Source organism: Adiantum capillus-veneris, chromosome 17 (assembly GCF_014529385.1).
Source record: "Adiantum capillus-veneris isolate H3 chromosome 17, ASM1452938v2, whole genome shotgun sequence".
In the NCBI taxonomy this organism is placed as follows: Eukaryota; Viridiplantae; Streptophyta; class Polypodiopsida; order Polypodiales; family Pteridaceae; genus Adiantum; species Adiantum capillus-veneris.
In genome coordinates this window covers 10,200,794-10,272,882 of record NC_140947.1, presented here as the reverse complement: position 1 = coordinate 10,272,882, position 72,089 = coordinate 10,200,794, and the positions used below count along the sequence as shown (strand labels likewise).

Here is a 72,089-nt window from a genome sequence, read left to right as displayed (position 1 = left end):
GGGGTGGTCAGGTTGCTCTTCGACCCCTGACGTGACGTCCCAAAGTTGCAGCTGCGTGAGGTAGAGTTCCATCTGAATCTTCCACACTTGGTAGTTAGTGCCGTTAAGCTTGTCGATAATGTAGCGGGACTTGTAGGTGGATGCGGAAGATGAAGAAGCTAATTCGGCCATCTTTCGAGGTTCCGGATTCCTTGAAAAGAATGGAGAGTGAGGCTTCGAGTGTGGGCTAGAGAGATGGAAGACTCTTAGCGCTAATAAGAAAAATTAATCTTAAGTTCTAGTGCTCTGATACCATGTGAGAATTTAGAGATTAACTTAAATGTGATTAATATCACTATTAATTAATATGCTAATGTCAAGACATAAGAGAGTCCAAGATAAAAATAGAGCAATGACAATAGATTGCACTTGAATGGAGAATGAAGACCTTATTACAAATGAGGGTAGCTAATGGGATTTATATACAAGTTGAGGGAGTGAGGATTATCCATCACATGGGAATTATAGGTAGGTGGGAATAGACACATGTTGAGGCTTGCATAGGTAAAAGGGGTCCATGTGAGAATTAGGGAATAGAGGTAGGTGGAAAGGAAGTCCACACTTATTATAATCATAAGTTACTTTTACAATTGGCATCCATGATCGGCAAGGTGATCAATCCCAGGATGAGGATAACTTGCATGTCCCGCTTTAGCAACAACCGTACTAAGTTAAGCAGCTTCTGTACCTTGTCCTACGGATTGAAGAAAAGATGGCAGAGCTGGCACTCCACCCGCTTGCAGCAGCCGTATCCAGATGTGCACTTTGCGCAAGGGCATTTAATGCACGCCGACGATGGAGATCTAGTGCAAGAGTAGCTGCAACCCAAAGCGCCATTGCTGCACACAGCAGCCATCTGGGTAGGCGGACAGAGAGTGGCATTGGCATCGTCTACCTCATCGCAAAAGCAAGGACCCTGTAGGCGAAGGAGTGGGAGAGCTCAATCTCGCGCACCATCATGGTAGCCGGCACTTTTCAACTCCACGAGCTCATTGGTCGTCCGTGCGCGCACGAACGTTGACAGTGCTACTCTTTAGTGTAGGTTGAGGAACACGCGGACGACGGTGTTACTCTTTAGTATAGGTTGAGTGATTTTCTGGCCAGCGATGCAATGTTTTTTGTAGCATTGCAGGTGAAGGAGTCGATCTCACGCACCATCATGCAGACAACCAGCACATTTACAACTCCATGAGCTCGTTTGTCGTTTGCTTGCGCACGGATGACCGTGCTACTCTTTAGTTTAGGTTGAATGATATTTGCCCAGCAACGCAAGATTTTCTGTAGCATTGTTCGACGATCGATTTTCTAGCAAGATGGAACGATATCGACCATGATACTCTTGAATCGATGGTTTCACCACCTGCGTGCTACACACCTTTTTGGCAACCTTGTTTTCGAGAGCAAGCTAATACTTGAATTGTTGGATCGTACAAAATTACAAGGTATTTAAGATTTATGCCTAAAATGCAGACCCTTCCCCTTTTTTTCAATTTTTTTCCTTACCCAACATGTTGGGGATCAGTAGTTCACATTGCATTTTTTTTATAAAAGGGACAGTAGGAGCCTCTTGATCATACGCGCGTATGCGGACGATGGGGAGGCTCGTCTCCCCCAACTTTTTTTCAAATATGTTTGACTAAAACATAGGTCATGCATAAAAGTATCCACTAAATATCCCAAATTTTGGGGAAAAAAGGGGGAGTGGGGCGAGCTCCCCGATCATCTGCCTTCACACAGATGACCAGGGAGCTCTTGCCCCACTCTCCCTTTTTTCCATATTTTGGTAGGAGCACCCTGATCATCCACGTGCACACGGATGATCAAGGAGCTCATGTCCCCTTTTTGTCCATAATTTAAGATATTTTGATGGTAAATATACTAAATTGAACCAAATCCATGATAATTATACAAAATCATGATGACGTTTGTTCTTAATTTGGATTTAAATGATGATAATACAAGTGGGAGATGGACTCCTCTGTTGTGTTTAATTACATTTGGGAAGGTCCAAAGGCACTTGAACTTGTAGGCCACTGCTTTGACTTCTAGATGATTATTGACCTTTTATTCATATTATTTTTTACAAGTTCATCAAATTTTTCGTTGTGAGAAAACTGCCTATAGATGTGTTTGTTGAACTTGCATGAGACTTAGCATTGTTTTACTATACAGATGTAATAGTAGCATGTGTGGGATAGGGGTTTTAGGAGTGTTTTGATTCTTATTCTAAGAGACCACCTAGGAGTAGTAATGTTTAGCTAGGGGAGGTGTGTGAATTTCTCCTGGGGCAATTGCATAAATAGGAGGTGGTGGAGCCGAATAGTTTGGAGTAGCTTTTCAAGAAGAGTTGAAGGGACATCGAATTGATTTGTTCTCTAGGAACTAGAGTTTTACTTCCTAATTAGGCAGGAATCATCTTAAAGGAATCTTGGGCAAAGATAGGGCAAATTTTAGAAAAATGCCGCAACTTTCTACAAAAAAAAGTAGGAGCTAGCCAAATTTTCCCATTTGAGGAATATGACTAGCTTACCTACTACCTCAAGATCTATTTCTTTAGTCTTAGGAAACTAATGGCTAGTATGCTAGTGCATGCATAATATATTTCTATATGGGCAGTACACAATAGGGGAGAATAGCACTTTGCAAGGAGATTCAACTGTTAAAGCCTATGCAATGCTAGATAAACGATGGCAGGTTAATCATTTCTACTAGGATACTTTGCAAGAAATTGTTTCATAAATCATCTTGATGGGCTACCAAGGGATAATGTGCACAATCTTCCCACAGAGCACAATTGTAGAGCAATTCAAAGAAACCAGAGCTAGAATATAAAATTTTATTGATCGCAAGACAATTGAAGCCAGATTGTATGTCGTTGGCTATAACAGGCATAGGTGGTTTCCTAATTCTATTGAGATGTATGTAGATATTCAATCTTATTTATACTTTGCTCTTATTTTGAACTTGTTTGATTCTAATGCCTATTGGAATGTGAAAGAAATTTGATACGCTAAGCCTCTTATGGTTAATAATCATAGCATGTTCCAAAAGGATGTATTGCACTTGATCCAAAAGGATGTATTGCACTTGATTTCCTTAGCTAATCAGCATCGAAATCCTTGAATGTGTTGGGACTTCATATACTTTGGCATTCAATCATGTATAAGAGGAGTTGAAAAAGGTATATAAAAGGTAAGAAGGCATTCAGTATGCTATAGAATGTATTGTAGAGATTCATGGACATGATGTAGGGCACTTAAGCTACATTAAGTAAAAGATGATATAGTTATTATTGCAACGATTCATAGGGACATGATGTATGGAAATTGGAGAAACTAGGGAAACCTAGGTAAGCTATAAAAAAGAACATGATGCCCTATTAGTACAAAAAGATTATTTCTTTGTTTCAAGCAAATAACTAAAGGAAATCCATGGAAAATCAACAGGGTTCTTTGCTAGCTTAAGAGAAAAATACATGCTAAAGAAAATATGTGGAAATAATCCAAGATGATTCCACTATGGTTGACGCTCCCAAGGATATTATGAGAGCTTGTATGCATTCTTCTGAAGGCATCCTGAATGTCAAGACTGGCAATTTTTTTGAGAGGGAAGACATGATGGATGTCTTTTCAGGTGTTTTGGATGCATTCATTGAGGAATCCAATGCTACAAGAACTGATCAAGTATTTGTGGCCTTTGATCTAAAATGGGCTCTTCAAAAAATTCAAAATGAAAAAACTCCATCTATTTATGGCCTATCAAAAGAATTTTTCTTGGCTTACTGGAAAGATCTGGAGTGATTGATAATTAAGGTTATTAATAGGATTTGTATTTTGCAATGCATGGATCCGTCATTGAAGAAAGGTACCACTTAACAGAGCAAAACTAATACATGAGCTACAATAGAAGCTACTACATACAGCTCCATCATCTCTTTATGTCTATGTTTGGTTCGAGGGGGTTATCATGTATAAACTGTGTATATTGTGTGTGTTCAAGGACTATTTCTAACTTCTTATTTGTGAAGTTTTTACAAATAAAAAACACCCCTTTCTTATTCAATTTGCATTTTTTTTCCCAACACCATTCTTTAGCACCCTTCTATATGTGAAAATGTGAGAAAAATTGCAATTTGTTGCACCCATGTGATAGTCACATAATTATAAAGTGACCCCCAAAAGTGCTTGGTGTGGTGCACATGCAATATCTAGGGTTTGCAATATGTGCTCATTCAAAAGGGGATCAAGTAAGGGTTCTAAAGGGCGGGTGTCCTATCTGGCCTCAAGAAACTAAGTATCCCTGTCTAATTCGTGACTCCCAATCTCCCTATTTGAAATTTTCTTTACATTGTGCTAGATGTTGGAAGCTACAAAGTTAAAGGGAAGATTGTTACATGAGACAAAGGGAAATGTTTCCACATTGACAGAGTTGAGGGGATTTTGAGGGGAGGTTGATTAGCCACCATAGAAAAGGAAGGACGGGAATTAGGGTTGTTGTGATGAACAAGTTGAGGAAAATTTGTGTTAAAACCCCTGTTAAACCTTGAATCACTCATGCACGTGTCCACTTGACAACACTTCAAAAAAGTCAACAGCTATACGGGGATCCTTTTCCTTGTGCAAGGATTATATTAGATGCCTCATCTCTAGCAATAACTACTTTTATGAGACAAAATTTCCTTGTTGTACTCACATGATAAAGAGGATCTACATAGAGTGAACCTCTCCAGGGGTGTGGTTAGTATCAGTTGGCTATGCAAACGAGTAATTGTGTTATGGCTTTCTTTGGAAAATTCCCTACAAAGTTATATAAGCATATGTATGATGGGTATAAATTTCTAAGAATTGTTTCAGAAATGTGGAAGCCTATGTTGGGGTTGTTGATTTATGGATTGAAAACCATACCATTGGACAAAGGGGGTTCTAGCAAAAGAAAATTAAGTGTGCCTTTTGAGCTTGCATTGATTTTTTTGTTATGCAAAGTAATTTAGACAATGCCTCTAAACTCTAAATCTAGTTTATGGGATAATTTTCTCTTAGCTGAACAACCTAATATGGATAGCTTAATTGTATGGTAATACTAGCTAAGAAAATACTAAAAAGGCTCTAAAAACAAAATATGAATGCAAAAGCACGGAAACAAAAGCTCACAAAAATAAATTCCCCACCCGTTGGTTGTGCTGTGAACAAGTTGTGCAAATAATCTCTCTCCAATTGGTTGAGGGTCTCCTTCTTATTGGCATAGTCCATGATTTCTTGTGGATTCATGGGGATATCCACGGTGTTTCCTTGTGGGTCTCTAAAAGTGCCTTAATGAACTGTCAGTCCCTCATTCTCTAATGTTCCTGCATCCAATCAAGCCTTTGTTGGCTTCAATGTCTCATTGGGGATTGTGTAGGGTTGTGTTGTTGCAATTATGTCTTTCAAGGAGAGTCTCTTCTTCTTTGCTAGCAATTTTCTAGTTTCCATTGATCTTGTGTGCACTCTTAGTGCAAAAGTTAACATTGTTTACAAAATCTAGCATTTTCTTAGTTTCTAGCTATCCAAATGACTTCAAAATTGAAACATACGCTAATTAGGGCATAAGGGTGCTATGCATGTGGTCAAAAGTTCATTTTGGGTGCACATTTATGATGTGAGACATCATAATCATATGATGTCTAAGTGCTTAAAATGAGGTGATTTTTGATACGTGCATAGCTCATAGCATGTACATCATAGATATATGCCCTTGATTTCAATTTGGATGTCATTTGAACAATATGTGATTATTATGAATTCTTTCAGGATTTGAATTTGTATTTTGGCTAAGTTTTGAGCAAGTGAGGTTCAAATGGGATGAAACTTGGTGGATGCTCTCATAATCATGTAATGAAGATTTGGAATAGGTCAAGTTAGCTCCCAGGTTCATATTTAGGCCATATAGACATCATACACGTATGATGGGCTCAAACTTGTACCAAAGCTGGGTTTTAGATTGGCATAGACTCATGTGGTTCCAAACTTTGACTTGGAAATGTTTTCGTGTGTTTGAAGCCAAAAATTTCATATAGAGCATCTGTGTTCCGAAACTTTGGGTTTGGATGGGTATAAAGAACTGAAACTTGATGGAGCTTGAGCTATGAGCTAAGAATGATGGGATAAAAGCATTGGAAGTGAAAAAATCTCCCAATTTGGTCATTTTGTCCTCTGGAGACTGCTACAAATGGGAGTGCAGAAGGCCTGCAAAATACATAAAAGTAACACGTTGCATACAGTAGAACAATAGACCCACATACCTTCACAATCGTGTACGCGTACGCCATAGTAAATCTGACATGAGAGAGGCAGAGATCCAGACAGAGTAGGAGAGCATGTACAAATGCACCTCCTAAAGCAGAGTGCTACGCCGGTACGGCGAGAGAGAAGAGGGAAGAGGAAAGAAGAACAATGCAAGCACTGGGTGCAATCTCCCCCCGTGCAAGATTGACCATTTCCCTCTTGAACGTATTTGATTTATAGATTTCTTGAATGGTCAAATTGGTTACAAACTGGCCGGCCGGTCATAAATGGCCAAAGCTCATAAAGAGCACTTGAAATAAAATGTACAATATATATGTATATATATATATATATATATATATATATATTTCCATTCGGCCTAGCTCATTTTAGTCTTTTCCACCTATCAGCTGCAATAAATAATAACATATCAATTCCATAACATACCTCTCTGTTGGAAAGCAACTGTCCTCAGTTGCAAATATAAAAATCTGCAAACAATCCTTGTCAAAAATAGTGATTACTATGCTGTGTCAAAAACATCGCATGATAAAAGAAAAATTTATGAAACTAAAGAACATTAGCTTATGCCTGCTGTCATCCACATACTACCTATTCTAGTGTCCCATACCACTAGAATAAGCAGTATATGTTATACTCTCATGAATCAAGATATCATTGGTCACACTCATCATTCAATAATAAATTGATCTCATCAATCTCAAGTCCAATTCCATAAATACTATCGCGATAGAAAATCATCATATACCAATTCCAAATCCCATTTCCAAATCCAAATCTAGAGTATCTTTCATTTTCGATACCCGGGAAACAAAATCATACCAGCTACAGCGGTGGCCAGCCACTGTAGCATGATTTCATGATTGGTGTTGCTTAAATCGGTGAATCTACACCAATAATACGTGCTGCCTAAATCGGCGAATCTGCACTAATGCTAACTAAATCGGAGAATTGCACTAATTCTCCCTAGATCGGCGAATCTGCACCAAGATGAGTATCTACACACTACCTAAATCGGCGAATCTGTGTGTCCGTGACCAATGGACTAGACAAGACATAAAAGGGAAAAGTATTTACTATGTGTGTGATACCATTTTGGATATAGCAAGGTACTTACAAATTGTTGGTCACTATCCAGAGCACCTTAGTTCACATGAGTAGCTGCATGGCTTATTGACAAATCATCTCAATATAAATTTCTTTCAATACAATCAGAAGCCATGACCTTAACAGTGTTTGAGCATTCAGCTTAGAACACAATACAAAGAAATAAAATAGGAAGAGAGGAATGACGCATTTGATGTACATACCAAGAGGGTATATTGTATCTGAAAATATATATACCATTGTTGGAAGATGGGGAGAGGTACAAGTGCTACAACTAGCATTTCATATCAAAGTATAGTTAACAAATCCACAATGTCATAATTTGGTGTTAGTAATATGCAATGAAATAAAAGTATATCCTGCCTATCTAGAATTCAATTCAATATTAGTGTTTGATTACACTTTTAAAAATTTACGGTGGTGGCACCTTGACTTGACAATCGAAAAGTTAAAATTAAATTGGAATACAAATAAAAAGTTATACATAACCTTGCTGAGACTGAAATGTGAGACAAGTTAGCAAGAAGAAAAAACTCTGCAATTCAACTTAATAGCATAGATGAACTTGAGTCACAAATAAATAGAGCAATTAATAAGAGCCAAGTTACGGAGCATTTATCAAACGAGAATATTAGAGAGGGGGACTGTGCTACAAAAATTTGAAATAATCTTGCTAGATATGTATATCCAAATATTCATGCATCATATATATATATACCCTAAAAATACACTTGGTAACTAACCTGATAAGGAATTTATGAAAGCAAAGTGATCTGTGTATGAATGGGGCGCGACGAGGGAAAGTTATTCTTTTTTTTTTGTACAAAGGTAAGTAACCCAAGTATATATTTGCAACAAGGTTTAAAATGCTCGCTTAATGTCAAGTCCCTAGATTAATGGAGGTCTTGGATCCCATCTCCCATGTCCATGGGAGATATCACGTACTACTACATGAGTGCTACAGTAGCCTTGGGGATAACAATCAATACATTTTTCATAGCGGTAAGAATCATTCAGAAGTCATAATACAATGCTACTTTCTAGTAGATATCTTCCTATGGAAAATAACGTCATGCACTAAGATTCGAGCTAGTACAGGTTGAGTTTAAAAGCTGAATCCTCTAACGGTATTTATCATTAGACTTGTAAAAGTGCACCGGTGTTATGTAAACTAGCTAAAATTGCAAAACATCGGCTAGATTCCAAGCGTTTCTTCAAGTAAATCGGTAAAGTTCTACAAGTTTTAGTGTGAATACCTGAAAATCTTTGAATTTTGACCTAAAAAACAAAAGAGCTTTAGGTGTGTCCTTATTTTCTTCAATAGGAAAATTATTGTTTGGCAAGTCCGAACTTGATCAACAAACATTGTGATGATTAGTCTGATCCAAACTTTGTTTGCCATCATTGCACTCTCAAGCAGAGCTTCTCGTGAAAATTTTGTAGGAACTACTTTTGATGGTCATCTTTGAATGGATACAACAAACACTGAAATACCAAGAGACATAGCACCAATTATCTCCACCTTAAATATAGACACACAAATCTCAAATCCAAAAATAGGCACAGACCAGCAAGGTTGAAAATTGCAAACCCTTGCCACCTGGGAAAGTGTGTCTCAGCTTACAATCATGCTGCGGGAAGATTCAATAATGCCCCTTGAGAGTAGGAGGAAAAAGAATCATTCCGCTTGAAATTTAAGAGAAATAGTGTAAAAAGAAGAAAAATGCAAGTCAGTCTTCCCAACGTTCCTTGTTTTGTGTATGGTTAGGAAAGTGATTCGTCTCGAACATTGCTTCCCATCACAAGCATGGCACCTCTGATGTGCAAGGTGCTCAATAAGCAATTTCTCTAGGAAAAGAACCTTGCCTAATGAAGGGTTCATCTTTAGAATCCCTCCAAATATTAACTCAAATTTTATAAATGGATAATGGTGATATAGTCTTGTGGATGACTACAATGCGTCTGAAAAAAAGCAAGCCCTAAAACTAGTGTAGATTAGAAGTACAGGTGAGCTACAAGCTAGCAGATTTCACAAGTGGTGATAGAATGCTCCTCCGATGTTACAAGCAAAGGGGAAAAATGTGATCATGCTATTGCGCAACAATTTGTGAAGCCGTAGAAGGCTTAATCTATGCCAGACCCCGTCCTTCCTTTGAGAGCCCTAGTGATGGTTCCTGCTTACTCTGTAGGCACGGCTTGGGAACAAGGACACAGAGATGTAGAAGTTATAGCCATAGCGGCTTCATTGCCATGCCATGTCAGGTAGCGTAGGAAGGTCCCTGGATGTTTGATGAGCTGATGGGGGTCATTGTGGCCTCGCAATGGAGGAGGTAGGATTGGAAGATTAGAAGTAGGGAGTCAAGGTTGTGCCAGTGTGCTTCAAGATCTGGCACCGCTCCCAAACGCCAGCTTACTGAGAAATGCGCCAACGCTCGTCCGCACCTTGGACCACACCGATTGGGGTAGGGCCTGCTTATTTTAAGGCGTCAACGCTGCAACGAAGGCGCGAATGACCTCCATGGTGTCAATGAAGTGCAGGATGAAGGAGGAGCCTCGAGGAGCACATGCAAAGCATGAGAGGAGATCATGATCAGGATATAGGGAAACATAAGTGTGAGGAGGAATCCCAAGGAGGGTTTTTCGGCACAAGACGAGAGAGAGGGTTGATAGAGTAGACAGCCGCCCTGTGCATGCAGATGTGGGCAACAAACAAGAGAGGGAGAGGGAGAGAGAGACTCGCAGTTTGCATTGTTTGCAGGTCGAATAATGAGCGATTGGGAGATGACTAGCAGTCATCGGTGATTAGTGGTTGTAGTGAGAGAGAACTCAGTAGTGGTTGCTGGGAAAAGTGGAGCCGCAAAGACCTAGGGTAAAGGGGCCAATATAAGGCCATGTAAGAAAAAAATAGTATTTTTGGGGGAATTTTCCATATCCGGCCAGATTTGAAATTTGAAGAGTGCATTCAATTCCTCATGAAAAGATGCATTAGATGATATCAAGTTTGATATTTTTTTGATTTTGCCTCAGCACTCTATTTGAAAAAGCGTAATTCTGAGGGCTTTTTAGAAAACAGAGACACTCAAGCACCAATAGTAGTACACTTTTCAGCAAATCAGATGTGGACACCTAAGCAAGATTCCAAGCATATTCCTTTTTTTTGTCTCTCTTTTGGGGGTGGAGCCATCTTCCTTTTGAGGGGTGGTTCCTTATTGGCCCCTTTACCCTAGAGGCGGGGAGATGTGAAGCTGCATGGCCGTCAATAGCTTGGTGGGTGCGACTGCGAGTGAATGTGATTGCAACTCCGTGGGTTGGTGGGGATTCAAGAATGTGCCGCAGGCAACAGCCAGTCACGTGCTTGGTGAGTGAGGGTCTAGGGAGAGAGGAAAGGAGTTTGTTTGAATGGTCTGTGACTCTACAGGAAGACGTCAAGGCTCAAAGGAGAATTGGATCTGCATGCATGCAGTAGTCATGCACCACAGGTTGAAAGGTGTGTGTGTGTGTGTGCAGTTGGTTGGTCGAAAGGTGTGTGTGTGTGTACAAGTGGTTGGTCGACGGGCCGCCACCACTGTGTCTAGTCAGAGCCGCGGGTAAGTCATACGGTGCTTTGAGCTTGTGTTGCTGGAGCTCCCACAATCGTGCATGTCCACTTTGCTCATGATGATGAGTAGCTCTGCTTGCACGGTGATGAGTGCCAGCATTGCATGCCTCACATGCCTCCCCATATTGTCAGCAGACAGTGACCCGCTATCAGATTGTATTGTAATTTTATTATTTTTAATTTCTATAGTTTTTTGATAAAAAGAAGCCTCTTGGAGGTGGTTCCGATCGTCGTGCAAATGTGATCCCTTCCCTTTGGAGATTATCGAGCCTTGCATGAGGTGGTTACTGTAGAAGAAATTTTATTTTGCGTGTTGTGTCCAATTGATATTCTAGTTCTTCTTCCTCCGAATACTCAAGGTATACAAAGGTGAAAACTTCCCATCCTCCTCCTTCAAGCATGTTGAGCATCATTCACCTTGCCTACCTCTTCTACTGCAATATACCTAGTGACCTTTCTCACACACACGTATATATCTATTTATATATCACATTCAATCAAATAAATCCCATAGTCAGATGTGATCACACTACTATATTAAAGAGTTTATTTCAATACAATCAATTGCTATGTTAATAATATCTAGGCTTTCCTAAGTATTGAGAATATCATTATTCTTGTTGTCCTATCAATGTTTGCTTGTTATCATCACAAAATTAACAAGGATTATTATGAATTGTAGCGTAAAATTTTCCCAAGGATATACAAAATTAGGAATATTTAAAAGAAAATTCATATAAAACAAAATAGGAGTATATAATTGTACTTATCTGTGTTACACAAGCGTGAAGAGCTATGTTGTTAGAAGATAAATCTTGCATGGAGTGTTTTTCTTGTTACCAAGAGTGTATCCTCGGCTCTGATACCACTACTACAAACAGGAGCGCAGAAGGCCTGCAAAATACATAAAAGTAACAAGTTGCAGACAGTAAAACAATAGATCTACATACCTGCACAATCGTGTACGCGTACACCATAGCAAATCTGACATGAGAGAGGCAGAGAGTGAGATAGAGTAGAGGAGCACGTTCAGACGCACCTCATAAAGGAGAGTGCTACGCCAGTATGGCGAGAGAGAAGAGGGAAGAGGAAAGAAGAACAATGCAAGCAATGGGTGCAATCTCCCCGCGTGCCAGAGTGACCATTTCCCTCTTGCACGTATTTGATTTATAGATTTCTTGAATGGTCAAATTGGTTACAAACTGGCCGGCCGGTCATAAATGGCCAAAGCTCATAAAGAGCACTGGAATAATAAAATGTACAATATATATATATACTTACATTCGGCCTAGCTCGGTTTAGTCTTTTCCACATATCATCTACAATAAATAATAACATATCAATTCCATAACAGAGACATCATGTGCGTATGATGTCCACTTTGAGATTTTTGGCCTAAACTTGACCTGTAGGATCCCCAGGTGATCGTAACTCTCTGATCATCTCAGATTTGATTTAGAGGTGGATTCATGTGGTTGGGACCATAGATTGTGTCTTAGGCCAAGATTTTTTGAATTTTGCGTCCAAGAGGTTACAAACTTTCTCAAATTGGTCCAAATTGAACATATGGCTTTTATGCTATGTAGTGAACATGCTCATGATGAAAAATGTTGAGTTTGGCATCTGTATGAGTGGAAAGACATTATACACGTATGATGTCTCCTATGAATAGTTTCAACTTTGATGATATGAGCATGATAGGTATGAAAACTACAATGCCTGTGTCAAGTTTCACCTGGTTTGGGGCACTTTTGGTAGGTATAAGGCCAAGTTGTTGAGTTAAGCCTAGACTTTGCGGTTTTTGGGCATTAGACACCCTAACTAGCTCCAAACCCTATGAAAATTTGTGTGCTTCATGTTTAGAGTATGCACAATATGTTTGTGAATTCATATGTGAAGGTTCTTGTGCAAAAGTTGGATGTGACATCATATGTATGCATATGATGTCTCTTGTATGAAAAACTCAATGTGCTTGTACGTCCCTAAGCCCTAATTGATAGTTTTCAACTTAAAAAGTCAAATACTTTTGGTAGGTATAAGGCCAAGTTGAGTTAAGCCTAGACTTTGCGGTTTTTGGGCATTAGACACTCTAACTAGCTCCAAACCCTATGAAAATTTGTGTGCTTCATGTTTAGAGTATGCACAATATGTTTGTGAATTCATATGTGAAGGTTCTTGTGCAAAAGTTGGATGTGACATCATATGTATGCATATGATGTCTCTTGTATGAAAAACTCAATGTGCTTGTACGTCCCTAAGCCCTAATTGATAGTTTTCAACTTAAAAAGTCAAATATTTAGCATAAAACTTCTATTTGGCATTTTTTGAAATGGATTTCCACCTTTAAAAATGACTTTCTGCAATGATTCTTCTTGAGCTCGATCACCCAAGCTTGTAGATGCAATAGGGTATCTTTCCATGGCTTTGATGTAGCCTTTGGCCTTACGGATACCATTTTTGGTGGTTTCTTGCTCAAATTGCATCTTTTTGTGAGAAGATGGTCAGCGATGATTTTTCTTGATGCTTGACCATATGTTTTGGTTATCTATGGTATGTCGATGATGCTCGTGACATTTCATGGAAAATGGACGCATCGCTTAGCCGTGAGAGTCAAATGACGCTTTGCATGTCCAATGCCTAGCTCAATGTTTTGACCTACTTCTAGTGTTTTGACTATGGAAGAAATTACATGGGCTTTTTGATAACCTTGAGGAGCACCTATTCATGAAGTTTGGTGCCATTCGAGGACTTGTTCTAGATTGACTTCTGCAGGTTTTGAGAAGTAAGGGTTTTTCTTGTTGACCTAAACCAGCATTGGAGGTCATATACATGCTCATCTAGCCTAGGGTTAACCCACTTTTAAGTTTTGTAGCCATCAGGTTAGCGGTTGTTGAATTACGATCCCGTTTTGTCTCTTCCCCACAATGCCACATTGTCGCTTTCGTGGGTTTTTTGCGTTGAAGTTAGCATAGAACAAGAAGAGCACATGGTAACAAGCCTATCTCTCATTTTTGGTGCCGTTTGGTGTCTCTTGTGCATTGTATGAAGTCGTTGAAGATCCGTGCACTCTAGGTCTCTCAAGCTCCCTCTAACTGTGAATAGTGAAATGAGGTAGTGAGTGGGGCCCAAAATATCTTATATTAGGGGTCCCCTGGCCACTTGCTACAAAATTTGACATGTGCTCCTATATTGTCATAAAATGCACTTTAGGCTCAAAAATTTCTTCATTTGAATTCCATTTGTCCCTTTTTCTAAAAACTTGTCATTTCGTCCAAAAACTGGTCGGATCGGGCTTTTTTGCAACATTTTCATGATTGCACCCCGACTTCACCATATGTTGCCCTAGACTTGCTCATCACTCCTACAGTTTTCTTTTGTCATAATGTCTCCATCTCACCTGATTTTTCTATTTTTCTTTGTTTTTGAACAAATAAGTAATTAAAATAACTAAATTAATCCAAATATATCAATTAATCCAAATATATCAATAAATCCAAATAAATAAAAAATAACATAATAATCTGCTATGTATACTCATTTGTAATAATCTTGGCTAGATTTCTCTATTTTTCTCATTTTTTTGTATAAAAACTACTATTTTTTACACACACACACCTTGAGGCTAATTTTGCCGTTTGTCCTTATATCTCCGTAATATCACATTATTGCATGTTATTCCCAAACATTAACTTTTCAGAGATCATAAATACAAACAAGCATACAAGAAAAAAAAATTGTGATGAATAGCTCTAGATCATATCAGATCATTTACCTAAAACTACTCCTACATATCATATGGGGTGTTGTACTTATGTTTGGAAAAACACTTCATTGCCTCACATGGACTAGCTATTGTTGTTATCACCTCACAAATCAATCACATGCCATCAACACTAAACTATGACTAATGCTACATATGGCAGAAAGTCCAGGCAAGTCACACACTCCATAGCGCTCTCCTAAGATCTCAAGAGTCCAACTCCCGGATCCTACCTAAAGTATAATATCAAGACTCTAGTGAACCAGAGGAACTTCTACCTCATAAGACTAGTCTAAGGTCACCTACCTAGGGCTCTCGTCCTTGGTAGCAGTGCCAAATGGGCAAATACACTACTCGCAAGTGCTAGCAAAGTGAGAACCAGGCCAACAAACAAGATGTCAACCAAGGATAGATCTTGACTCATAGGCGCATGAAAACAAATAGATGGATGTCAATCACCTACTCGACTTTCTAGAGACAATCACTACCAAGGGAAAGCAACTCAGAGCACACTATGTGTGCACAACTGCTACCTTACCTTCAATGCTTATGCTCATTGGAACACGACCTAACGTTGTGGAATCGCCATGAAACTCAAGGGGTAACCTCTACACACCTAGAGGACACCACCCTAAAGCCTCTAACCGAATCTACTACCAACAAACACTTGGTACAAAAATCGTGTATGAAGATAGGCAAGAAATTACAGGCCATCGATTCTCAACATACTTAGGCCTAAAGTGTAGTTAAACTCATTGTGAACGCAATGACATAAAGAAATCACAAAATGGATACACGATTAGAGAGAAACTCGATCCAAAGCTCGCAGGAGAGCTCTTTGTGAGGAGGTTCACGGGACCATCCTGTAGCCCCCATTATGAGTAAGGGCCGGTTCCTTGTGGTTCAGGTTCTTTTTCCCCCTAACCCTAGCCAGCCACCATTTCCCCAGTAAACGGCAAGACAATCTGTTCATTGATCAATGTCTTGAGCAATTAGGGGCTTCAGCCAGCCTAGCCAAAGCCCAAATAGAGTAACTAGAATCATAACCCCAGGTGCCTCGTCGGTAATGAATGATACATCAAAGACGGAAATAATTTTGTAGAGAAAGCCCGTATATCCAAACCAAGAATTGATAGGAACCTTGCCCATCATCGAAAAATGATAATAGAGAAAAACTAATCTAATAAATCCCCTAGCACGCAAGCAAGAAAGAGAGACACATGGCATGTTAAAGTGTATAGCTAATCAGATTTATGTATGCTAAGTCCTGGTACAATTGTAAGCAGCATCGCAAAATGATACAGAGAAAAACTGATCTAATAAATCCCCTAGCACGCAAGCAAAAAAGAGAGACACATGGAATGTTAAAGTTTATAGCTAATCAGCTTTATGTATGCTAAGGCCTGGTACAATTGTAAGGAGCATGGCATAGTTTAAGGTATGTCGCTATGTACAAAGGCCCTTTAGCACCATAAAGGGCATACACATGCCTAGCCATGTGGGTTGCAAAAAACGCTTGCTCTTTTTTGCATACAACAGCCATTGTAACCAATTAAAAATAGATTTGGTTACAGTGGAAGAGCTTTCAACCTACACGAGGATTGGCACCTGAGATCATTTTACATGTCAAGCATTGTATTATGGTCTAATCTTAAGTTTTTCTTAAGGCCAAGGATGAGATCCATTCTTATAATCTGTCCCCCTTTCAAAAGAGGAGGTGGCGCCTCTTGGGTCTTGCTTCTTGGTTATGCGGGGATTCTTTGGCGTTATCTGTCTTTTGACTGCCTTACAAGTAACACAGTGAACCATAAGGCTTAAATGCGTCACATCGGTCGGTACCTACCCATCTCCCTCTCCATACGATTGGTTACATAAATAGACAAATGCTCCTGCCCATTCTATTCTGTTATAGATGGCAATAATGTAACCTATCATAATAGATGGCAATAATGTAACCTATCATAATAGGTACTATTGCAGAAGCATGAGACTAAGTCGAGTTATTTCTTCCTAGCTTTTATTGTTTTTTCTTTGCTTTTCCCTTCAGAAATAGCATGTGTTAGATTTTTCAATTGTCACCAGTAGCTAAAGAATACACGACATTTGTTTGTTCGTTCACCCTCGTGTTCTTTAGTTTTAAAAAATCTACCAAGAATCAAAAGCACACTACTGCAAACACCAAATAAGTAATAAACAGTAATAAAATCCTCGATAGATTACACCTTCGAGTGTAGACCGACCAACTGCAAACAACCCGTCATTAAGTGAAGATCATTTGCAAGGCTTAAATAAAAATTAAAATGTAAACGACGTACTATAAAGAAAAGCTATCGGCAAGCGACGTTCCTCGTTCGTAAGGCCTGGATTAAGATTAAAAGGTAAACAACGTACTATATGGGTAAAAGCGGCTGAAGCGGTATTGTCCTTTTCCCCACTTCTATTTGTCTAGCCATAACCTAAGCAGATTCAAGGGCAGGTAAATGAAACTACGCTTTTTCTTTTGGTTTTTTATTAAAAAAGATCTACACCTAAGCGGTATCTATTTTACACAAAAAGATTAGGTATTTATGATTCTTCAAGTTTTAGTTTAAAAGCTAAAAGAAATCAGCCAGATGCTTAGTCTTATAAAAAAAATAGGAAGTAAAAAGAAAAACCAAACTAGCCTTGGTATCTTGGAGTAAAAGGATTCGAACCTTTGCGTGTTGGTACCAAAACCCAATGCCTTATCGCTTGGCTATACTCCATACAATGATAAACAAGGGAAAGAAGCAAAGCTCAGAGAGCAGGCAAGTTAAACCTTTGCTGGGCACAACAAAGCAAAAGATTGGCAAGTTAAATATGGCAAGTAAATAGGCTTAGTAGGACTTGAACCTACAATATTACCGTTATGAGTGGTACATTTCAACCAATTAAACTATAAGCCCACTATTGGCCCTCTCAGGTAATGGAGTCAATAGATTTTTAAGGCAAAAAGACAAACACCTTAACATGATCCGTGATACCGACTATGCAACCCCCAGCGATGACCAAGTAATAGGTAACGCAAAGGTCGCTAAGCAGTGCCATGAAAGACTTGAAGAGTGGTCAATAGACATCTCAAAATGGAAGTTGTTAACCCTCACGGCACACGGACACCCTATGATCTATAAACGTTGTATTATTTAGAGTCAGGTACCGGGCTTATCGGACCAATAGGAACAGGGTAAGGGTGATCGCTGATGACAGGCGCACTCTAACTGGAATATTCAAGGAGTTAGTTGGCTAAGTATGGGCGCCCAAGTGTGAATGGGGTGAGCTCATATAAAAGCCACTAAACCTAATTTTTACTCATTCTCTCATTGTGCAATAGAAGCCGCTCTTGCTCCATCTCCACCTTCTCCTTCACCATCTCCTTGTGTGTGTGTGTGTGTACGTGTGAGAGAGAGAGTGTGAGAGTGTGTGTGTGATCGAGCGTTGCGGCGGCACGACGGCAGCGAGGCGGTTGAGCGCGGCGTAGCGGCGTCTCCCTCTTCTTCGCGGCGCAGGAATCCTTCATTCGCAACTACGCAGGAAGGTGAGTGACACACCATTCTTCCTTGTGAGCTTGTCTGTTGTATGTTTGTGTGCTAGGAGCCTTTGTGGCTCGCACATGGCGCGTAGCAAGTCCCTAGCCGTGACATTTTTGGCGCCGCTGCCGGGGAGTTGCTGCGCGTGAAGCTCCAATGGCGACCTATAAATTGTATTGAAGCTATTTTTTATGTAGGAAAGGCGCGGCTTAAGTTTGATTATTGTTGTTATGCAAAAACAGTAGAGAAAGACACAATGTTGTTGACTGCATTTAAGTTTTCTGTGTTCTGTTAAGCTCTGTTTTGCTAGTTCTATTAAGCTCAGATTTCAGCTTACACAGTTAGCATTTCTTGCGTTTCTGCGTTTTCTGCATTTTCTGGTTTGCACTACACAGTTCTGTCAAGTTTTAATTTTCTGCATTTTCTGTGTTTTCTGGTTTGTGCACAGTTAGGCGCATAGTTAGTTAATTAAGTAGGTTAGTAATTAGGTGAACCACTGATTAGCAGGTCAGTAGGTAGGTGAGACAGTAAATAGTTAGGTGAGGTCAACGCGCACCAAAACGCGTACCAAATAATATCCAAAAAAAATTTAAAAATTTAAAAATCAAAAAATAAAAACGTGAGTGAGGGGGGAGGTTATAAAAACGGACGGGTTGGTTTGTATAAAAGCGAGATCGGGATCGGGATCACTTGACCCAGACCCAGACCCAATCCCAATCCCAATCCCAATCCCAGGCCCTGGCTCTGTCTCTGTCTTATGATATAGGGTAGTCTCACTCCTATATATATAGGCTAGACTCACAAGGAGGGAGTGAGGAATGTGGGATAAGTCCTACACTCTCCTCTCCTTCATTGCACACTAGGACTTGCTATTTGGAGCCTAGTTCCCCAGCTAGGAAAAGACTGTTTCGAGCTTTTCTGGAGCAAAATAGAACCAAACGGTGGGCTGTAAAGCACAGCGCGTCCCTCCTAGCGATAGCTCGTTTCGAGCTATCACACGGCCCATTCCACGACACGGTCTGAAAAATCTAGCAAAAAAACAAGCAAAAAACACGCAAAAAACTAGTCACAAGGCCTCCTAGAGCAGCTTTTTGACACCTTAGGGTATCAAAAGCACATGCACTTATGCTCTGGGCGGGTGCTAGAACATGAGCATATTGAGGGTGCCTCTGTTCATACGGACACCCATTACCCATCCACGATAGGCTCTAGACCCTCAGCGGGGACACAAGGTAGCACCACCCAAGACCCTAAAATAGCCGCTAGTGATTCCTCCTCCGACTCAGAAATCATGGAAGCATACCCTGCCCAAAACACTGAGAGAGAAGGCCATGCACCTCCCGAAGCTCCACAGCCTAGTACTAGTATGTTTAGCCGTTTCATGGAAACACTAGGTAGAGCTACTCGCTCGGAACATGATGCAAATGAAGCACACGAAGGGGGTGGGGAAGTGGGCTCTCCTTTCACATCGCACGTGGACCCCACACCCCCAAAGAGTGTCCATGTGGATATCCTACCGACTTCTTACCAAGAAGGCCCTGTTGAGCTGCCTCCTTCAGAAGTTCCCTCTAGAGTACCGTTGGTGACAAGTAAAACCACGGGGAGCAACATTGCTTCTACCTCACAAGAAACCGTTAACACGTCGACTCTAGAAGGATTGTTCATTAATGATCATTGGACATACGACCTCCACACTGAGGTGTTGATGGATCTACACTCTGGCCACGCCTACCATGTAGGATGGATAGAGATTGTACAATCCACCTCTAGTGCCACGAGCATCGAAGATCAACAGAAAATGATCTGTAATGTTATCCATAGCATTATTCAATCAGAAAGGCAAAACCAAGGGGTAAATATACTCTCAACTGGCCCCATGAGATTTTTGGATACGAGCAAGGCTCAACAGCCTACTCTATCACAAATGGAGACTCCTCTAATGAGTCCCATGGACCCATCTTATGTCATTTCACCTGGGGTCTTTATGCAATCTGAGCCTCCGAGCGACAACTTTAGCTTCCCTAACTTGGCTCAACCCTCTATTAAGGAAAACACAGTGCTCACTCCAGGGATAGGCCTGACAGAGAATGTACCGATGACATCTACGGTTAGCACAGTGCCACTACCTAGTGTCGTAGTACCTAATATGGGGCCTCGAACGTATGTGCCTCTAGCCCCTTATGCACACATGTCCCCCACACCTCCAATTGTACCACTTGTGTATGCTCCTCGAGTGCTGCTCCCTAGCCCTTATCCGAGTGGACCTATGCCCGGTTATGTTCCATATCCTGCATCATCCACACATATGCCAAGACCGGTACCCGTCCCTCTCCCACATATGATTCCAAGAGTACCTCCACCGGCCCTGGCTCCTCACATAGGTGACTTGGCAGCGTTTGCTCAAACCATAGGTCGATCTATCGTGGAAAATATGCGTCATGCATCTGATAGAGAGCCTAGAAGTAAGGCAGTACAAATTGCCAAACTTACGCAAAAATTCAATGGGGACGAAGATGCTAGAAAACACATTGAAGTGTTTGAACAAGTATGTGATTCCTTAGGGGAACACAACGAACTACATAAGTGCAATGCCTTAAGCTTGACATTAAGTGGGAAGTCTGGAGATTGGTATAGAACCCTAAGGGTGGACGAGAAAACCATCTACCCTACCCTTCGAAGGTTGTTTCTAAAGGAGTACATACGAGAAGGTGTGCTTTGGGGTGTAGCATCTCAGCTACAGAAGGCCGAACGTAAGGAAGGAGAGTCAGTAAGGGACTTAATTCATTAGTCGTCTAAAGCACTTAAACTCTCGCTGCCCTGTAAATGAGCGCTTCAACAATAACCAACTGCTTGATCGATTCATTCGAGGGTTGAGGAATGAAGGAATCTATAATGGACTAGTGATTAGAGGTATCACAACCTGGGAAGATGTCACTACCAATGCAATCCAATTAGAGGACAACTTGATGATAGCAGGAATGAGGGTGTCTACTGACACGAGATCGACTAGCTCACAAGCCATTGAGTATGAACCCATGACTGCAAAGCCCATTGCCAATGAGCCAAAGGTATTTGAGACATTCTTGACAGACCTCACCAAGGCAATCCAAGAGTCTCTTAAGGATAATCGACCCCCTCAAAATCGTCACATGTATCCAAGAAGGGAGCAACAATGGTGTTCCATTTGCTTAGGTCCACATAGCACTAGTGAGTGCCCTACGTTTAGAGTAAAATTTAATGGAACTTGCAACGCATGTGGTAGGTATGGTCACCAAGATAAGGATTGTTTAATGATCAAACGTATGATGGAAAATAGACCATCTGTAGCCTGGACGGATGCGCCTCGAGCTCCTGTATTGATGCCTGCTCCACCTGTTGAGCAACTACCGCAACACATGGTCCCTAGATCTCAAAATGTTGTACAAGCTACACCGCTACCACCTCCTATGCTAGGACCGCAGCCCCCGCATCCAAGAGTCGCCCCTATGAACCAAGTGGGTTGCGAGCCATCTAATGCTTATGCAGATGGCTGTGAGGAGGAAATAAACACTAGTATTGCCTACGGACTTGATATATTGGAAGAGTGTCCTATATACTACATGGAAGATTGTTGGGGGCAAGTCAAGCCGGTTTATCAAGCTGCTGCTCTCGCATCCAGAGGTCAAAATATCAACACCCAGGCTAGGAGGCCACCTCTTCAATGCTACGAGTGTGGTGGACCACATCGGGAAGCGGAGTGCCCTATTAGGCTGCAAAAGAATGCTGCACAGATGCAAATGAATCAAGGGAGCACGTCTGAAATGCCAATACTCACATGTAATCGTTGTGGCATAGATCACTTGATTGCCCAATGCCCCTATAACCCAAATGCGCCTAAAATCACACCCCTAAATTTGGTCGAAATTGCTAGTGTGACATCGCCAATACCACCCGTCGCACCCGCTTATGCGATTACACGGTCCATGCTTCAAGGGCCAGGCCATATCCTTGAAGAGAGAGATACCGCGTCAGTTATCCAAGCAAAGAAAAAGAAGACACGAAGGAAGAGGTCGCAGAATACGGGAAATTCAAAGCCAAGTTCCAAAACAAACATAGGAACAGGAGATGACCCCGTGTATATGAATGACCTCGAGGATGATTCAGATTCAATCGAGACAATGGAGACTAGAACCAATACCACAAAGGGAAAGACCGACAAAGAAAACTGTAACATGGAACCAAATGAAAACCGAATAAGAGAAAACCATAAAGAGCCTCTGAAAACACCACAAGTGTTTCCAAATCCAATCCAAGACCCCCAAGATAAACCGCAGGGGCAAAAAGGGAAGAATCGTAAAAACAGGATTGGGACATACCCAAACCCAATAGACGAAATTGAGCAGGTGAAACATCTAAGAGGTTTAGTGGAGGAGACTCAAAGGAAACTAGAACCAGAACCCATGCATGTCAAAATTCATGACACAGTGTTTCCCACGCAAGTTCATCCACCCCACATGAACCATAGACCGTTAGCCATATCTAGTATCATCCAAGAAGGGAGTGAGGACGGGACATCAGAAAGTGAGCATACACCTTTCTTGTTGGAAAGGATGTTTAACGAAGGAATACCTGATCCCATTGAGGAATATGAGATTCCATCCTCACCAGTTCCTAGTCAAGGACCTACACCCTACAAAATGCCAATGAATGTTGCCAAACTAGTGGACTTCATTTCTTCTGAGGTCCGAACCACGATCATAGCAAAGCTGTATGGAGATCCTGAGTTATTCCTTGCACTTCGAGCATTCCTTAACGGAGAGCTACGAACGGGATTACCGCAGTTTGCGCAACCAAATAGACCTGACTCGATTATGATTGATGAGGAAAATCATGTGCAATCACTTGACTTAGATGGACACGAGTCTGTGATCGAGGTACCCATTAACGAATTAGGGCAGTATTTTGAAGGCCACGAGTCTAATGCGACCCTACCCATCACTACCAAGGGATTAACTATAAAGGGAATTCTTGATGGTGGTGCGGGAGTTAGCATCGTTACAAAAGATTGTTGGGAATCCATGGGAAAACCCCGCCTCAGTGTTACTAACATTGTGGTAAAGATGGCAAATGGTACCATAGCCAAACCTATGGGGATGCTCAAGGATCTTACGATCAAAGTTCTAGGACACAAGGTACGACATACGTTCATTGTAATGGATTTCTCTAAACACCTTATGTCATATGAAATGATTTTAGGATGACCATTCATGAGGGAAGCACAAATGGTTCATGATTGGTCTAAAAATCATGTCTATTTGCAATTCCAAGACTCTGTCCTTAGAGTGGATTTGGTGACTGGTAAGGTACACCCCTTAGGGAGTAAAACCATTATTGATCATCGCTCTGACACCACAATTCACTCGGCCCCACTACAATATTGTTACACTTGTAAGAAGGATACAGACATTGGCCAAGATTCTCCTTACATGGATGTGTTACCGGGTATGACGGAATCAGACAACGTGGACTGGGTACACCTAGCTGAAGCCATAGATACTTGGGGAAATAGAGGAACCACTTGGGTCACACCAGAGGGGGAAGAGGTACGACAAATTGCACCTCTGAACATGATAAGTGCCATACATGCATCTTCTAAGGGCAAGGCAATTGTAGACCAATCTGACAGTGACACCGATAGCTCAATAGAAGACTTTGACCAACACGACTGAGACACGGACTCCCAGAGTGAAACGGATTCTGAATCTCATGAATTAGAGAGTGGAGCAAGTTCAGAGTCAAAACATTCGGAAGGACCGAGCACATCAACCGCTGATAGCTCCTCCGAGAGTGAAGAGGACACCAACGAGGACTCCTTTAGTGAGCCAGATCTAAATGCAAATCAAAAGCAGGTCTCAAATAAGAAAAAGAAAAACTTTAAAAGGCGTCGATATCAAGCCAATGTACGTGCTAGGATAAAAAAGGAGAGATCCTCAGCAGAATGGCTCAGTTATATAGGAGCATGTGATGCTCATCGAAAATTGATAGACGATTGGGGTGAATATCTCCAAAATGTTATGTGGTGTAGACCATGACCCCATGACATAGCCCAATTAGAGATCATAGACAAGCCAAAGTTGATCCGCACTGCAAGGAGGCGTCAAAACCAAGAGTTAGCTCGACAACACAAGAAAGCAGAAATGGAAGCACAAACCAAAGCACAACCAGAATCCACAGACTTGCATCCTGCACCAGAACATTTCAAATCTTACACCATAGGGGAAGCAAAGGTTGTGTACACAAAAGCCCAAAGAATACCTATCGATGGGAATAATGGAATCTATGCTGGTCCGGCAATAGTTAAAGAAATAGAATTAGCCGACCCCGGTGAAGAATCAAAATCTGTTTTTATTGCCCAAGACCTCACAGAAGTTGAAGAGGCGGTCCTCAAAGAGCTTCTCAAGGAATTCAAGGACATATTCGCTTGGACATACCATGATATGAAAGGTGTTCCACCTTCTGTGGTCCAACATACAATCCCTATGATTAGCACTACGAAGCCCGTACAACAAAGACCCTACCCGATGAATCCTAAGTACGCAAAGATCATTCAAGAAGAACTAGAAAAGCTTATCAAATGTGGGTTCATATATCCTATTGAACACTCTGAATGGGTGTCTCCAATAATTATCGTGCCAAAAAAGAATGGGAAACTCAGGGTGTGCGTGGACCTCAAAAAAGTTAATGCAGCTACTAGAAGAGACCATTACCCCCTACCATATTCCGAACATGTACTCGAAAGAGTTGCAGGCAAGGAAGCTTATAGCTTTCTAGATGGGTACTCAGGCTACAACCAAATCACGATAGCGCTAGAGGACCAAGCTAGAACTGCCTTCATCACAGAATTTGGCGTGTTTGCATTTCGTGTGATGGCTTTTGGCTTAACAAATGCCCCTGCTACATTCCAACGATTAATAAACACTGCTTTTAAAGAATATTTGAGAGAGTTTTGTGAAGCTTTCTTAGACGACCTTTGTGTTTACTCTTCTTGGAAAGAACATCTATCATGTTTGCGGAAGGTGTTTGAAAAGTGTAGGTTATATCGTATCTCATTGAACCCGTTCAAATGCCAATTTTGGGTCAAGCATGGAGTTATTTTAGGGCATATAGTATCTAAGAATGGTATCTCAACCGATGAGAGCAAAATTAAAGTGATTCTAGAGTTACCACCACCAACCAATTACAAGGGAGTTCAAAGGTTCATGGGACACGTGGGTTATTATCGACGGTTTATTTTATTTTTTGATGAGATAGCACGTCCTTTGTACAAGCTTCTCATTGAATTTAAATGGACTGAAGAGTGTGACCAGGCCTATGAACAATTGAAGAAAACACTAGCAAGTACTCCGATTTTAAGGACACCTAACTGGCATGTCATTTTCCATGTGCATATTGATGCATCAAACTTTGCTATTGGGTGTGTTCTCACTCAACCAGGAGAACATAAATTGGACTATCCCATTAGCTTTGCAAGCCGTCAATTGAACGATGCTGAAAGGAACTACACCACTACAGAGCGAGAAGGTTTAGCAATGGTTTATGCAGTAAAGAAATTTCGCTACTACCTTCTGGCAAAAAAGTTTGTATTTTATGTGGATCATCAAGCATTGCTGTATCTGGTAAACAAGCCATGCTCCACAGGAAGAATCACACGATGGTTGTTAATTCTTCTGGAGTTTGATTTCACGATTGTAGTGAGACTCGGTAAAAGGCACGTCATGGCTGATCATTTGTCTCGCATACCCAATGGTGAAGCCCCTACAGGAGTTGATGATGAATTACCCGATACTTCCCTATTCATAGTTGAGACTATGCCTGAATGGAGTGAGAACATTGTTAACTTTTTAGTTAATGGTTTTCCACCCAAGGAACTTTGTAAGGATATCGCTCGAAGGCTAGTAAAAGAATGTGAACCCTATTGTTTGATTGTCGGAACTCTGTATAGACTAGGCAAGGACGATATTCTTAGGCGTTGTGCCCGCGAGGATGAATATTTGTATATCTTGCAAGAAGCACATATGGGCATAGCAGGAGGACATTTTTCAGGAGACCTGACTTCTAGAAAGGTGCTGCAATCAGGCTATTGGTGGCCAACTTTATTTAAGGATGCATCACTTTTTACAAAAGGGTGTGATGAGTGCCAACGTTACAAGACCACACAACGCAAAGACAGAATGCCCTTACATCCTATTAAAGTAACCCAACCATTTGAAAAATGGGGCTTAGACTTTGTAGGTCCAATTAGTCCCGCAGCTCGCAACACTCAATCTCGATATATTCTAGTTGCTACGGACTATGTAACAAAGTGGGCTGAAGCTAAGGCTTCACAAAAACCTGACGCGAGGACAACAGCTAAGTTTCTTTTTGAGAACATTATCACAAGATTTGGTTGCCCTTTTGAAATTGTTAGTGATAATGGTACCCATTTTATAAATGAGGTAATAAGAGAGCTTACCACGACCTTTATGATATCCCACCATAAGTCTACACCTTATTACCCGCAAGCTAATGGACAAGCCGAGAGCACCAACAAGACTCTAATCTCTATTTTAACCAAGACGGTTGGCTGTGCAAAATGCTCTTGTGGAAAAGGATAGGAGAAAGAAGTGGTTTGATCGCCATGTGAAGGACAAGGACATCAAAGTTGGTGATAAAGTCCTTATGTATGGAGTACGTAAAGAGAAGAAAAAGTTGAAATATGCTGGTAAAGGACCATATAGAGTATGTGAAATTACCCCACAAGGTACCCTTCGTGTGGAAACTCTTGATGGAGTTGAAACCATTGGATTCCTCAATGGGAGTAAATTCAAAAGATATTATGATCCTTTAAGCCAAGAAGAACTACGGGCCATTCATCAAAAGAAGGCCGCCAAAGCACAAACCGAGTTAAAGAAGATACAAGATCAAGCTGAGGCTAAGGAGCGACAACAACGTATAAGACAAAAACGAGAGGCTAACCTTGTAGTCACAAATGCATTCCACGTGGAAATCGAAGAGGATTGGTTGGACTCTGACACACCTCTACAATACCCTATTGAGTTAAATAGTGCCTATGGAAAAGTTCTATATAACGCCTTATTGGACACGGGTGCTAAATATAATCTGCTATCCTATGGGGTGTGGTGTCAGTTAGGGAAGCCACCTCTATCTGAGAGTATTATCCAAGTCAAGGGTGTCAACAAGAAAAAAACTACGGTTTTTGGAATCTGGCACACTTCTGTCAGTTATGACAATGGAATTGTAGCTCAAGACTTTTTGGTCATGCCTACTGGAACTATGGAGGGTAATATAAACCTAGGACGCACGTGGATGATAGCCACCAAATGCACTATTGATTGGGGGACTGGGGGTGTCACAACGCAAAAACCAACTCTTATCCCTACCACTCAAGCCATAGTCCCTGAGATATTGCCTAAGGAAATAAAACCCAAGACATTGCATGTCCAGGAGGTTGAACCATACGTCCCCATAGCCCAACTCTCTAGATCTTCAACTGATGTAGTTGAAAGAAAGCTTGAGACACACAAGAACCATCCTAATATAACAAAGAAAGCATACAAGTGGGTCCCTAAAGCTTCTTTAGTAACCATGGCTGATGCTAAAAAATGGAAGCCTCGTAAGAAACGTCCCACTCGCTCCAAGAAATGTAAGAAAACGTGGCGCTCGATTCCTAAACAACTATTAAAAGTCCAAGGATACTATAAAGAAAATGATCAAATATGGGTGCCCAAACGTAAATTGTACTCTTACCTGTCACCTGGCCCATGTAAACCCAATCTTGTGGCTCCAAAACAAATTGAAAATCGTGGAAAGGAAAAAATCACGGAATGCGACACACCTGCTCCAGAGCTAGTTTGGGTACCAAAGAAAGAACGATTTGTTCCACCTAGCTCAGGAACAGGAAAATCAAATAAAGCTTCTTGCTCTTCATGTAGTTCCTATACGGAAATAGAAGCTTCGATACAACCTCCACCTACCATTGTACATATCCATACAAGCAAGAAAGAGTTTGCACCTCCCGTTGTAGATTCACCACCTCCAACAATGTTGCAAATAAAATCATGGGAGAGTACCTTACCACCCTTGCAACTAGATGAAACACATAGGGTGATCAAAAACTATTGGTTAAAGCCTTTACCCATAACAACTTGGAACAATTGGTTTCAAAAGGTGACGAACTCATTCCAAAAGGTATGATCTACCCAAGGAAGGGGGGAGTGTTTGCTGACATCCGTCATTCACTTGCTTCCCTGTCAACCTTCCTCCCTGACCTCTCCATCTCCAATCTTAGGGAATGTATATATAAGGCCTTATACTCACAAAAACAAGATAAAAAAGTAGAAGAGCAAGAGCCATAACACAAAATAATAAAAACAAATTATGCACAAAAACACGACCCTTGTAATATTTGCACTCTAACCATCATCTATTTGCGTGTACAGATATGGCTAGTACGCTAGAGTCATCCACTCCTGCCTTGGGGGAGAGGTACCCTCGTTACTTTTCACAAATGTTTCACATGGTCTTTCCAGTGCTTTCATGTGAATGGGATTTGATAGGTACGCTAGCATGTGAGAGGAATTTTGAGGAGTTAGAATGGCTGATACGTCTCTTGACCACGTCTGATCCATACTTAGTAGAGAGCGTTTCTCCCATTGCACAAGCCTACCCTTTTGACCAAGATGACTATAGGCGTCTAGTGACCTTCTTAGTAAACATGGGCACCTATGATGAAGAAGAAAATTTACATGACTATACGGATGGCACATATGGTCTCATGGATGATGACTTTGTTTATCTCGACGACGAGGATAGGGGTTTAGCCTTAGGGTTTCCCCCCAACCTCTACAATATCCTATTCCCTTGACTCTTTAGGGGGAGTGAAAATAATTAGGTTAGGGTTCCTTATGTTTTTTGTTGTGTTCAATAAGTGTTGGTACCTTTTCCTACTAATGTGCCTCCTGGAGGTATTCCTTTTGTTTCCTAGTGTGTACAGGAGCGTGTTGATGTTAATAGGATTTGGACCTTCATGGAACCTTTCTCTCGTTCACACTTCAAATCAAGCACGACCATCAACACAAACAGGTGTTTTATGTCCATTAACATTGCCCTTATCTTTTTGCATCCATGTTTGTCTGCTTTCATTGTGATTGGTAGCATAATATTCAGCGCATTTGCTTAGTATCAAACATTTAATTCAATGTAATGTTTTGTCATAATCACTTGTCTAGGTTTAAAAATCAAGCAGTCCGACTAAGCTAGTTTGACCAAGCTAGGTATTAGAAATCTTCTCTTAATACCATGGGGAATGCCTTCCTAATACGCAATGGTTACTTAGGTTCTTAATCCGATTTAGGCAGCATTGTGTGAAATGTACTAGGGCTTTCTAGTGGGCTTAACCCTATTGACCTTTAGCTTAAGTATTATAAAGGGAGTTTACTAATGTGATGTGTCATAAAAATCAATATCTAATTCTCCTAAATGATTTTCTCATATTAAACTGATCATTTAATGTGGGGAAGTGCCAAGGGAGAAAAAGCTAGAATATTGGTTAAGCTAGCAGACCGGCCATAGTAGGGATCCAAAGGAGGGAAAATAGGGATCCAAAGGGGGGGCCATCTGCAAAAGAGCCATGTGAAACAATGGGCCAAAAAGACCCTAAGATTCAGCCCATTAAGACTTCCAAAATGCTAAGGTTCCAAAATTCAAAGGTTGAGTCCAAAGGTCAACCCTAGGGAAAATTGGATGCTTTGTGTGTGCCCTAAAAGTCTTTGCACATCCCTACATGGGAGGGGGCGAGCCCCAAAGCTAGGGGATGAGAGAGAAAGCCACACACACACACAGAGGCTCCCTTTACACAAAGGGAATGAGGGACACATGTCAGCTCCCTAGGCCAGATGCCCACAAGGTGTGCCCAGTTCCTATTGGAAGACCCTTGAAGTGGACCAATGAGAATTAAGCTAGAGTAAATGTAGTTTAATTAATTTAAAAACATTTAATAAAAGAAACCAATGAGAAATAAGTCTCCTAGAAGACTATTGGGCAGTCTCCCAAAGGGTCCAATGAGCATTCAGAAGCCTCATGGCTTGCCTGATTCCTATTGGCCAGGAGACAAAGGGGTCCAATGAGAGTTTTGTTTAATTATTTAATTATCTAAAGCTCTCACAAAAGGGGAAAGGGGGACACATGTTTAAAGGCTATCACTTATGCTGTTTAATTCCTATTGGCTTGACCTGGGGAGGTCCAATGAGGCAAAAGCCAGACCTAATTAGCAGCTAGGGCTCGCCCAAGAGAGAGAGAGGGCTGATTTTTGCTTGGCATTGACACACACACACTCACACTTGACCATGTGTGAAGGAAGAATACTCTATCTCCTCCCAAGCTTTAATGGAGAGCTCATCACCCACTCCAAGCTTGTGAGATAGAAGCCTACATCAACACTCTCTTGGCATGTGGATGCAAATCCAACCAAGAGCCAAGCTTCAATGCATGCTCATCTCCTCTACCAAGCTAATTACTAAGCTAAGCTATGCTAATATGAGTGATTATGTGAGGAGATGTACATCTTTCTCGTAAGATACTCCTTTTTCCTCTCAATCTACTCTCATACCCTGCTAGCTCTCACCATCTTCGAAGGTGTGTGAGGTCTTGGGTCTGAGAACGGGGATAATTCAAGTTGTGTTTGATTAAGTGTTTTGCTTAGTGTATGAAGCTTCCATCTTCATTGCACTAGCTAGTCTTGAAGGAACACAAAGAATTGTATTGTACAATGTCTCTCTTGATGGGAGAAACCATAATACAAAGCCTTTTGGAGGGGGGACCGGCTCCATGCAAATCCGGTCCTCAACTGTTGTCAATAGCTTAATTTCTCTCTCTTTTGAAAGTATTGTCGATGCTATCTAACTAGGTGTTATGCTTTTTGTTGCTCTCTCCACCCAAGCACTCTTGTAATTCTCATTAGGAATCTATTCTAATGAAATGCCCACTATGTTCATGCTAATTTCCGCTACACATAAGATTTTAGGCCATTAAATGTTACATTGGTATCAGAGCACAAGGTTTCTCTTTTCTTGCTCAAGAAGGGAGGTCCTCAAGCTAGCTACAAATGGTTGGTATTATTAATTGCCTGTGAGTAAGTAGAATAGGGATTTTTCAGCCTTGCAGTGCGCCTGCCTTTGTGCAGTTAACGGGGCATCACCGTTGAGAGCTATGGTCTTAATAGTGGAGTCCTACGGGGCTTGCCTACGGCTTAACCACTATTGAGCTATTAGAAGCTTGACAGGAGCCGGTGCTGTTTTGGTGTCGAAAGACCCTCTCTTCTATTCCTTGCAATTAATGGTATTCGAGCCGCGGGTACAGTAGCTTGAGTGCTTTTTCTAAAGGGGTAAAGAGGAGTAGCAACTAAGGCTTGAAGTGCCAAAGTACACCTAAAAAGTTTACACCTAAAAGTTGTTAGAATGGCTGACAATAGTAAAGAGAGTGAAATTAATGTTGATAACTTTGATTTTGCTCATGAGCAAGCTACTAATGATGCTTCAATGCTTGTTAACTATCTAGTTTCTAGGCTTCAACAAGCCATGGGCAATCCATCTCTCCAAAGTGAAGTGCAACGGCAGCTCCGTGCTCACGGGATTCTCCAAGCTCATCACCATGACGAGAGAACACCTAGGAAGCCTCCTTGTGAGACTACCAAAAGAGGTCTCTCTCCGATTCGGGAAGAAGAAGAGAATCCATATGAAGGGCTCAAGAACTTACTTCTTGATGATGCATCTCCTTCCCAAAGGAGAACTCAAGAGCCTCCACCGAAGGAACGAGAAAGAAGCGAGTCTTCCGCCACCTCGGCGGAGATGGCTCCACGAAGACGGCGGGCTAAACGCTCTCCATCACCACCAAAGCGGAGAAGACCATCACACCCTTCTCCACGCCATAATTCAAAGAGGGATGATAAAAAACAAGAGAAGAAAAAGGCGAGAAAGAGGACACCCTCTTCTCCATCTTCTTCATCCTCTTCCTCTTATGAAAGCTATGGTGAAGACGACAAAGATCAAGACAAGAAAAAGGCGAGAAAGAGGTCACCCTCTTCTCCACCTTCTTCAAATTCTTCATCTTCTGAAGAAAGTGATGGTGCAACTTTTGAACCATCAAAAAGAAGAGGCCATAGGAAATCCTATGCCGCATGGAAGAGGTCGTCCAAGCTGAAGAAATTCAAAGAGGGAGGGAAGAGCATCTCTTTCCTTACCTATGATGGCACCTTCGGTGCTACAGACAAAGTTTTGGCCTTTATCCAGCAATTCGATGCGGCGTTTGGAGATGAGGGCTTCACGGAGTCCTCTAAGCTACGCCATGTAGCTATGCACTTTCAAAAGTCCGCCAGACAATGGTGGTCTAGCCTACGAGCCAACGGTGAAGCTCCACGAACATGGAAGGCTTTAAGAGCTTCCATTATGAAGCAGTTTTTGGCCACCGATGCCAAAGACAAAGTACTCACCGAATGGCGAAGCTTAAAGCTCTCTCCCAATGAATCTATCCACAAATATGTAGACAAGTTTTGGGACCTACAACTCAAAGCCACTGTCTTCAAAAAGTTGGATTTTGGAGAGCAAAAGCAACAATTTTGTGCGGGCTTAACCGAAGAAATGGCGGAGTATGTCAACTCCCAAAGGCCACGTACCATATCGGCGGTAATACACCATACTATGGTGGCCTCGCGAATCAATTTCCAAACGGGGGGTAAAAGAAATAATAAGCCCCCGGAAAACAAGGGTTCCAATGAGCCTAAGGGGAAGGACAATGTCCAAAAGTCTCCTAAGGGCACTTCCAACAAAGCTAAAGAGAAGGGAGTTTACAAAGGAAAGAATAAACTCTCTCCTGAAGAGCTTGAGCGTTATCGTAAAGATAACCGGTGTTTCAAGTGCGGCGAACAAGGGCATGCGTACCGCGCTTGTCCCCAAAAGAACAACCGCCAAGATCCTCCTAGAGCTTCTTTGGTTGAAATCCAAGAGGAGGAGATTCACCAAACTCACCACAAAGGATCTCCTCTATGCCATGCTTGGGGAAAGGTAAGAGAACATGATGCTTTTATTCTCTTTGACCCTGGTTCTACTCACAATTTCATATCTATGGAGTTAGCCACCAAGCTAGGCATACAATCCTACGAGATGGGAGATATCCTACCCGCAGACAGTGCCTTCAAGGGGCAAGAAGCTTCAGTCACTCCCTTAATCGGGAAATTGAGGCTTCATGTCCAAGGCTATGTGGACAAAGAGGACTTCTTTATCTCTCCTCTCAAGCATGAGGATGTAATCCTAGGGGCACCATGGTTTCACCGCCTGGCTGCCGATGTTAAATTTCCTGAAAGGAGAATCTCCTTTAAGTTCAGGGAAAAGGACATGTATATAGATGCTAAGGAGATGGGTAACACCATCCCCATTGTACATACACCAGCTTTCAACAAGTCAATAAAGAGCTCTATTTCCGTGTACATGATTTTTGTTAAAGATTCTCAAAATGAACCTAATGCTTTAGCAAAAGAAAATAAAAGCAACCAAAAGGAATTAGAGTTATCCAATTTTCTCAAGGGGTTTCAAGATGTTTTTATTGACGACATCCCTTGTGAGCTACCTCCTAAACGAGGTAATGACGACCATGCAATTGAACTTCTTCCAGGAAGTTCACCGCCTAACAAACCTCCTTATAGAGTTTCTCAAGCTCAACAAGAGGAGATTATGCGGCAAGTGCATGAGTTAGTTGAGAAGGGCATGGTTAGGCCTAGCTCATCTCCATTTTGCTCACCTGTGCTATTAGTGCAAAAGAAAGACGGCACATATCGTATGTGTGTCGACTATAGAGCACTAAATAGGATCACTATCAAGAATAGGTTTCCCGTTCCACGGGTAGAAGACCTATTTGATAAGCTACAAGGATCGACCTACTTCAGTAGGATTGACCTAAAAAGTGGCTATCATCAAATAAGGATAGTTGATCAAGACATTGTAAAGACCGCATTTCGTACTACATTTGGTCTTTACGAATACATCGTCATGCCTTTTGGCTTGACTAATGCACCAGCCACATTCAACCGCTTGATGGAGAAGCTGTTCAGGCCTCATCGAACCTTCACTGGAGTGTTCTTTGATGATATTATCATCTACTCTAATTCATTGGAGGAACACAAGCAACACCTCCAGGTAATATTTCAAGTTTTAAGAGAGAATAAACTTTATGTTAATCGAAAGAAAAGTGAATTTTTCTTGCAAGAGATTCAATATTTAGGTCACATTATCTCTCAAAATGGAATCCAAATGGATCCATCCAAGTTAGAGGTAATAAAAGGATGGCCTAAACCAAGGAATCTTCATGAACTAAGAAGCTTTATAGGTATGTGTGCATACTATAGACGCTTCATAGAAAAGTTCTCACGAATTGCGGGACCATTACATGACCTAACAAAGAAAAATGTTAGGTATACGTGGTCTGCTAAGGAGAACAATGCTTTCGAAAAGCTTAAAGAAAAGCTTATCTCTCAACCTGTGCTTACACTACCGGATCTCTCAAAACCATTTGAGGTCCAATGTGATGCTTGTGGTGATTGCCTTGGGGCTGTTCTGCTCCAAGAAGGGCACGCCATAGGCTATGAGAGTCGAAGGCTCGACCCTGTTGAGCAAGCTCTAGGCATATACAAAAAAGAACTCCTTGCAGTTCTACATGCCTTAGACTCATGGAAGCACTATTTATTAGGGACTCCTTTCATTCTGTGAACGGATCACCAAAGTCTTAAGTACTTCATGACGCAGACCAAGCTTTTCGACAAACAAATGAGGTGGGCAAATTTCCTTTCGCAATTTCATTTTCATATTGCTCACATTGCTGGCAAGCATAATCAAGTAGCCGATGCACTCTCAAGACGACCGAGAGTGAATGCGGTTTCCATAGCAACTCACAATGATCTATCTTCAATGATAGATGAGTATGCTATTGATCCCGATTTTAGAGATGTGATTTCAGCACTTGCATTAGGGAAGAAAGAAGAACCATTTACTTTACAAGATGGTTATCTTCTCTATGGCAATAGACTATGCATTACTAACTCACTACGTGAGAAAGTAATGTATGAATCTCATGCTCCCCCATATGCGGGGCATAGAGGGATTCAGTCTACCCTAAAGGGAATTGAAACATATTTCTATTGGCCTACCATGAAAGTGAACATACACGAGTATGTTTCCAAATGTGTGGTATGTCAAAAGACAAAATTTGATAGAGGGAAGCAACTTGGATTGCTTCAACCCTTGCCAATCCCTAATTCACCTTGGGAGAGCATATCCATGGATTTTATCTTTGGATTGCCTAAGTCTATCCATGGGAATACGGGAATATGGACGATAGTAGACAGGTTCAGTAAACAAGCTCATTTTATACCTGTCAAAAAGACTATCAAAGCCCATCAAATGGCAACCCTCTTCATTTCACAAATTTTCAAGTATCATGGCTTGCCAATGTCCATAGTGTCGGATAGAGATCCTAGAATGACCAGTAATCTCTGGAAGGGTCTCTTTGAGAATTTAGGAACAAGGCTAAACTTCTCTTCGGCCTATCATCCACAAACTGATGGCCAAAGTGAAATAGCTAACCTAACCATTCTTGATCTACTAAAAGCCTATGTAACGGAAGTAGATCAAAGATCCCAATGGGAGAAGTACTTACCCTTAGTAGAGTATGCTTACAATAACACTGTACATACTTCCACAGGAAAAGCACCTTTCGAGGTAATTGAGGGAAGATCAAAAAGTCCCTTGCTACTTAAGGTACATGGGAAGATCTTCGCTGCAGATGAGTATAGCCGAGACCTACAAGAATCTTTCCAAAAGATTAAGGATGCTATCTCTATCTCACAGCAAAGGCAAAAGGCTGCTGCTGACAAGCACAGAAGAGCCCAAGCCTTTAAAGAAAACGATTGGGTCTTGTTAAAGTTTCCCAAGGCTCGATTAAGGCACACGACGGGCAAGAATCCTACGGGCCACCAAAAGTACTATGCTAAACTAGCAAAAAGGTATTATGGTCCCTTCTAGATTCTTAGGCCAATCAATGAGATGGCCTATCAACTTAAGTTGCCCAATCATTGGCTCATACACAATGCTTTTCATGTGAGCCTATTAAAGCCTTACAAAGGAGAGCCACCTCAAGAACCAACTATTGAAGACCCACCGGAGATCGAGGACCACGAGGAGGTGCTGCAGCCCGAGTCCATTCTCCGACATGAAGACAAGGTATTAAGAGGCGGTAAGACTATCCGAAGATATCTTATTAAGTTTAAGAATTATCCTTTTGAAGATGCTAGATGGATGCAAGGCATACAATTAAAGGATAACATAAACCTTGTCAATGCTTACAATGCTTCCCAAGAGTAAGCAAATGTACAAAATGTTAAAAATGAACAAAATTTTTGTCTTATAAGACTCTCTTTTTCTTTATTTGTGCACAAAAATGAAGTAGTATGCATGCTTAGATCAAGTTTGCGGAGACGACGTCTCCCGAACACCAAGTAGAGCTTGTCACTCTACTATGGAAGACAGATAGGACTAATGTGCAGACATGCTTGCGGCAGCCTCAGGCTCTCAAGCACCAAATGGACTAGTCATCCATTATGGAATGATGTCATAGGGTAACATAGGGATCCTCTACCCGCTAAAGAAAAGGACTCATGCATATGCTTTATCTTCTCTACACCATAGTCGAGGACGACTATGATTTCAAGAGAGAGGTAATGTCATAAAAATCAATATCTAATTCTCCTAAATGATTTTCTCATATTAAACTGATCATTTAATGTGGGGAAGTGCCAAGGGAGAAAAAGCTAGAATATTGGTTAAGCTAGCAGACCGGCCACAGTAGGGATCCAAAGGAGGGAAAATAGGGATCCAAAGGGGGGGCCATCTGCAAAAGAGCCATGTGAAACAATGGGCCAAAAAGACCCTAAGATTCAGCCCATTAAGACTTCCAAAATGCTAAGGTTCCAAAATTCAAAGGTTGAGTCCAAAGGTCAACCCTAGGGAAAATTGGATGCTTTGTGTGTGCCCTAAAAGTCTTTGCACATCCCTACATGGGAGGGGGCGAGCCCCAAAGCTAGGGGATGAGAGAGAAAGCCACACACACACACACAGGCTCCCTTTACACAAAGGGAATGAGGGACACATGTCAGCTCCCTAGGCCAGATGCCCACAAGGTGTGCCCAGTTCCTATTGGAAGACCCTTGAAGTGGACCAATGAGAATTAAGCTAGAGTAAATGTAGTTTAATTAATTTAAAAACATTTAATAAAAGAAACCAATGAGAAATAAGTCTCCTAGAAGACTATTGGGCAGTCTCCCAAAGGGTCCAATGAGCATTCAGAAGCCTCATGGCTTGCCTGATTCCTATTGGCCAGGAGACAAAGGGGTCCAATGAGAGTTTTGTTTAATTATTTAATTATCTAAAGCTCTCACAAAAGGGGAAAGGGGGACACATGTTTAAAGGCTATCACTTATGCTGTTTAATTCCTATTGGCTTGACCTGGGGAGGTCCAATGAGGCAAAAGCCAGACCTAATTAGCAGCTAGGGCTCGCCCAAGAGAGAGAGAGGGCTGATTTTTGCTTGGCATTGACACACACACACTCACACTTGACCATGTGTGAAGGAAGAATACTCTATCTCCTCCCAAGCTTTAATGGAGAGCTCATCACCCACTCCAAGCTTGTGAGATAGAAGCCTACATCAACACTCTCTTGGCATGTGGATGAAAATCCAACCAAGAGCCAAGCTTCAATGCATGCTCATCTCCTCTACCAAGCTAATTACTAAGCTAAGCTATGCTAATATGAGTGATTATGTGAGGAGATGTACATCTTTCTCGTAAGATACTCCTTTTTCCTCTCAATCTACTCTCATACCCTGCTAGCTCTCACCATCTTCGAAGGTGTGTGAGGTCTTGGGTCTGAGAACGGGGATAATTCAAGTTGTGTTTGATTAAGTGTTTTGCTTAGTGTATGAAGCTTCCATCTTCATTGCACTAGCTAGTCTTGAAGGAACACAAAGAATTGTATTGTACAATGTCTCTCTTGATGGGAGAAACCATAATACAAAGCCTTTTGGAGGGGGGACCGGCTCCATGCAAATCCGGTCCTCAACTGTTGTCAATAGCTTAATTTCTCTCTCTTTTGAAAGTATTGTCGATGCTATCTAACTAGGTGTTATGCTTTTTGTTGCTCTCTCCACCCAAGCACTCTTGTAATTCTCATTAGGAATCTATTCTAATGAAATGCCCACTATGTTCATGCTAATTTCCGCTACACATAAGATTTTAGGCCATTAAATGTTACATGATGAGCCTGGGGAGGGTAACGGTGTTATATGACCCCCCAAAGTTACAAAATTAAAATGCTGAAAATGAACAAACAAAAAATCAAAGTGCCACAATGTAAAATTTTAAGCTGGAAGAGAAATCCCTGCTTAAATTGGTACTTCACTCACATGTATCGCCTATGGTACTAGAGCCCTAGAGGTTCCCAGTGTGGGTGCTTTTCCTTGAAAAGCAAAAAACCCAAGGCATACAAAATAAGCACACACATCAAAATTGAATCAATGTGAAAAGACTTTGGGGGGTCAAAGAAAAGGTAATCAGTCAGGCGATGATTTCATGAGAAATTCCTTTTATCGTAGCTTAACTACAAGGTCTTCTAGGTATAGCCTCTAGTCAGCCCTCGAACATCAAATACTTGGCTCTCGCGATTAAACAACTTAATTGACCAGAGAAAATGGAGAAGTTATCCATGGTATTAATAGTCGCGCTCTAGTGCCTTTTGACCGTTAAATTAGCGACCCCGAACTTGTTTAATTTTTTACCTTTACATCTGTTTATGCATTTGATTATATTGCAATTTAATGTTTATTGCTGACAAATTGTCTAAAATTCTGTTACCAATCAATTTGTCTGTCTATTGCATATGATTTTTAATTGTATATGAGAATGCAATTACTGTGGCAATGTTGTTTGATTTTACAGTGATTGAAGAAGGCTACGCACATCCATGTCGACTGCTCTTCCATCTCGACGAACGAGCTTCAACTGGATCGCTTCCAAGGACGGAATCTACATCAGGAAGGGGGGCATGTTAACCCTCACGGCACACGGACACCCTATGATCTATAAACGTTGTATTATTTAGAGTCAGGTATCGGGCTTGTCGGACCAATAGGAACAGGGTAAGGGTGATCGCCGATGACAGGCGCACTCTAACTGGAATATTCAAGGAGTTAGTTGGCTAAGTATGGGCGCCCAAGTGTGAATGGGGTGAGCTCATATAAAAGCCACTAAACCTAATTTTTACTCATTCTCTCATTGTGCAATAGAAGCCGCTCTTGCTCCATCTCCACCTTCTCCTTCACCATCTCCTTGTGTGTGTGTGTGTGTGTGTACGTGTGAGAGAGAGTGTGAGAGTGTGTGTGTGATCGAGCGTTGCGGCGGCACGACGGCGGCAAGGCGGTTGAGCACGGCGTAGCGGCGTCTCCCTCTTCTTCGCGTCGCGGGAATCCTTCATTCGCAACTACGCAGGAAGGTGAGTGACACACCATTCTTCCTTGTGAGCTTGTCTGTTGTATGAATGTGTGCTAGGAGCCTTTGTGGCTCGCACACGGCGCGTAGACTTTCTACGCACCGTGTGCGAGCCACAAAGGCTCCTAGCACACATTCATACAACAGAAAAGCTCACAAGGAAGAATGGTGTGTCACTCACCTTCGTGCGTAGTTGCGAATGAAGGATTCCCGCGACGCGAAGAAGAGGGAGACGCCGCTACGCCGTGCTCAACCGCCTCGCCGCCGTCGTGCCGCCGCAACGCTCGATCACACACACACTCTCACACTCTCTCTCACACGTACACACACACACACACACACAAGGAGATGGTGAAGGAGAAGGTGGAGATGGAGCAAGAGCGGCTTCTATTGCACAATGAGAGAATGAGTAAAAATTAGGTTTAGTGGCTTTTATATGAGCTCACCCCATTCACACTTGGGCGCCCATACTTAGCCAACTAACTCCTTGAATATTCCACTTAGAGTGCGCCTGTCATCGGCGATCACCCTTATCCTGTTCCTATTGGTACGACAAGCCCGGTACCTGACTCTAAATAATACAATGTTTATAGATCATAGGGTGTCCGTGTGCCGTGAGGGTTAACAGAAGTCGTTTATATTTGAAATTATCGTTGGGTAAGTTCCAACCCACAGGAAAGGAATAACGATCTAAGCGTTGTCTCAGAGAAAGACTTGGTGAAATAGACATGTCTGTAAGAATGCGGACTACCCGCACCTAGGCAAAAAGACCCCGCTTCATTGTTCCCTGGAATTGGCTTTGGGCTCTTCTTACGCAGCTCGGATAAAAGGCACACTTTTTCTTTAGCGTCATTATCCTCATGGGCAACATTTCCAGGTGAAGGATGAAACCGGAATCGTGCAAGCTTGGTATCAAAGCATAGCTCTCATCGTTGCTAATGTGATGGTGTAATCACCTCCGCAATGTATCTTCTGTAGTATGCGTAGAAAGGAGAAGAATACCTCGCTCACTCTCTCACACAAAACATGTAGTCTCAATACACTTAATAGAGCTCAAAAATATGATTAATAAAAAAAAATCCTTAGGGTTTCAAAAGTTGTCTTATATACCTCAGTCTTGGAGGTACTAGCTCATAACAAGGAGCTCCTACTTTCTACCATGGGTTCTGCATATCCATACATTTAATGAGCTATAATCTAGAGACTCGATAGAGTCTCAAAACATAATTACAATTGAGTGTGTCAAATTATACAATACAAGAATGGGCTTTTTAGTTGTAGAGTGTCGTCCGTTCAACAGTAAGTGACTTGCAGAACCAACTAATGCTATAGCTTGCAAGTCCATACCTTTGAAGGAGTGCCACATGTAAGTAAGATGCAAAAGAAATTGACATGTGTCGTTCAGGGCAATGTGAACCAATGATTTTGTCTTTAACAAAATTGCAACCCCAAAAATTGGCTTTAGAAGTGAACTGGGATAAGTTAATGTATGATGCCTCACCAGCTTTCAAGTTTTATTTTTGTCCTTGGTATGCGTTAATTATCGCATGTACTTAACAACACTTGTGTTTAATGCACATAGTGACATCTTGTGAGATTGCAGAGAACGTGTATTGTGATATTTTTGTGGAGTTGTTGAGCCAAAGTGGTAGTCTATTGCTAAGCTTTACTCTATTGTATACTTGAGTAGATTCAATCAACAATTGATCCTCAAGACTAAAACCAGATCTGACTAGAATTTGGAGATTTTATTGTGCCAAGGTGGGGGTTGGAAATCATCATCTTCCCTTACACTATGTGCACTTGAAAATTTCAAATTTAAAGCATGGCCTCATAGAAACAGCAGGCTCTCTTCTCCATTATGTGTGGTCTACTCTTTGTGCTTTTACAGCTCCTTTGGCAAAGGCAGCAAACATGAAGCCATCCTAAAGCTTCACAATTATTTTTTTGTAATCTTCAAAGAGATTTAGTTTGTGCACATAATAGAGATTTCACTTTGTTACGTGCATATGTTGAACACCTCATCCTTGAAGCTTTCATTACACATCATGCACTCTCATTGTGGTATGTAAAATAGCACACACTTAAGTGGTGGAACTACTGTGTTTGTTTTTTTTGAGATGATGAGCAAATGTTTAAGAGTATTTTCAGATTATTACTATCTCTCTTTGAGAACCTTGTTGAGCTTCTTTGGGAGTAGTTGCAGCAAGGAAAGATACCAGATCCATTTGTAAGTATACAAGGACGAGTTCTCTCGGTTAAGGAGCAAGTGAAAATTTGGGTATTCCATTTTGCAACAAGTGTTTCAACCATGGACATCAGTGAGTTGTTTGGTGCTAGAAGATAAACAATGTCAAGACAATCAACCATTTTATAAATGCCTTCTTGGAGCATCAACACAACTTTATATCTTGTCCTAGAAGCTTATCAAAGATCACCAATTTCAAGGTAGGGTGTCTTGCTAAGCAAGGCATGCCTAATGTGTGTGGGGATATGGATGCGATGCACATTGTCATGGAGAGGACCTAGGATTGGATATGATCAAAACAAAGACTATTCCATGTTGGTGCAATGTGTAGTGGATAGTGACATGTGGTTTATGGATGTTTTGCGTAGTTTTCTTGGGTCTATCAATGATGCTAGATTGCTTCAAAATTCAACATTTTACCATTGTTAAAATTGTGGTTTGATTCTAAATGGTGCAAAGTATACAAGTGGCTGTGCCTTCAAGCTCTTTCTTCAATACCGACATCTTGTCACCTCTCTCTTGTGTTTTTTTTTGAAGATTACTCCTCATTCACGACATCATCTTCTTTCTTCAAGCCACTAGCCTTCCTTGGTGATGCAATAGGATCTCCGGCAGATAATAAGTATAGAACATGACACAATGTGAACATAAAAAACTGCTTACATTCAAACATTGTAGAAATGGAGTATCCATGGCTCATCTCACCTAAGTTTTCTTGCACGGTCTCATAAACAATGTCACTAGGATTCATCGATCTTTCCTTTCCCACTCGATCAAGCATTGCTGAATACAAATCCTTCAAAAAGCTTCAAGGAAGCTTCATCCCTTCTCATTAGTTTGCTGACAAATTCCAACAGCTATCACAACCGGATGGAATATGTTACTCATAATCATATACCTTCTTGAAAAGTGCCAAAATTTGATCCCATCGAAAGAGGCATTGATCAGCTGAGAAAATCACTCCACATTGGACACAATACTCTAAGATGAACTCCCATTTCTCATCTCCTCTCTTTAAGATAGCATTCATGTTGCCATCTTTCATGCCTTCAAATAGATTTGGACGAGCATCCAATAAAGTTGTAGTTTATAGTCCAATTCCTTGATGCAAAAAACATGGTATGTTGGATTGGCTTTTCACCACCACAAAAAGCTTCCCCTTGAACCACATTAGGGGTTCTTGTAGGCACATCATCAGATTTGGTGTGTGTAATTGTTGGGGGCATATCAATTCGATGCAATTGAGTGGATGCTTTTAGATCTATCTTCCCTTTTTGAGCATTGGGTGTGTTCTTCACTTTTGAGATGAAGAATTAGTGATATCTCTTAACGGAGCTTGAAATGGTGTTTGAACCTTAAAAGGAATCTCAAGCAACTGTGTTGGATTGTCATAAAATCTAATATCTAACCAACCCACATGATTTTCTCATATTAAACTGATCATTTAATGTGGGAGAATAAACAGGAACAAGGGTTACGATATAAACACGTGCTTATAGATCTATCTCAACATGGGGCCAATGGTAAGGGGGCCCAAATGGGAGATGGTCTATCAAAGATCAAGTCTAACCAATGGAGCATAAAGACCTTAGGGTTAGCTTCATTGAAGAAATCCAATAGTTAGTGTTAAAAGTCCTTTGACCTTAGGTAAGCTAGGGTTGTGCTTGAGGTGGGAACCTGGACCAAGCTTGAGGTGCTTTTGTCACGCTGATGACTGAGATGCTTGAGATGATTGAAGTGCTTGATGATTGAGATTCTTGAGGTGCTTGTCATGATTGAGATTCTACGGTTGTACTTGAGGTGGGAACCCAGCCCAAGCTTGAGGGGCTTAAGGGCCAAGGTTGTGGGGAGAACTAGGCCCAAGGTGAAGGGGCTTGAGGTGGCACAAAAGTCAAAGAAAATCCCTACAAGGAGCGAGCAAGCCATGCAAGAACGGGGGTGGTTTCTTGACCACTCTCTCTTCAAAACGGCACCCTTTGCCCAAGAGGCAAGTAGGACACATGTCAAGCCCCTAGCTAGGATACCCTCATGGTGTGCCTAAAGCCTATTGGTTGGCCTTCCAAGGGGTCTAATAATAATTAGTGGATTTAATTAATTGTTTAGGCATTTATCATGCCCTCTCTCTTTGAAAGGGGAAAGGGTATGACTCTTGCTTGTGATTTGCTAGGCCTGGATGGGTCCAATGAGCTTCAAGTATGAGCTACAAGGGGGGTCGACCAAATCATGATAGGGGGTTTCTGAGGGGTATACTCTCCTACACATACCACACACACACACACTCTCATTGTGTATTGTGCAAAGTGCAAGAGCTCCCTCTCCTTCTCCAAGCAAGTAGAGAGGTTGAGAGCCTACACCAACACTCTTGGCTATGGAATTCTCCAACCAAGAGCCATGCTTCAATGCTTAAGCTTGCCATCTTCTCCATCTTCATTACTATGCTATTATGTATGCTAGCAAGAAGAGTGATGATAAGTGAAAAAATAATTATTTCTCATATGAAATGTTTCTTCTTCCTCTTCCCTACCCTCATTCCCTGCTAGCTCTCTCCACCTTCGAAGGTGTTTGAGGTCTTGGGACTGAGGCTTGGGATAGTTAATGCTTTCCACAAAGTTCATGCTATGCTCATGATGCATGAAGCTTACCATCTTCATTGCATCACCTAGGTCACGAGGAGCACAAAGATTGTATTGTAACAAGTCTCTATTGATGGGATAAACTATAATACAAATGCCTATTGAAGGGGGGACCGACTCCACATAAATCTGGTCCTCAACTGTTGTCATGTTCTCTAAATCCTCTCTCTTGCAAAAGTATTGTTCATGCCAAGTTAGCTAAATTCCGTGTTTATGTTGCTACCATCAATTAAGTTCACCCGCTATGCTCACAAAGTAATTTCCTACATAGTACTTCTCTAATTTCCACTCCCCTCAAAGTTAATAGGCCATTTCCATTACATTGGTATCAGAGCTTTTGGTTTCTCTTTTCTTGCTAGAGAGGTCCTTAAGTAGCCTATAAATGGTTAATTTTTTTTATTGTATTAGGGCAAGTGGGACTAGAATCTATAATCATTTTTGTTGAGCCCACTATGTGGGATATGTTGCACACCTCGGGAGCTTTGGACTTAATAATGGGGTATTTTTAGACTTGCCTACGGCTTTACCATTATTGAGCCATTTTAAGTTCTAAAGGAGCTAGCCCTCGGCAATTAGCCCTCGGCAATTCTGCAATATTAGACCCACTCCACTACTCTCTATAATTAATCACTTTGATCCGTGGGTGTTACTAATTCAACAACTTCACGCTGATGGGATTTCCCTTCCTCTCCAAGAGGAGAGAGAGATTAGGAGGCCTCTTGAACAGACCCCCAAAATAAGAATCTCTCCCATACGAGAGGAGGAATCCAAAGAGCAAGAAAGCAATGAAACTTTAAGTTCCTCTAAAGATGTTGGTCCACAAAGGCGGTGGTCTAGACAATTTCCAACTCCTCCCAAGACGAAAAGATCAACACACAGTCCTTCTCCTCTCGTCATTCCAAAAGGGAAGAGAGGAAAAAAAGGAAGAAAAGGGCAAGAAAGAGGTCACCCTCTTCTCCTTCTTCTTCACATTTCTCCTCTTTTGACAAAAGCTATGGCTATTCTCTTGGAGAATACAAGAGGGGAGGACATCGTAAATCATGCCCTACATGGCGAAGGTCACAAAATGTTAATTGAGCCAAAAACAGTTAACAAAAGCTGCTAAAGACCAAAGCTCTACAACAAAGGAATATCAAAGTAGGTGAGAACCAAGTGATGGGAGACATTGGGAAGCCACTAAACCCCCTATTCGCCTGGTCTTGACCCCGCTACAAATGGTGTTCACATTAGCAAAGGTCATAGCCAAGCGATGAGAGACGTTGGGCAGCCACTAAACCCCCTATTTGCCTAGTCTTGACTCCACTACATGACTTGTAATGACATCATCACACAGGTCTCTTGATGTTAGTTAACAGGAGCTGCTATAGCTCGAAGACGTATGGATGCACATAACAAATCAACATGAACAAGCAGTAAAGATTGGAGTTACATATTTTCCATATTTTCCCAAAATGGTCATATATTGTAAATTCCCAATTTATTTCAAGCTATTGTAATATTTTAATGTGCTACGGGCTCAATGGGATTTCCAAGCTGCAAAGAACACGTTAGTTAGTGTGTCTAGGTTGCAGATTCAGTAAGTGGTGGAGCCCTTAAGGCCTTCGCCACCCGAACATTGCATATTTTACCCTAGGTATATAAGGCAATGTGTAAAAAAAATTAGGGTTCTCAAGCTCATTTGTTGAGAGAACTCTTTGGTGAGAGCTCTTGAGGTGTGTGGCTACGGAGTCCTTGAGCTTCTCCTCGCTCACGTGACTTGATTAACACTAATCAATGTTGAATTATCTTTCACTATGCCTCTCTCATGCTTCTTGTGATTGCTAATGATGCTTTAATTAGCTAGATCGTAACTAATTAGTGGTTAATCCCTCTCTAATCTTGTGTGATTTCCCTCTCTTGCTTGTGTGTGCATGTAGGTTTGATTGGAGTGTGGTGCTCGATAGATCTATGTGTGTGTGCTTGTGATTAGTGTGTTACATGATAGGATTAGTGTTGTGTGCGTCTTGCAATCGTTAGTGTGTGTGGTTTGGTTGATTGGAGGTGAAGGGAAGTGGATGTGGAGATTGCCAATCATTGTGGCTTAGCTCCTCCATAGACTGAGAAGCTCACCTCATAGAGTCACCATTCGTGTTGCCATGATTAGCTCACTAATCGTCTGAGTGTTTCCATGCCCTAGTTGGGTAGCTCATTCCTTCGGATTGATAATTTTGTTGGTCATTGGAGCTATGCAATGATGGAGACCCCAACATTTGGCACCATTGCCGGAGATGATGGCCTACACTAATGTAATTGTGGCATAATTGGATGTGTTTGCTCACTAAGTTCACTTGTGTGTTTATGATTTTGTGGATTTTGGATGTGTGTTCATGAAGTAATGTGTTCATTATTTCCTAATTGGTCACCGTATCTTGCCAATTGTGTGTTTACACACTCTAATTTCACACGAACCCCTTGATAATTTCACTAATTTTGCTAACTTACACACTAATTTTCTACTAAAGCTTGGAGATTTCAACCGTTCAATCGATCTTTATTGGAAAGGTAATCAAGATGGTATCCTCAACCTCCTTAGAATCTAAACATGTGTAGAATTGTGTAGAGATTTCATATGATGATGATGCAATGTCAATTCTACGTTTTGCTATGAAAATTTTTGAATTGTTCATTTTCATGCCGTCGTAATGCCGAAATTTTCCAGATTTGATGGCATTTGAAATTGACAAGTTCAATTGCTAATTGGTAAATGTGCGTTGCTAACTATGTGCCTAATTGATCTAATTGCATGCCACAATGGTCAATTTCAAGTGTGTGTGCACTAAAATCAAGTGTGTGTGCATTCTAATTGAGTGTGTGCATGCCTAATTTTAGCTGTGTGCGTATTCTAATCGAGTGTGTGCATGCCTAATTTTAGGTGTGTGTGCACTATTCTGTCCTTGTTTGTGTACCTAAAAATCAATGTGTGCTTAATGATTTTTCAATTGTGATGATTGATTTGTATTGTGGTCATTCCCAACTAGAGATTTGTGAAATCACATTACAATTTTGACAAGATTTACTCTTTTGTGTGTGCACCTAACGATTGGTAAAAACTGCCGATTAATTAGTATGTGTGTTTGCGGCGCCTAAAATGCTTAATTTTGCATGGTTAATTCAATTTTTGATTTCGTGTTTGATGTGTGTAATGCTAATTGCTACGCTTTTGAGCTGATAACAGGGATTTACACACTCCAAATGCGTTAAATTTTGCCACTAATTTTGCCAATTTAATTGTCTAGTTTGGATTTTTATTGATGAGATTATTTGGTAATTGAATTGATGTGCATTTTGTGATTTTATTTGGCTGCATTTAATCTCCTATATGTGAAGAATTTTTAGAAAATTTTTGGGTATTTTTTGGATAATTTTTGCTTGATTCCGTTGAAAATTGATATTGTGTGATCTTGACGAGCAATTTTATGTGCATATTTACGGCATGATTTTGAGCGCATTTGTGTCCTCCTTGGTCGAGTTTTGAGCGATATGCTCTTTTCGAGGGCCAGGTTGATGATTTTGTGGAATTTGATATTTTTGATAGAAAGTGCTATTTTTGGTGTGCTTATGCATGTTGAAAGTGTTCGATTGTGATTGTCAATGATTTCCCAAGATTTCTAGAATTTTTTTGGAAATCTTTTGGATTTTTCTAGTGATTTTTAGCGTTTCGACTAATGTTTTGACTAAATTTGGCTTCTTTCTGTTCCTCGTTGGATAGATCGTTATGATCTCTTGGGATAGTTTCCTACGATGTTAAAATAACCTTCCTTCTTCTTCTACTGCCGCCGCTTTCTCACGCTTCGTGGCGCATGAACACCACCCATGACACACAAACACACACACACACCCACTCCCACCCTCACTCTCTCTCTAACTCCCTGTTTCACTCCAAACAATTATTTTCCCTCCCTCTCCTCCCCACCCCCTCACCAACGATTATTTACGCTCTCTCTCTCTCTCTCTAACTTCCCCTCTCTCTCGCCCCTCCCCAAACGCTTATTAACCCCCTCTCTCTTCTCCCACTCTCTCTCCAATCTGTACTATTCTCTCTCTAACTTTCTCGCCCTCACTCTTCGAGTCCCCCGTTGTAGCCTTTGTCGTATACCCTCCCCCTTGCTCTCTCTCTTATCTCTCTCCACTGCCACCTACCGCTGCCCGGCTGTCTCGCATCCTGTCAAGGCCACCACGTTAGCACCACACGCTTTCTCCTTCCTCTCTCTAACCTGCGCGCGGTGCGTTGCTGCGTCATCAATGTCCTCTCCAGCGCCTGTCAGTCTCTCTCTCTCTCTCTTCTCTTTGCCCTGCTCAGGCTCGGACCCCTCAGCCGACGCCTGCCAGTGCACGTGCTTCAACCTTCCCTCCCTCCGTTTCGCGCGCGAGTGGTCGCAGCTCAACAGCCCGCCATCAACGTTGTCAACGCTGCCAGCCAGGTAAGCAGGGAAAATTTTTATTATTATTATTCAAACCTGCATTATTTTATTTAATTACAACATCAAAAAACAAAATAATATATATACAAAAACAAAAAACAATAAAAAAGGTTTTTTTTAAAGCAATAAGAATCCAATAGAAAAATATTTTAAAAGGGAAAAAGGGGTTTGGAAAACTTACAAAAAATCATTAAAAATTGCAAAAATAACAAAAATCACAAAAAAAAGAGATAAAAAGTCATAAAATCTTCAAAACATTCCATAAAAATTACAAAATTCACCAAAAAAATTCCTACTTTTCCCAAAAAAATTTACAAAACATCATTAAAATACCAAAAAAATAAAATTCAAAATTTCACAAAAGAATTAATAAAAATGAAAAGAGAGGAGTCGGAAAAAAAACGAGAAGGGGGACAAAAAAATAAACAAAAGTCAAAAACCAAAAAGCAAGGCCGGTGAAGAGAACCGCAAGCGAGGAGAAATCAAGAAGAGTAGTCAGGAAAGAACCAAGCCGAGTAAACTGTAGAAAAGCCAGAAACATTAGAAAAATGACCAAAAAAAGCGAGCAAAAAGGCCAACTCGAAGCCGTGAGCGGCATAAATGTTTTAAAGGCTTCAAAATCAAGCGTGCAAATTGAGCTTCTAATCGGACGAACAGGGGCACCACTCACATGCGATTTGCAGGTTAGGCTTGTAGGAGCAGTAGAAATTCTACTAATCGATACCAAAATCTGTTAGGAGATACCAAAATCTGTCAAATCGAGCTGAGAGTTCAAGTACAACAGGAAAGCCAATAGCAGTGGTAACACAAGTACAAGTGCAACAGAGCAAATTTTACAACTATATGGCTATAATGGAGATAAAGTCTTATATGCAGATTCAGAAGGCCGTAGATACTTGATGAGCAGCAAAAGCAGCACAGGAGCCAAGATCTTATTGATCAGAGTAAAGCCAGATTCACAAAACTCCCAGACGTTCACAAACTTCAGTGGAGCCAGGTATTGCAAGCTCAAAGATGAAGTGCAGATAGAAGTTCAAAAAGTCAACCCAAATGTTTATCCAAAAATCTACACAAGTCAGCAAAACATACAGTTGGTGCATATGCAATCAGGGTCATTGTACATGGATTATAGTGGTCAGATCAATAGTTGAGAATCAGAATTGCAAGATCCAACATATCAACCAATAGGAGCCAGTCTAATTGGAGAACCAGGTCAAAGACAGTACAAAGGTCAAGATGGAGCATTCTACAACTTGATGCTCAATGTTTTAAAATAAGATGCCGACAACTTGGCAAGCATAGAAGCAGAAGCCTCTTAGCAAGATCTTGACATGACAACACCAAATGAAATACCACCAATCATGGCGTATTGCTCAAATTGTGGATGAAAAGTTGGACATTTTGTTTGAGATTGTCCAAGAAATCCAGACAACATCAACCGCCAAGCAAGGTACAGAGAAAATTGGAAATATGAATCTCGAAGTAAGTGCATCTAACTTGTCACTTTAAATGCAATCGGATGATTCTGCATTACCATTAGAAGCACCAGTAAAAGCACTGCAAATTCAAAATCAGCATAGAGATGCACGGGCACCTGAAAAGCTTAAAACTGATTCTTTGAACAACAAATTCTTGCATGAATTTGGTCAAGGTGTCCAGATATCACTGAAGATTGAAAAGACTGTTAGGTTTGCAAATGATTCTGCATCCACTATATCAAGTGTGCGATCATTCACGAGTCTAAGGGACACATCAAAAAGAATGTTGCTAGCATTTTATGGTGCACATAATTCATATGTACACTATGTACACAAAAAAGCTCGACCAAAGGACATAACCACAACAAAGTTAGTCATTGCAGAAAGAAATCCTGAGAGGATCAAGTGCAGCATTGTTGGTGAGAGTGAAGAAAAACTCTCAAGCAAAGTAAATCTAGATTTTCAGCTATACAAGAACCTCATGTCTTTTCTCACTTGGAAAAAATGTGGCCAACCACAGTTGGAAGATGCTCCTGAATTTGTGAGCATAGCTGGAGACAAACGAACTAAATGTTGGGGAATCATCTCCACCACCATTGAAGTAAGTATACAAAACATTACAGCCCAGTTCCACATGATCATAGCAAAGGATATGCCATACGACATCATAATGGAATGCCAATGGCCTAGAAGATGTTAGAGATACAGAGTTCAATGAAGATGCGGCCTTCAGAGACAATCAATAATGAAGATCAAGACTGGTCACTCGCGGACAACAGCACAAAGTCCTCAAGCATAGTAAAAAGGGAGACTAATATTAAATCAAATCTTATTAAAGATGATTCATCTCCATCGAATAGAACTTCAGAAGAGATTAAAGAAAATTAGGCAAAGAAAATTAGGCAATAGCAAGTGCAGATCAAACAGAAAAAAGGGCAAGCACAATAGCTATTGAGTAGAGAATGCCACCAAAATCCAAAAGTTAAGAAGAACGGGGTTGCAAAAAGTCGAGAAGCAATAGGAAGTCCAAAGATCCATACATTGCTAGTTGAATCAACTGATGAAAGTTAGAGTGGAACAAAAAGTCTCAAGCCACCCTCCATAGAGACATAGTTGGATCAAGATGAGACCATGACAAAAGCAGAACAAAGATCTTCAATAGAACCAACAATGAGGGAAAATAGGATACTTGATGACTCCCCAATGCTCCCCATCTCTTGGTGCTGACCTTGGCAAATCGACGTCGGCCTAGTAAACTTCCACGGATATCACATTGTTTAATTCTATATCTATTAGCAAATAATACCTTCAGTACTTTATTAATATTTCCCATGCTCATAAGTACTCCAATAATGTGTGTATCCCAAAGGAACTTTTTTCCCACGGGGTTTTTTCCCTTTGGTCATCCAGGTATTAGACCCTAATTTAGAACCTCATCATTCTACTTCCCTTGTACATACTTTTCATAATAAACAGTAGCCTCATTATTATACTATTACAACGGACAAATGCAACATCATCTCTCACATCAGACATATTCAAACCAATCAAGATGTTGCAGCAAATTGAACCTCATCATCAAATTCAACGACAAATGAAGACAATCAGCCCATCAACAACCAATCAAAAACCTTCCACATCCTCCACGCACACTTTTTGATAGTGCCCGAGGACGAGCACGAAAATTGAAAGGGGGGAATGTTAACTGAGCCGACAACAGTTAACAAAATTCGCTAAAGACCAAATCCGTACAAAGGCATATCAAAGAAGGTCAGAATCAAGCGATGGGAGACATTGGGCAGCCACTAAACCCCCTATTCACCTGGTCTTGACCCCTCTGTAACTGACGTCATTTAGCAAAGGTCATAGTCAAGCGATGGGAGACATTGGGCAGCCACTAAACCCCCTGTTTTCCTGGTCATGACTCCACTACACGACTTGTAATGACATTATCACACAGGTCTCTTGATGTTAGTTAACAGGAGGTTCTAAAGATCGAAGACATACAGATGCACATTGCAGATCAACATGAACAAGCAGTAAAGATTGGAGTTACACATTCTCCATATATGTCATGTATTGTAAATTCCCAATTTATTTCAAGCTATTGTAATATTTTAATGTGTTAGGTCTCAATGGGTGTTCCAAGTTGTAAAGAACGGGTTGGTTAGTGTGCATAGGTTTCGGACTCAGTAAGTGGTGGAGCCTTTAAGGCCTTGGGTGCCCAGACATTGCATATTTTTACCCTAGGTATATAAGGAAATGTGTAAAAGAAATTAGGGTTCTCAAGATCATTTTTTGAGAGAACTCTTTGGTGAGATCTCTTGAAGTGTGTGGCTACAAAGTCCTTGGGCTTCTCCTTGCTCATGTGACTTGATTAACACTAATCAATGCTTAATTTTCTTTCACTATGCCTCTCTCATGCTTCTTGTGATTGCTAATGATGCTTTGATTAGCTAGATCATAACTAATTAGTGGTTAATCCTCTCTAATATTGTGTGATTACCCTCTCTTGCTTGTGTGTGCATGTAGGTTTGACTGGAGTGTGGTTCTTGATAGATCTATGTGTGTGTGCTTGCGATTAGTGTGCTGCATGATAGGATTAGTATCGTGTGCATCTTGCAATCATTAGTGTGTGTGATAGGGTTGATTGGAGGTGAAGGAAAGTGGATGTGGAGATTTCCCATCATTGTGTCTTAGCTCCTCCATATGCTGAGAAGCCTCACCTCATAGAGTTACCATTCATGTTTCCATGATTAGCTCACTAATCGTGTGAGAATTTCCATGCCCTAGCTAGGTAGATCATCCCTCCGTATTGATAGTCTTGTTGTTCATTGGATCTATGCAACGATGGATCCCCCAACACAAAAGCTCAAGAAGTTCAAGGAGGGAGGAAAGAGTATCTCTTTTCTCACCTATGATGGCACCTTTGGTGCTACTGACAAAGTATTGTCCTTCATCTAGCAATTTGATGTGGCCTTTGGAGACGAGGGCTTCACGGAGTCCTCCAAGCTACGCCATGTAACTATGCGCTTTCAAAAATTGGCTCATCAATGGTGGGCTAGCCTTTGTGGCAACAGCGAGGCCCCAAAGACATGGAAAACTCTACGAGTTTCCATCATGAAGCAATTCCTTGCAAGCAATGCAAAGGACAAATGCTCACGGAATGGTGCAGTTTGAAACTTTTCTCCCATGAGTCTATCCACAAATATGTAGGCAAGTTTTGGGATTTACATCTCAAGGGCAGTGTCTTCCTCACCGAGCAAAAGCAACAATTATGTGCAGGATTAGTTGAAGTGATGGCCGAATACGTCAACTCTCAACGGTCTCTTTCTATCACCAAAGTAATCCGTCACACCATGGTTGCTTCACACATCAATTTTCAACGAGGGGCTAGACGGAATGTCAAGCCCATGGAAAACAAAGATAAAAATGATGCAAAGAGGAAAACCAATGCCCAAAATTCTTTTCAAGGCAATTCCAACAACAAAGACAACAATTGGTAATAGGAGAAGGGAGTTTACAAAGGCAAAAACAAACTCTCTCTTGAAGATCTTGAAGTTTTTGCAAGGACCGTAAGTGTTTTAAGTGTGGGGAGCAAGGACATTGCTATCATTGTTTCCCCGAAACAAATGTTCGCAATGAGACTCCTAGGGCTTCCACTATAGAAGCTCCAAAAGAGGATGCTCATTGCAAAGGATCATCACTCTCCTATGCTTGGGAAAAGGTAAGGGAGCATGATGCCTTTATCCTGTTTGACCCTGGCTCTACTCACAACTTCATATCAACAGAGTTGGCCACCAAGTTGGGCGTTCAAGATTTTGAGATGGAGATATTGTAACGGTTGACACATCTTTCAAGGGACAGCAAGCCTCTGTTCCTCTCTTGATTGTGAAATTGAGGTTTCTTGTCCAAAGCTATGTCGACAAAGAAGACCTTTTTCATCTCTCCTCTCCAACATGAGGATGCTATCCTAGGGGCGCCATGGTTTGATCGCATGTCTGCCAACATGAAGTTCCCTGAAAGGAGATTCTATTTCAACTACACGGAAAATAACATGTATATAGATGCTAGTGAGTGTAGTCGCACTATACCACTTGTAAATCCTCCTGTTTTTGATGAATCAATGAAGAGCTCAATTTTTGCGTACATGATTTTTGTTAAAGAGTCCCTAAAAGATCCTAATGTTTCATCAAATTTAAATGGTAGGATTCAAGAAGAGTTAGACTTGTCTAATTTTCTAAAAGGATTTCAAGATGTGTTTATCGATGATATCCCTATGGACTTACCCCCAAAACGAGATGATGATGACCATCGGATTGAGCTCCTTCCAGGAAGCTCACCGCCTAACAAGCCTCCTTATTGAGTTTCTCAAGCTCAACAAGTGACGTAAGTTCAAGAATTGGTAGACAAAGGGATGGAGAGGCGTAGCTCCTCTCCCTTTTGTTCTCCAGTCCTTTAGTGCAAAAAAGGAAGATGGTACATATCGTATGTGTGTGGACTATCGAGCACTAAACCATATCACTATCAAAAATAGATTTCCCGTGCCTTGGGTAGAAGATATGTTTGATAAGCCACAAGGCTCTACCTACTTTAGTAGGATTGACCTTAAAAGTGGCTATCATCAAATAAGGATAGTAGATGAAGATATCCTAAACATCGCATTTTGCACAACGTTTGGTCTTTATGAATATCTAGTCATGCCTTTTGGCTTGACTAATGCACCAACCGCGTTCAATCATCTAATGGAGAAAAAAATTAGACCCTACTACAAATTCACTTGAGTGTTCTTTGATGATATCATCATCTAGTCCAAGTCTTTGGAGGAACATAAGCAACATCTCCAAATGATTTTTCAAGCATTAAGGGAGAACAAGCTTTTCCTCAACCAAAAGAAATGTGAATTTTTCCTTCCAGAAATTCAATACTTAGGTCATATTATCTCTCAAGATGGTATCTATATGGATCCATCAAAGTTAGAGATAATAAAAACATGGCTTAATCCAAGGAATCTACATGAGCTAAGAAGCTTTATAGGTATGTGTGCATACTATAGACGCTTCATAGCAAAATTCTCTCAAATAGTAGGACCATTAGATGATTTAACAAAGAAGAATGCTAAGTACTTATGAACCAATAAGGAGAAAAATTCTTTTGACAAGCTCAAAGAGCAGCCTACCTCCCAACCAGTCCTCATGCTTGCGGATCTCTCAAAGCCATTGAGGTCCAATGTGATGCTTGTGGTAATTGCCTTGGAGCATTTTTGCTTCAAGAAGGGCATGCCATAGCATATGAGAGCCGAAGGCTCAATACCAATGAATGCGTCTTGGTCATTTATGAGAAAGAAATTTTAGATCTTCTACATGTTCTAGACACATGGAAGCACTACTTATTGGGGATTCCATTTATTCTATGAGATGACCACCAAAGTCTCAAGTATTTCATGACACAAACCAAGCTTTTCGACAAACAAAATGAGGTGGGCAAATTTTCTTTCGCAATTTAATTTCCATATTTTCCACATTGCTAGTAAGCACAATCAAGTGGTTGATGCACTTTCACGACGACCAAAAGTTAATACAGTGTCTATAGCTACTCACAATGATCTATCTTCTATGATAGATGAGTATGCTATTGAGCCTGACTTTAGAGACATAATGTCAGCCCTTGCTATGGGGAAGAAAGAGGAACCATTCACCTGCAAGATGGTTATCTTCTCCATGGCAATAGGCTATGTGTTACCCACTCCCTTTGTGAGCAAGTCATGTATGAATCCCATGCTCCTCCCTATGCCGGGCATAGAGGCATTCAACCTACTCTTCGAGGAGTAGAGATGTACTTCTATTGGCCTACCATGAAAGTGGACATACCAGAGTATTTTTCAAAATGTGTAGTATGCCAAAAGACCAAGTATGATAGAGGAAAGAAACGTGGATTACTCCATCCATTGCCTATATCAAATTCACCATGGGAGAGTATAACCATGGATTCCATCTTTGGATTACCCAAGTCTATCCATGGGAATACAGGAATATAGACAATAGTCGACAGTTTCAGCAAGCAAGGACACTTTATTCCTATCAAAAAGACTATTAAGACACACCAAATGGCAACTCTCTTCATATCACAGATTTTCAAACACCGGGAATTACCAACATCCATCGTGTCAGATAGAGATCCTAGAATGGCTAGTAATTTCTGGAAAGGTCTCTTTGAAAATCTAGGAACAAGATTGAATTTCTCCTCGGCCTATCACCCACAAACGGATGGCCAAAGTGAGATAGATAATCTTACGACACTCGATCTACTAAAGATTCATGTTACAGAAGTAGATCAACATTCACGATTGGAAAAGTACTTACCTCTTGTAGAGTATGCGTACAGTAATACTTTATATAATTCTACGAGAAAAGTTCCTTTCCAGATCACTAAGGGAAGACCTTAAATTCTCTTGCTACTCAAGGTACATGGAAAGATCTTCGTTGCCGATGAGTATAGCCGTGACCCTACAAGAATATTTTCAAAAGATTAAGGAGGCTATATCCATCTCTCAACAAAGGCAAAAAGCTGTTTTTGCTGACAAACATATAAGGGCCTTAACGTTCAAAGAAAATGATTGGATCTTACTTAAATTTCCTATGGCTTGGTTGAGGAAAACGACGGGCAAAAATCCTATGTGCCATCAATAGTATCAGGCTAAGATTGGTCCTTTCCAAATCTTGAAGCCCATCAATGAGATGGCTTACCAACTCAAGTTGCCCAACCATTAGCTCATACAAAATTCTTTTCATGTGAGACTACTTAATCCCTACAAAGGAGAGCCACCAAGTGAACCAATTATTGAAGACCCTCCCAAAGTTTAAGACCAAGAAGAGATGCTACAACCGGAAGCTATCCTTCGGCATGAAGACAAGGTACTATGACATGGTAAGATTATCCGACGATATCCTATTAAGTTCAAAAATTATCCTTTTGAAGATGCTAGATGGATGCAAGGAATACAACTTAAGGGTAGTATGAACCTTTTCAATGCTTACAATGCTACATTAGAATAAGCAAATACAAATTTCTTTTAAATGAACAATTTTTTTGTCTTATAAGACTAGTTATCTTTTTATTGTGCACAAATTTGAAAAGTATGCATACTTAGAATCATGTTTGTGATGACGCCGTCTCTCAAACACCATATAATTTGTCACTCTACTTGGGAGAATGAATGGACTAACGAGTAGACATGCTTGTGGCAGCTATGTCTCCCAAGCACCAAATGAATTATTCATCCATCTTGGAAAGATCTCGTAAGGTAAAAATGGATCCTCTACCCACTAAGCAAGATTGACGAATGACTAAGGCTTTGTCTCTTCTACCGCATAGTCGACGACGACTATGATTTCAAGATAGAGGTAATGCAATAAAATCTAATTTCTAACCAACCCATATGATTTTCTCATGCTAAATTGATCATTTAATGTGGGAGAATAAACGGGAACAAGGGTTCGGATATAAACATGTGCTTATAGATCTATCTCAACACAGGGCTAATGGTAAAGGGACCCAAATGAGAGATGGTCTATAAAAGAGCAAGGCTAACCAATGGAGCATGAAGACCTTAGGGTAAGCTTCATTGAATACCTCCAATAGTTAGTGTTAGAAGTCCTTTGACCTTAGGTACGCTAGGGTTGTGCTTGAGGTGGGAACCCGGCCCAAGCTTGAGGTGCTTGTCATGCCTGATGACTGAGATGCTTGATATGCTTAAAGTGCTTGATGATTGAGATGCTTGAGGTGCGTGTCATGCTTGAGATTCTAGGGCTTTACTTGAAGTAAGGAACCCAGCCCAAGCTTGAGGGTCTTAAGGGCCAAGCGTGTGGTGAGAACTAGGCCCAAGTTTGAGGGGCTTTAGGTGGCACAAAAGTCAAAGAAAATACCTACAAGGAGGAGGAGAGCCGTGAAAAAGGGGGGGGGGGGGGGGGGGGGGGGGGGGGGGGGGGTTTGCTTGACCACTCTCTCTCCCAAAGGGCACCCCTTTCCCAAGAGGCAAGTAGGACACATGTCAAGCCCCTAGCTAGGTTACCCTCATGGTGTGCCTAAAGCCTATTGGTTGGCCTTCCAAGGGATCCAATGATAATTTAGTAGATTTAATTAATTGTTTTAGCATGTATCAAGCCCTCTCTCTCAAAGGAGAAAGGGGGACACTTGTCCCAAGGCTACCCTTGTTGCTTGGTATGACTCTTGCTTGTGATTGGCTAGGCTTGGAGGGGTCCAATGAGCTTCAATCATGCACTACAAGGGGCGGTCCACCAAAGCATGCTAGGGGGGTTTCTTGAGGGGTATAGTCTCCCACACTTACCACACACACACTCTCATTGTGTATTGTGAAAAGTGCAAGAGCTCCCTCTCCTTCTCCAAGCAAGTAGAGAGGTTGAGAGCCTACACCAACACTCTTGGCTATGGAATGCAAATCTAACCAAGATCCATGCTTCAATGCTTAAGCTTGCCATCTTCTCCATCTTCATTACTATGCTAATATATATGCTAGCAAGAAGAGTGATGATAAGTGAGTAACCAATTCTTTCTCCTATGGAATGTTTCTTCTTCCTCTTCCCTACCCTCATTCCCTGCTAGCTCTCTCCACCTTCGAAGGTGTTTGAGGTCTTGGGACTGGGGCTTGGGATAGTTAATGCTTTCCACAAAGTTTACGCTATGCTCATGATGCATAAATCTTACCATCTTCATGCATCACTTATGTCACAAGGAACACAAAGATTGTAGTGTAACAAGTCTCTCTTGATGGAAGAAACTATAATAAAAATTCCTATTGGAGGGGGGACCCCGGCTCCACAGAAATCCAGTCCTCAACTATTGTTATGCTCTCTAAATTCTCTCTCTTGCAAAAGTATTGTTCATGCCAAGTTAACTAAATGTTTTTTTTATGTTTCTACCATCAATTAAGTTCACCCGCTATGCCCACAAAGTAGTTTCCTAAAAAGTACTTCCCTAATTTCCCCTACTCTCAAGGTTAAAAGGCCATTTCCATTACAAGGTTGCTACAATGCTAGATAGAGGCTCAAGTAGTTTTCAACGAGACCAATTGAACAAGTTCGGCTTCAGTGTTGGCAGATATGCCATGAGCAGATGCTAGAATAGCAAAAAATAAACCAACATACCAAAATGTCGGCCAAGGACGTAGCTCAGCCCGTAGGCACGTGGAAGCAAGCAGATGGTTGTCAATCACCCACTGACCTTCTTAGGACAATCACTACTCGAGGAAATCAAATCCAGACATCCTATGTGCTTGTGACTGTAACAAAATGCTCACGCTATTCGAATCAAGATCAAAAGTCCTCAAATTGCCTTAAAACTCATAAGGAATCCTCTACTTACCAAGAGCTCACTACCCTATGAACTCTTACCCTTTATCCCACCCATAACCACTTGGTGCAAAAAACATGTATGAAGACAGGTAGTCTATTATAGGTCACAGATTCTCAACATACATGATCCTAATGTGTAGCTCTTCTTGGCGTGACGCTATTGGTATAAGAAACCCCAAAACAGACACACGGTTTGCAAGATAACTCACTCAGAAGCTCATGGGAGCTTGCCTTGCGACGGAAAAAAAAACTCGCAAGCTTGGTATCGGTGTGTAGCCCTTGCCGTTTATACTAGCTCGTGTTGTTGACTTCACAATGGCTGCTCCGTAGCATGCATATAGAAGAGATAAGACCTCTCTCTCTCTCTCTCTCTCTCTCTCTCTCTCTCTCTCTCTCTCTCTCTCTCTCTCTCTCTCTCTCTCTCTCTCTCTCTCTCTCTCTCTCTCTCTCTCTCTCTCTCTCTCTCTCTCTCTCTCTCTCTCTCTCTCTCTCTCTCTCTCTCTCTCTCTCTCTCTCTCTCTCTCTCTCACACACACACACACACACACACACAGCACAGAGTAGACACAAAATATTGATTAATTAAAAGTCTCATTTAGGGCTACAAAACCTTGGATTCTATACATTTCTCTTGAGAGGTACATTGTCATCCAAAATAACCTCTCAAATCTATCGAAATTAAATGTTACAAAAATGGGTATTTCCTCTGTGTCCTCCAGTCAACACTCCCCCCCATTCATCCATGTCATCCCTTACATGACTAGTCCATGTGTTCTTTAGAGTTGTATTCCTATCCTTCACTACAACTTGTTGGGTGGTGGGCTCAATAGCATCTTGGTGACTTGATCATCTTTAATTAAGATTTTGAAGTTTCCAATCCTCACCATTGGGCCAAATATTTTGCTATCATATGTGAAAAATCCTATGTAGAAAGCCTCCTCAAAGGCTTGGCATGTGGAAGATGGGCAAAAACATCAGCCTTTGGTAGGATTAATGTAATATTTGTGGAGAGGGTTGGGTTGAGAGATCATAAGACAACTTGAGGAGAGTGTCACCAGTTGATAGTATACTTGAATCCGTAGCATTTCTTGGTGTGAACACCTTGATGCAGGCCAGCAACGTCTTGTCGATCTTCGTGAGCATCACGCACGTCAAATCAGGAGAGCCAGTGAAGAGCTTAAGGGCACCCGTTAGGGTTTTCACCATGTAACTCCCACTTATTCTCTCTCCTTCTTTGGGTGGTGGAGCTTAGGATAGTTTAGCTGGGTTGAATGCCTCTACAAAATCCTTGTAGGTTCCTTCCATTTCCACATTCTCGGTACAGGGTAGAACAAGACATCATCTCATACGGACTTTGGTGCATCGACCAGGCATACTAGGTACATTGGGTACTTTGTAAGCCATCCTTCTCTCCAATTTGGTTGTGAGTCGACTATCTTCTTTTCAACTGCTTGATCTTTGATGTCTGTAAAATGATTTTCTCATGTTAGATTGATCATTTAATATGGGGAAGTACCAAGGGAGTAAAAGCTAGAGTATTGGTTAGGCTGCGTCTCTATCAGGGATCCAAAGGAGGGAAAATAGGGATCCAAAGGGGGACAGCTTGAAAAAGAGCAATGTGCTTCAATGGGGCTTAAAAAACCTAAGGTCAACCCCATTAAGACTTCCATAGGCTAAAGTTTCTAAATTTAATAGTTTTGTCCAAAGGCCAAAGTAGGGGAAATATTGGATGGTCATGGGAATACTAAAATGTCTTCCCACATCCCTAAGAAGGAGTTTGCGACCCCTTATTGTAGGGGATGAGAGAGAAACACACACACACACACACACACACTCCAAAGCTCCCCCTTTACACAAAAGGAATATTGGATACATGTCAGGCTCCTAGCCCAGTTGCTCCCAATCTCCCCTCACATCCTATTGGATGGCCATAGATTTGGACCAATGAGAATTAGGCTAGAGTACATTTAATCTAATCCATTTAAAAATGCTTGATAAAAGAACCAATAGAAATTAAGCTCCCTAGAAGACTATTGGGCAGTCTACCAAGGGGTCCAATGAGCATCTAGCAGCCCAATGGCTTGCCTGATTCCTATTGGCCAGAAGACTAAGAGGTCCTATGAGAGTTTAATTGAATTATTTAATTACCTAAAGCTCTCACAAAAGGGGAAACGGGGACACTTGTCAAAAGGCTATCAACTATGCTTCTAATTTGTGATTGGTTAAGCTTTACAGGAGCCAATGGGATGCCAGCATGAGCATTTAGCAAGAGGGGTCAACCAAGATGAGAGAGAGAGCTGCATTTTTCTCTAACACATTGCCATACACACACACACACACACACACACACACACACAACTCATGTGGGCAAGAAGAACTCTATCTCCTTCTCCAAGCATTGAGAAGTAGAGGCCTACACCAACAACTCTTGGCTATGGAATGCAAATCCAACCAAGATCCAAGCTTGAATGGCATGATCATCTCCTCTACCATGCTAATTACTAAGCTAAGCTATACTATTAGAGTGATTATTGAGGAGAATACTTCTTTCACGTAAGATACATCTTCTTCCTCTCAATCTATCCTCATTCCCTGCTAGCTCTCACCATTTTTGAAGGTGTGTGAGGTCTTGGGGCTGAGGCTAGGGACACTAGGTGTGTTTGTCAAGCATAATTTGGTGTATGAAGCTCCCATCTTCATTACACCAACTAGTTTTATCAAGTAACACAAAGATTGTATTGTACAAAAGTCTCCTTTGATGGGAGAAGCTATAGTACAAAGCCTTTATGGAGGGGGGACCGGCTCCATGTAAATCCGGTCCTCAACTGTTGTCAATTGTTCTATTTCTCTCTCTTTTCAAGTATTGTCAATGCCAAGTTAGCTACGTGTAAATTGCTATGTTTCTTTCTCAAATTAAGTACTCTCTCTATGCTCATTAGGAACTTGTCATTAATGAAATTCTCACTATGTTATCAATTTTTGCTACACACAAGTTACTAGTGCATTAAATGTTACATTGGTATCAGAGCTATTCCAGTTTCTCTTTTCTTGCTTAAGAAGAGAGGTCCTCAAGCTTGCTACAAATGGTTGGTGTATTAATTGCAAAAGAGTAAGTAGATTAGGGATTTTTCATCCTTAAAGCTTGCCTACTTTATGCAGTTAACGGGGATACCATCGAGAGCTATGGTTTTAATAATGGAGTCCTATGGGGCTTGCCTATGGCTTAACCATTATTGAGCTATTAGAAGCTTGACAGAAACCAGTGCTGTCTTGGCTCTATTAAACCCTCTCTTCTATCCTTAAGACATATTTAGGAATTTTGGAAAAAATGCATGATTTTGGGACAAATTTTTATGAACCAAGTTCCTGAGTAGTGGTGGTTGCATTGTGCTAGGTTGCAGAATTGTCAACCATTGGTGTCAAGGTCTACAGCAGAATTTGCATTGGGCTAGGTTACATAATTGTCAACCATTTGTGTCTGTAAAGAATGAGGATGCAAGAGAGCTACACAAGACAAGCACAAAGCACACAGAGATGGAAAGCTTCTTCTTCTTCTTCACAGAAAAGAGAGTACAAAATGACTAAGTGCTAAAGCTGAAAAATAGTACATATGTACATGCGGTCACTAAGTGTGAACTCACTAGAAACGTACTAGGCTGGCACTATAAGTGTAGTCCAGCTGTAGAATCACTGGCAGAGATCCTCCATGTCGGTCACCTAACGCGCCAGTGAGTAAATGCCGTAAGCGGCCAAGACCCGTAGTGGATGCCAGCTCAAGGTGTAGAGCTCGACATCTCAATTCTCCCCCTCGAGCTCTGCATGTCGCAGAGTCCAAGCATAGTCCGGAAACGTCGAAGCTTCTCAGCTCCGAGGGCCTTGGTAAAGATATCCTCTATCTGCTCCTCTGTGCTGACGTAGACCAAGTCGAGGTCGCCCGCCAACACTCGCTCTCGAACGTAGTGGTAATGGACCTCTATGTGTTTGGTCCTGGCATGGAACACTTGGTTCCTAGCCAACTGCATGCTGCTGAGGTTGTCACAATGGATGAAAATCTGCTGGTCCACCTGCACTCCCAAGTCCTCAAGTAATGTGCGTAGCCAAGCTACCTCGCACGCCGCAACTGCTGCACCTCTGTACTCGGTCTCTATGCTCGATAAAGCAACCGTAGGCTGCTTTTTGCTGCTCCAAGTAATAGCGGCACTCCCAAAAGAGAACATGAAGCCACTCGTAGATCTCCTATCAACAATGCTACCTGCCCAATCTGCATCTGTATACCCATACAATGCTAATGGTGCATCTGCTGCATAGAACAATGCGTAGTCAAGAGTCCCTTGCACATACCTAAGTGTGCGTCGTACTCCATCCAAATGTGGCTTCCTCGGAAGCTGCATGAACTGGCTCTCCAAGCCTACTGTGTAGCTCAAGTTTGTCCTCGTGATAGTCAAGTAGATTAGACTACCCACAATCTTCCTGTACATGTTGGCATCCTCAACAACATCACCCTTCTCTGCACTCAGCTTTGCATTCACATCCAAGGGAATAGAAATTGGCTTACAATCAGCCATACCATACTTTGACAACATGTCCAAAGTATATTGTCTCTATGATAGCCATACACCCTTTGGAGTCCTGATCACCTCAATGCCAAGAAAGTAGCGCAACTCGCCTAAATCTTTCATTTCAAACTCCTGTTTGAGAAGACCCTTCACATGGTCAATCTCCATAGCATTGTCACCAACAATAATAAGGTCATCTACATATATGGTAATGACCACAATCCCCACATCACTCTCACGTACATAGAGTGAATGATCAGCATGAGCTCTCCTAAAACCAATACTGACAAGATACTTGGCAATCCTATCATACCATGCTCTAGAGCCCTGCTTCAAACCATACAAAGATTTGAGAAGTCTGCATACATAATCTGGGTAACCTGGATCGACATAACCAGGTGGCTGATCCATATACACTTCCTCTTGCAACTCACCATTCAAGAAGGCATTATTTACATCCATTTGATGCATAATCCATCCTCTAGATGTAGCCACTGCTATGACAGCTCTCACAGTGGTCATCTTTGCCACTGGAGCAAAGGTCTCCTCATAGTCTATGCCATACGTATGTGCATAACCCTTTGCAACCAGCCTTGCCTTGTGACGCTCAATGTTACCATCAGCCTTATTCTTGGTTTTATACACCCATTTACAGCCAATAGCTTTCTTGCCACTTGGCAATGGCACCAACTCCCATGTGTCGTTTGCTTCCAATGGAGCCATCTCTTCATTCATTACACCATCCCAATGCACATTTCCAACTGCATCCTCAAAACATGTGGGCTCCACATCCTGTATCACCTTAGCCATGTAGGCTTGGTGATGCGCTAGATACCCATCATAAGTCAATTTCTGAACTGGATTTCTGACTCTATTAGATCTGCGCGGTCCTGGGTCACTCCTTTTCCCTCTAGCATCTTCTTGTACTTTCCTTACACCAGGTGTCCTGACAGCCGGAATTCCAAATTCCTCATCAAGACTTTGTTCAGAACCATCTGAATCCATGTCTACATGTGAAAAACCTGATGATGCATCAGCCATAAAGGGAGGTTCATCAACCTTTTCCTTTCCTTTTCGTGATACATTCCCTGTACCTGTTGGTGGAGTAACCTGCGTACGTAGTCTACCATTCCATGGTTTCTCAACAGAGCCACGAGAAGAGGACTCTTGTGGTCCACTCAAAACCTATGACTATGGCCTCACATTTTGTACAACCACATCATCTTTTACATCAGCCCCAATAGTGCCATGTGCATTACTGTACCAGCTGCTCATCTCATCAAAGACTACATCTCTGCTCACTCGTAATTCTCGTGTAGTAGGATTGTAGCACCTATACCCCTTTTGTTCAAGGGAATATCCCACAAGAATACATTTCTCTGCTTTAGGATCCAATTTACTACGCAACTCATCTGGTACATGCACGTAAGCTATGATGCCAAACACTTTCAAGTGTGCCAAATCAGGCTTTGTACCTGTAAACTTTTCCTCAGGTGTTACATCATGCACCGCAGCTGTAGGTGTCCTGTTCATAATGTACACAGCTATATTTACGGCTTTAGCCCATAAATGATGAGGCATGTTCTTCTCATTCATCGATGCACGTGCAACCTCTGCAATGTGCCCGTTTTTCCTTTCTGCGACCCCATTCTGTTGTGGAGTATATCTGCATGTAAACTGCCTGCGTATACCATGCATTCGCAGAAAATCATAAAAATCATTGGAGAAGTACTCTCCCCCTCCATCTGACCTCAATGTCTTGATTTCCATATCTGTCTCCTTCTCAATCATGACTTTGAAGTCTTGAAAGTGACCAAACACTTCACTTTTGTTACGCATGAAGTAGACCCATACTTTCCTTGTATGGTCATCAATGAAAGATACATAATACCTGCAGCCATGTATACTTGCGATATCGGTTGGACCCCAAACATCTGTGTGCACCACCTCAAGTGGCTTTTTACATACATTGCGCTCATGTGGAAATGAGCCCTTTGACTGTTTTACAAACTGGCATGCTGCACACACTTTATGCATACCATCCACCTTGAATTTGGGCAAACCTTTTACAATCTGTTTTGATTGCATGCTGCGCAATCTCTGCTCATTGACATGGCCAATGCGTTTGTGCCAAATGTCAACATCAGCCACAACACCTGTGCCCTGTGCAAATAATGCAGCTTTTATCTCAGGCATGTCTACATTCAGCGTAAACATTCTACCCACACATTTGCCCTCTGTGATGAGCTTACAGCCATTCTGGAAATCTTCTACATAAGAGCCATTTGGATTGAAGCGAACCTGCAAACCCTGCTCAACCATTTGTCCAACAAAAACAAGATTCTTTGTAATGTTTGGGACATGAAGTACATCTGCTAAGTACTTTGATTTCCCACTCTTCGTATTTAGAGGTATGTCCCCTACATGAGCAATGGGGTGAGCTGTGTCATCTCCTGTCTGCACATAGCCTGACACATCTGGTTTGCGCATATCTCTAAACCACTCTCCACGAGACGTCATGTGATTAGAGGCACTTGAATCCACATACCAAACATCATCTTGGGTGGAATTCTCTGCAGTCATTGTATTCATTACATGCTGCATAACAAACATGCGCTCGTTTTTGCTGTCATCTGCATCTCTGCTAGTAGATGCATAGTTGCCCTGTTCTCTCTTTCCACTTACTTTTCCCTTTGGACAGTCACGTGACATGTGACCTCTTTCACCACAAGTCCAACATTCTTTGCTATCTGGAGTATGTTGTTGCCAGCTTGATCTTGCACCACGACCTCTTTGACTCCCCCTGCCTTGAGACTGGTTTTCCCTACCACCTGTATTGTTTTGATTTGATTGACCTTCCAGAAATTGGCCCCTGCAACCCCTTGGGCCTCGACCACGACCTCTACCTCTACCTCTGTTGGAGTTAGAATAGAAGGCCTATTCAGAATTATTTCTGCCATGAGAAGAAGATGTGTCAAGGTTCTTCTCCTCAAGAATAAGCATAGAAATCAAATCTTGGAACACGGGGATGTCGTCTCTTGTATTCATGGAAGACCTAAAATGTACATACTCATCTCCTAGACCATCCAAGCATGCACGGACAATTTCATCGTCTTCCACTGAGACTTTAATAGATCCAAGAGCCTCAATGATACTCTTGATCTTCAAGGCATAATCATTGATTGAGAGGTTGTTCCTCTTAACCTGATTTAGCTCCGACTTTAGTTGAAGCTTCCTGGCGTTGGTGTTCACCTCGAACACTCTACCTAAGTTTCTCCATGCAATGGCGGGGGTTTCAGCATCCTGTAGATAGCTCATCATGCCATCTGTGATGCTCATAGAAAGCCAATACATCACTTTGCTCTGGTCTTGTTGCCAGTCCCTCAAAGCTTTCCTTTGTTCTGCTGTAGCATTTGCCTCGGGAATCTCTGGTTCCTTTTCATGGTCTCCTTCTACCTAGTCCCAATAACCTTTTCCTTTTAGGAAATTTGTTATTCTGAACTTCCATGCAGGGTAGTTATTTTTCTCAAGCTTCTCAGTAACAATCTAACTGAAACCGTCAGACATCTTGAAGCACTAAGACAAAATAGCTGCAATCTGCAAAAACCTGCAAATCTGTTGAACCTGCTATCGTGGTACCTGTAACGCTTTCTACACTCAACGAGTGTCCACAATCAAGCGTACATACAACCACTATACTTGTATAGTAAATCTCTGTATACTTCACTTTGGAGACCTGTTCAGAAACTTGTGCGAAAAACCCCTTTAAAAAAATTCGCTGCGCAAGGCGCCTTCGACATCTCGTCATGGATTGCGAACGAAGGGATTGTGATGCTCTTGCTCTCTTAGCCTATCTTACCTGCACCAGGCTCTGATACCATGTAAAGAATGAGGATGCAAGAGAGCTACACAAGACAAGCACAAAGCACACAGAGATGGAAAGCTTCTTCTTCTTCTTCACAGAAAAGAGAGTACAAAATGACTAAGTGCTAAAGCTGAAAAATAGCACATATGTACATGCGGTCACTAAGTGTGAACTCGCTAGAAGCGTACTAGGCTAGCACTATAAGTGTAGTCCAGCTGTAGAATCACTGGCAGAGATCCTCCGTGTCGGTCACCTAACGCGCCAGTGAGTAAATGCCGTAAGCGGCCAAGACCCGTAGTGGATGCCAGCTCAAGGTGTAGAGCTCGACATCTCAACAGTGTCAACATTGCTAGGTTGCATTCTTCTCAAGAGTTGGGTGTTGAGTTCTACTTGTAGAAGTTGCATTGTGCTAGGAAATCAGGAATATATAGAGAACTTGAAAAATAATGATGTTTAGATGGGGATCAAGGGTATACAAAGGAATGGGAAACATCAATTCTTGAATATTGTAAAACGGACAACTTTGCCTTATTCAAGAAGCAAAAATAGAATTTGAAGAAACTTGGAGGGCCTTAGATGGTTAAGTGTAGGGGCTTGAGTTTTAGTAAAGCTAAAACATTAAAACGTGAGTTAGCTAGAACACTCATTACAATAGCAAACAACCCAAAACCCAAATGCACGTTTCAGGGGTAGCAGACACTTCTACGTACGAAAGAGGGTACTTTCTCTCACATTTTCCCATATAGTGATCAACATTAGGAGCTTCTAGGGAGAAACCATATACTAGCAATGTGCATTGGAGATCAAGGGGCCACTAGCCTGATATTTTTCCATATAGTGATCAACACTAAGAGCTTCTAGGGAGAAACCATATACTAGCAATGTGCATTGGAGATCAAGGAGCCACTAGTCTGCCATCAAATTTGAGGTTAGTTGCCCCAATAAGATGATGTTAGGTATGTGGTTCCTCCCACACAAAAGCTCATGGTATTGTGTTATGTCACAGTATGGGAAATAATATGAGAATTTGTTCAAAACTTTATATGAACATCATTGGGAGTCTAGGAACACTTACGATTATAATGAAAGAATCAAAGTTGATGATAAGCCAAACGGACTTTCCTCGTACTTTTTGTGAAGATTATACCAACAAGTGTCAATTGCACCTAGCTAGTTATGTGATACACCCACGCAAAAGCTCATGATGTTGAGGTATGGCACAAAATAGGACGTAATATAAAAAATTATTGAAAATTTCTTGTGAACATCAGTAGAAACTTATAAATGCCACTCTCGCATCCTAAAATTGAACTAATCTAATCAAAGTTGGTGTGTTGAAAACCATAGGAAACAAGTTCTCAAAGGCAACCAGGCTCAAGCTGTAGTTTGAGGCACATACAACAGAAGGCAACACAAGGCTCGAGCTATAGTTTGATCAAGCATGAGGAAACTTGGAGGAACTACATACGCTAACTAAGGGTGGCTTCATAAATGGGCACTGACATTCTCAAATGATTGCATCCTTCCAATATAAGGGCACAACTTTGCCGGACATTCCTCAAATAGCTTCACGAACCAAGCGCACTTAACTCGCAGGAAAATTTGTAGAAATGCTTGGATGGCATCGAGGGCATCTCCCCCATCACCCATCCTATGCAGCCTATGGACATCCAAAAAGCCAAACGGACTTTCCTTGTACTTTTGTGAAGATTATACCAACAAGTGTCAATTGCACCTAGCTAGGTATGTGATGCACCCACGCAAAAGATCATGATGTTGAGGTATGGCACAAAATAGGACGTAATATAAAAATTTACTAAAACATTCTTGTGAACATTCAGTAGAGACTTACAAATGCCGCTCTTGCATCCTAAAATTAAACTAATCTATTCAAAGTTGATGTGCTAAAAAAAACACAGGAAACAAGTTCTCAAAGGCAACCAGGCTTGAAGAGCTATAGTTCAAGGCACAAACAACAAGTTTTTGAAGGCAACAAGGCTCGAGCTATAGTTTGATCAAGCATGAGAAAACATGGAGGAACTACGTACACTAACTAAGGGTGGCTTCACTAATGGGCACTAACATTCTCAATGATTGCATCATTTCCAATAGAAGGGCACAACTTTTTCGGACATTCCTCAAAAATAGCTTCATGAACCAAGTGCACTTAACTCGAAGAAAAAATTGTGGAAATGCTTGGATAGAAATGAGGGCATATCCCCCATCACCCATCCTTTGCAGCCTATGGACATCTATTGGCAAGTGGAACTATGTGTCGCGGACATTCATGAACTTCGTGAAGCCACCCTTATTTTGTCAAAGTTGACAGCAAGGTTAGACACCTTTGTCAAATTTGAATTCAGATGTTAGTTTTAAAATTCAAAACTAATGATGGAGAATTTAAGACATGTCAGCCATGCCTATCATGCTGTGAGCCTGCCATGAACGTCGTGAGCTCACCACGCCCTGTAGCAAAACTATGTTGCGAGCCCTACACAAACTATGTTGTGAGCCCTACACAAATTGTGGCATGATATTCTGTCCCTTGAACTCTCCATGTGGAGTCAGATAGAGAGAGAGAGAGAGAGAGAGAGAGAGAGAGAGAGAGAGAGAGAGAGAGAGAGAGAGAGAGTTGGATAGTGATCGAATCGCCGCTCTCACAAACTCCTCCACCCCTGTGTTCAAAGAAGCTATGATTTGAGGCTGCATTTACTATATCTCACTATAGCTATCATGTCAAGCTAAATACCTTTGATCACAAATCTTCTACCTCTAATCAATTCATGGGATGTGTGCAGATCTTGTCATGGACTAATATTCTACCTCTAATCACGTCATGAGACCTGCTAAATCTCTAGGAGTTGCGGCATGATCTAAACATTGCCTTGCGGAGCCTCTTTCATGAGCTTCACTTCTTCTGAATGTGTAGATGTGTGTAGATCATGGCATGTCTACCTCTAACCATCACTTTACATGATTTTCTGAATCTTCTACCTCTGGCATGAGCTTCACTTCGCATCTTTGATGCACTTCAAAGCCATAAACCTGGTCTGTTGATGCCTGCACCAAAGTATCCTTATTATTATGCAGTTGTTGTGAACCTTGCCTTTGCATATAGCCTTGTAGTGACTCTATGAGCCGTAGTAGCAAAGGAAATGTGAACCAAGCTTATCTTGTGTGTACATAACCTAAAATAATGTGTGCAGATCTTGTTTCTATCCCTAGATGATATTTGTGTGGTGTGCAGGAACAACCCCTCCCTTGTAGCTATCATCCAAGCTCGCCACATCCTACAAAGGTAGTTCCACTTGCACTCACTTTGCCGAGGAGGACACACTCTGTTTTGCTGGCCTTTTGTTACACATGCTCAAAGAGCCTAGCAAAGCTTAGCCAAGTTCCCTACAAGCTTTGCTACCTCTATAACAAATAGTCTTAACCCCATAACAAACGAATCCTCTAGTACTAACTACAGGTGCACTGTCACTCACTGGTCCTAGAGTCTCAAGCTCATAAGGTTGCAACTGGAT

The 72,089-nt window shown here is 41.4% G+C and overlaps 1 protein-coding gene across 1 annotated transcript; it reads right to left on the bottom strand.

The window, feature by feature from the left end:
- Window positions 1-42,972: 42,972 nt before the first annotated feature.
- LOC147436789 (uncharacterized) lies at window positions 42,973-43,244 on the bottom strand. The gene is made up of 2 exons (XM_086486126.1): window positions 43,098-43,244; window positions 42,973-43,056 (listed from the first exon to the last, which is right to left on the bottom strand). Exons 1-2 carry the CDS (start codon window positions 43,242-43,244, stop codon window positions 42,973-42,975), a joined length of 231 nt encoding a protein of 76 aa, XP_086342252.1.
- Between the last annotated feature and the right edge of the window lie 28,845 nt (window positions 43,245-72,089).

Coding starts and splice junctions, on each gene's coding strand:
- LOC147436789 (XM_086486126.1), bottom strand. CDS start 43,244: ATGAAAGATGGCAACATGAATGCTATCTTAAAGAGAGGAGATGAGAAA. Junction 43,057..43,097: donor TTTTGGCACTTTTCAAGAAG/GTATATGATTAT, acceptor CGGTTGTGATAG/CTGTTGGAATTTGTCAGCAA.